At 46.8% G+C, this 72,089-nt stretch overlaps 1 protein-coding gene and 2 long non-coding RNA genes across 4 annotated transcripts; 1 reads left to right on the plus strand and 2 right to left on the minus strand.

Annotated features, from left to right (window-relative positions):
- Nucleotides 1–19,186: 19,186 nt before the first annotated feature.
- LOC124685859 lies at nucleotides 19,187–20,751 on the plus strand. Its single transcript, XR_006997635.1, has 3 exons — nucleotides 19,187–19,266; nucleotides 19,997–20,102; nucleotides 20,580–20,751. It is a non-coding gene; the product is annotated as an uncharacterized LOC124685859 (long non-coding RNA).
- A 788-nt stretch (nucleotides 20,752–21,539) lies between these two features.
- Nucleotides 21,540–22,946, minus strand: LOC124685860. 2 transcript variants are annotated; one of them, XR_006997636.1, is made up of 2 exons: nucleotides 22,845–22,946; nucleotides 21,540–21,779 (listed from the first exon to the last, which is right to left on the minus strand). It is a non-coding gene; the product is annotated as an uncharacterized LOC124685860 (long non-coding RNA). The 2 variants fall into 2 exon arrangements; XR_006997637.1 differs by lacking the exon at nucleotides 22,845–22,946 and adding an exon at nucleotides 21,925–21,943.
- An 11,296-nt stretch (nucleotides 22,947–34,242) lies between these two features.
- LOC124691202 (cold-responsive protein kinase 1-like) lies at nucleotides 34,243–37,336 on the minus strand. The gene is made up of 6 exons (XM_047224462.1): nucleotides 37,151–37,336; nucleotides 36,928–37,043; nucleotides 36,627–36,837; nucleotides 36,274–36,511; nucleotides 35,832–35,982; nucleotides 34,243–34,804 (listed from the first exon to the last, which is right to left on the minus strand). Exons 1-6 carry the CDS (start codon nucleotides 37,215–37,217, stop codon nucleotides 34,385–34,387), a joined length of 1,203 nt encoding a protein of 400 aa, XP_047080418.1. The 5' UTR covers nucleotides 37,218–37,336; the 3' UTR covers nucleotides 34,243–34,384.
- Nucleotides 37,337–72,089: the final 34,753 nt, after the last annotated feature.

The raw sequence follows: 72,089 nt of genomic DNA on the forward strand, positions 1-72,089 counted from the left end.
TGCCACATCTCTGAAGTTATAAAGTTCTTACAAAAACTTGCTAAGAGTCCCAATGCTAGTGCTATAAACTTGGCCTTCACAAAACATATTACAAATGCTCTCATAAAAGCTAGAGAAGAGAAACTAAAATTTGAAACTTCTATTCCTAGAAAGCTAGAGGATGGTTGGGAGCCCATCATTAAAATGAGGGTCAAAGATTTTGATTGTAATGCTTTATGTGATCTTGGTGCAAGTATTTCCGTTATGCCTAAGAAAGTCTATGATATGCTTGACTTGCCACCATTGAAAAACTCGTTATCCGGATGTTAATCTCGCCGATAATGCTAAAAAGAAACATTTGGGGAAAGTTTATAATGTTCATATTATGGTTAATAATAACCTTGTCCCCGTTGATTTTGTTGTCTTGGATATTGAATGCAATGCATCTTGCCCCATTATATTGGGAATACCTTTTCTTCGAAGCGTTGGTGCTACTATTGATATGAAGGAAGGTAATATTAAATATCAATTTCCTCTCAAGAAAGGTATGGAACACTTCCCTAGAAAGAGAATGAAGGTACCTTATGATTCTATTATTAGAACAAGTTGTGATGTTGATGCTTCATCTCTCGATGTTACTTGAGTTACACTTTCTGCGCCTAGCTGAAAGGCGTTAAAGAAAAGCGCTTATGGGAGACAACCCATGTTTTTACTCCAGTATATTTTTTTTATATTTGTGTCTTGGAAGTTGTTTACTACTGTAGCAACCTCTCCTTATCTTAGTTTTGAGTTTTGTTGTGCCAAGTAAAGTCTTTGATAGTAAAGTAAGTACTAGATTTGGATTACTACGCAGTTACAGATTTCTTTGCTGTCACGAATCTGGGTCTACCTCCTGTAGGTAGCTCAGAAAATTAAGCCAATTTACGTGCATGATCCTCAGATATGTACGCAACTTTCATTCAATTTGAGCATTTTCATTTGAGCAAGTCTGGTGGCCTAATAAAATCCATCTTTACGGACTGTTCTGTTTTGACAGATTCTGTCTTTTATTTCGCATTGCCTCTTTTGCTATGTTGGATGAATTTCTTTGATCCATTAATGTCCAGTAGCTTTATGCAATGTCCGGAAGTGTTAAGAATGATTGTGTCACCTCTGAACATGTGAATTTTTATTATGCACTAACCCTCTAATGAGTTGTTTCGAGTTTGGTCTGGAGGAAGTTTTCAAGGATCAAGAGAGGAGTATGATGCAATATGATCAAGGAGAGTGAAAGCTCTAAGCTTGGGGATGCCCCGTGGTTCACCCCTGCATATTCTAAGAAGACTCAAGCGTCTAAGATTGGGGATGCCCAAGGTATCCCCTTCTTCATCGACAACATTATCGGGTTCCTCCCCGAAACTATATTTTTATTCCGTCACATCTTATGCACTTTGCTTGGAGCGTCGGTTTGTTTTTATTTTTGTTTTGTTTGAATAAAATGGATCCTAGCATTCACTTTATGGGAGATAGACACGCTCCGCTGTAGCATATGGACAAGTATGTCCTTAGGCTCTACTCATAGTATTCATGGCGAAGTTTCTTCTTCGTTAAATTGTTATATGGTTGGAATTGGGAAATGCTACATGTAGTAACTCTAAAATGTCTTGGATAATTTGATACTTGGCAATTGTTGTGCTCATGTTTAAACTCTTGCATCATATACTTTGCACCCATTAATGAAGAAATACTTAGAGCTTGCTAATTTGGTTTGCATATTTGGTTTCTCTAGAGTCTAGATAATATCTAGTATTGAGTTTTGAACAACAAGGAAGACGGTATGGAGTCTTATAATGTTTACAATATGTCTTTTATGTGAGTTTTGCTGTACCGTTCATCCTTGTGTTTGTTTCAAATAACCTTGCTAGCCTAAACCTTGTATCGAGAGGGAATACTTCTCATGCATCCAAAATACTTGAGCCAACCACTATGCCATTTGTGTCCACCATATCTACCTACTACATGGTATTTATCCGCCATTCCAAAGTAAATTGCTTGAGTGCTACCTTTAAAATTCCATCATTCACCTTTGCAATATATAGCTCATGGGACAAATAGCTTAAAAACTATTGTGGTATTGAATATGTACTTATGCACTTTATCTCTTATTAAGTTGCTTGTTGTGCGATAACCATGTTTTCTGGGGACGCCATCAACTATTCTTTGTTGAATATCATGTGAGTTGCTATGCATGTCCGTCTTGTATGAAGTAAGAGAGATCTACCACCTTTATGGTTGGAGCATGCATATTGTTAGAGAAGAACATTGGGCCGCTAACTAAAGCCATGATTCATGGTGGAAGTTTATGTTTTGGACACATATCCTCAATCTCATATGAGAATAATAATTGTTGCCACATGCTTATGCATTAAAGAGGAGTCCATTATCTGTTCTCCATGTTGTCCCGGTATGGATGTCTAAGTTGAGAATAATCAAAAGCGAGAAATCCAAAATGCGAGCTTTCTCCTTAGACCTTTGTACAGGCGGCATGGAGGTACCACATTGTGACACTTGGTTAAAACATGTGCATTGCAAAGATCCGGTAGTCCAAGCTAATTAGGACAAGGTGCGGGCACTATTAGTATACTATGCATGAGGATTGCAACTTGTAAGATATAATGTACATAACTCATATGCTTTATTACTACCGTTGACAAAATTGTTTCATGTTTTCAAAATAAAAGCTCTAGCACAAATATAGCAATCGATGCTTTCCTCTTTGAAGGACCATTCTCTTTACTTTTATGTTGAGTCAGTTCACCTATCTCTCTCCACCTCAAGAAGCAAACGCTTGTGTGAACCGTGCATTGATTCCTACATACTTGCATATTGTACTTGTTATATTACTCTATGTTGACAATTACCCATGAGATATACATGTTACAAGTTGAAAGCAACCGCTGAAACTTAATCTTCCTTTGTGTTGCTTCAATGCCTTTACTTTGATTTATTGCTTTATGAGTTAACTCTTATGCAAGACTTATTGATGCTTGTCTTGAAGTACTATTCATGAAAAGTCTTTGCTTTATGATTCACTTGTTTACTCATGTCATTACCATTGTTTTGATCGCTGCATCCACTACATATGTTTACAAATAGTATGATCAAGGTTATGATGGCATATCACTTCAGAAATTATCTTTGTTATCGTTTTACCCGCTTCGGGACGAGCGGAACTAAGCTTGGGGATGCTTGATACGTCTCCGACGTATCGATAATTTCTTATGTTCTATGCCATATTATTGATGATACCTACATGTTTTATGCACACTTTATGTCATATTCGTGCATTTTCGGAACTAACCTATTAACAAGATGCCGAAGTGCCGCTTCGTTTTCTCGCTATTTTTGGTTTCAGAAATCCTAGTAACAAAATATTCTCGGAATTGGACGAAACGAAGACCCAGGGGCCTATTTCGCCACGAACCTTCCAGAAGACCAAAGAGCATACGAAGTGGGGCCACGAGGTGGCCAAACCACAAGGCAGCGCGGCCAAGGGGGCCCGCGCCGCCCGTGGTGTGGGCCCCTCGTCGGCCCCGACTCGCCCTTCCGCCTACTTAAAGCCTCCGTCGCGAAACCCTGATGCGAAAAACCACGATACGGAAAACCTTACTGAGACGCCGCCGCCGCCGATCCCATCTCGGGGGATTCTGGAGATCTCCTCCGGCACCCTGTCGGAGAGGGGATTCATCTCCCGGAGGACTCTACACCGCCATGGTCGCCTCCGGAGTGATGAGTGAGTAGTTCACCCCTGGACTATGGGTTCATAGCAGTAGCTAGATGGTTGTCTTCTCCTCATTGTGCTTCATTGTTGGATCTTGTGAGCTGCCTAACATGATCAAGATCATCTATCCGTAATACTCTATGTTGTGTTTGTCGGGATCCGATGGATAGAGAATACCATGTTATGTTAATTATCAAGTTATTACATATGTGTTGTTTATGATCTTGCATGCTCTCCGTTACTAGTAGAGGCTCTGGCCAAGTTTTTGCTTTTAACTCCAAGAGGGAGTATTTATGCTCGATAGTGGGTTCATGCCCGCATTGACACCGGGACAGATGATGAAAAGTTCTAAGGTTGTGTTGTGCTCGTTGCCACTAGGGATAAAACATTGGCGCTATGTCCGAGGATGTAGTTGTTGATTACATTACGCACCATACTTAATGCAATTGTCTCGTTGCTTTGCAACTTAATACCGGAAGGGGTTCGGACGATAACCCGAAGGTGGACTTTTTAGGCATAGATGCGGTTGGATGGCGGTCTATGTACTTTGTCATAATGCCCAATTAAATCTCACTATACTTATCATGACATGTATGTGCATTGTTATTCCCTCTCTATTTGTCAATTGCCCGACTGTAATTTGTTCACCCAACATGCTTTTATCTTATGGGAGAGACACCTCTAGTGAACTGTGGACCCCGGTCCATTCTTCTATACTGAAATACAAATCTGCTGCAATACTTGTTCTTTACTTTTTTCTTGCAAACAATCATCTTCCACACAATACGGTTAATCCTTTGTTACAGCAAGCCGGTGAGATTGACAACCTCACTGTTTCGTTGGGGCAAAGTACTTTGGTTGTGTTGTGCAGGTTCCACGTTGGCGCCGGAATCCCTGGTGTTGCGCCGCACTACATCCCGCCGCCATCAACCTTCAACGTGCTTCTTGGCTCCTCTTGGTTCGATAAACCTTGGTTTCTTTCTGAGGGAAAACTTGCTGCTGAGCGCATCATACCTTCCTCTTGGGGTTGCCCAACGAACATGTGAAATACACGCCATCAATGACGAAGAGGATGAAGCTCCCGTAGAGGGCTACGGGAGCAGCGACGAGGAGCCCGCCGGCAGCAGTGCCGATGAGAGCTCCAAGGACGACGACGAGGGCAGTGATGGCCCATAGATAGGACCTTTAGCATAGGATCAGCAGTAGTAGATGGGGCAATGTATCCCCTGGCACTTCCTTTTGAGAGCAATCATCTCTTTATGTAAAGAATCCCATTATCAATGAAGAATTTCCTTTACTTTGATTTTGCCGATTTCCTTTATGCTAATTTAGCCAATTTCCCCTCATACTGACTTTGCCGATTGTCCACTTAGCCAATGCTCAATGAGCCGATGGCAACGCATCGGTCCTTCACAATCTATCCTTCAACTCTCCGACTGATGATTTTGAGATCTGGTGGATAATGTGGAAGACCTATTCCTTCAAGGGAGCCCTTAAATTCCTCCCACCAGCTCCAGTGATCCTCTTCTGCAAGAACTCACCATCTTTGAAGAAGGTTATGATGCAGGGCCAGCCGATGACACCCCAATCGGCTTCTAAAAACAGAGCATCTGCCAGGTCAGCTGCCCCCCGAGCCTCAGTCAAGGCGAGAACAGTGGTGAGGACACACAATTCAGACAAATGGACCCGAGCTCGAGCAGATCTGAGAAAACCACCACGCAAAGTCAGCCGGAGCTGATCACCTTTTCTTCCGCTGAAAGCCGATGTTGCAGATGATCACCAACGGCTTAATGAGCAAAAGGCTGCCTTGTACGCCAAAACTGACACCTCTAACAGCACTGCTGAACTGGCGACCTTGCGCACAGAGTTGGAGGTCCTCGAAGACCGACTTGGTCGAAATCCGCGTCTTGAACACGCAACTGGTAGATCCCATGTAATTTGTACTAGAGTCGATGGCTGTGCATCGGCTTTGTTCCTTAGCTCTAAAGTCGATGCCTGTGCATCGGCTGTACATCGTGAGAATTTTTTTTTACTGGCCGATTTTTCTATCGGCCCCCAATACTTCACTGCACATGTATCACATATGTTCATCTGATTAGGTGCCCCCCCGAGCCGATTCTGCCAGGTAACTGCGGATATCGGCTCTGTAGTTAGCCAAGGCACTGTATTTGAACGTCGGCTCTGTTAAGACCAATGTTGACTTCTTCCAGCTCATCAGCCGACGTAAACCCGTTGCCCGTTAGATCGACGTTGAATACGAGCGTAACGTATGGTGAGGATAATTTTGGCCGATTGCTGGAATCGGCCTCCATGTTGATTGAATCGCTCAATGAAGATTTTGCAATGTTCGTCCATAGATCTTTGGGGCCGATCACAAGGATCGACCTCGCCACGTTTGTCCATAGATTTGTTCTTGCTACACGGTCAGGCCAGTGGATAAGACCAGCCTAACCCCGTCCTTCGTCACGTCGATGCGCTCGCAGTCGTCCAAATTGATGCCTGAGAGTGGCTCTTGGCCTATCGTCTCCCAAACGTTCATGCCAGCCGTTGAAATCTCGGCTGAGTCATCTGCGTGGACGACCTCTACTTCATCTCCATCCCACCGTATTAAGCATTGGTGCATCGTGGATGGGATGCAACGATTGGCGTGGATCCAATCTCTTCCTAGCGAGGACGAGCATAGGTGCTCTTGCTATCGACAATAAAGAACGTCGTAGGGATGGTTTTCCTTCCTACGGTCAGATCCACGTTCAGAACACCTTGTGCGTCAGATGCTTGGCCGTTGAAATCGCTCAATGTGACGTTGGTCTTGATCAGATCCGAGCTAGAGCGTCCCAACCGACGTAGCATGGAGTATGGCATAATGTTGACTGCCGCTCCGGTGTCCACCAGCATCTTGTTGACAGGCTGCCCATTGATATAACCTCGCAAGAACAGGGCCTTCAGGTGTCTGTAGCTTCTCTCTCGTGGCTTCTCAAAGATAACTGGCCGTGAGCCGCAGTCAAGTTGTGCCACAGGTGCTTCGTCTAATCCTGGAGCACTAAACTCCGTCGGAAGGATGAACACCATGTTTGTGCCAGCCGATGTCTCATCATCGGCTTTCTTTTGTCTGGGGCGCCACTCTTTCTGTTGTGGCCGTCCCTCTTCGTCCAGAGTTCGCTGAATCTTCGCGGCCAGATCAGGCCGCGCCTTCCTTAACGTGTGCAGGTATAATCTTTCAGCTTCCTCCAAACCACATAGTCGCTGAACCCTACGCTTTTGGGAACGGCTGAGTCCATCAGGGCACCACCTTGGCCGGTGGTACTTATCTTCTTCTTCTTCGTCATCATCTTCCAATTCCTCGAGATCTTCCACCCGAGAGGACTCAGCGTGCTTGTTCCGAGGCGGGAGAGGCCCTAGACGTTTGAACACAGACACGTTAGCTGCATCCTTCTTCTTCTGGCTACATTCTGGGCAGTTGCCGATTGTAGGAAATCGGCTCATTCCTGAATCCCAGCAGTGTCTGAAGAAGGGACAGTCCCAGTGTCTATCCACGTCGTCTTGCTCTCTTGATTTTTCCTTGGCGTGGCGCTCATATCTCTCCTCGTCACGATCATGCCGACGATGTCTCCTGGCGTCCCTAGACAGACGTTCTCTTTCGTCATCGTTGTCGTACCGTCGGCCTTTGGTCGTATTGACTCACGTATTTGTTGAGGAGGTGATCAGAGAGAGGTCGCTGATATCTCACGTTCCTCACTTCTCCCTCCGTGATGTAGCGCTTGCCATCGTGCCGGAGCCGATCGCGTGAAACGGCTTCCTCCTTGTCGTTGTCATGAGAGCAGCTGCCCTCGTCTGTGTCCTTACCAGGGTGGTGTCCAGGCCCTACCATGTTGATGTTGCACGAGAAACTTGGCTGGCACCTCCCAGGGTAAGTGTATTCCACCATGTTAACGGCGGGGAAGGGGTGTGTGTCGACTTTCATGGTGTACTGGCTGAAAATTAGACGCCCTTGTTCTATCGCCATTTGGATCTGCTGACGCCACACCCTGCAGTTGTTGGTGGCATGGGTGAACGTGTTATGCCACTTGCAGTATGGCTTTCCGTTCAGCTCCTGAGCCGTGGGGATCTTGTGGCCTTCGGGTAACTTTAGTTGCTTCTCCTTAAGTAAGAGGTCGAAAATCTGCTCAGCTTTGGTCACGTCGAAGTCAAACCCTCTTGGAGGACCTTGTGGCTTAACCCACTTGCAGGACACGGGGCTTGCCCCCCGAGTCCATTCAGCCACTGCTACCTCTTGATCTCCCGCAGAGCCTTCATCTTCATCTTCCTCAACCAGGACCACCGCACGCTTGAATTTATCCTGGTATACATATGGGTGGCGCTGTTCATATAATGACAGCTTCTGCACCATGTGCGCCAGTGAAGGGTAGTCTGCTTGGGAGGCCACGTCCTTGATCGGTGATGCGAGACCCACCACCGCCAACTCGATTGCTTCTTTTTCAGTCACACGAGCCGAATAGCATCGGTTCCTAACGGTCCCGAAGCGCTGGATGTATTCTGACACTGTTTCTCCGCGCTTCTGTCGTACTTGTAGATCGGCAATGCCAGCCTCGGAAGCCTCTGAGTGATACTGCATGTGGAATTGCTCCTCCAATTGCTTCCAAGTCCGGATTGAATCTGGTGGCAGCGATGTGTACCACCCGAAAGCCGATCTTGTGAGGGACTGTGCGAAGAACCTCACGCGTAGTTCATCCGACGCCGAGATCGTGCCCGACTTGTGCCAAATATCGGCTCACATGCTCGATTGAGCTGGAGCTATCTCGATCCACTAAACTTGGAGAATTCAGGGAGCCGATATTTGGGTGGTAGCGGGATCAACTCGTACTCGTTGGGGTACGGCTTGGAATAGCCGATTGCCCTCCTTTTCGGGACCATGCCGAACTGGTCTCTCAAGATTGTACTGATCTGATCCGCGGTGCTGGCTGCAGGAATCGAACTCTGAAGATTCGCCGGAGAGGCATACTTAGCCAGCCACGCTTGTTTCTCAAGCTCTGAGCCAACTGCAGGAGCTGGGCTCTGGAGGTTTATCGGAGTGGCATACTTAGCTAGCCACGTCTGCTTCTCGAGATCTGTCCCCGAAGCTCCTCCTGTTGTTCCAGAAGTCCCTGCTGTTGCAGTCTGGTTTGTGAGTGCCCAGCTACTGCAGTCTGGCACGTATGTGCACGTGTATCCGTGAGGGATCTCCTTAGGCGCCTCATGCAAGAACTGGTAATCACTAGGGTCACCACCGATCTTGTAGACGACGTATGCCGGTGAACTCGGCACTTCGGTGCTGCCAACGCGAATGGCAGCGGTGGTCGGGACTGGAGTGGCATCTCTCCTTGGTGAGTCCCTAGAGCTGGTCCTGACGGAGAGTACCGATGCCTCATGATTTCCTGGATCACCCGAAGAGCGACACGCTCCAAAGTGTTCACCAGGCTCTCAGAATGGCGGTGCAGCGAATGAGCTACCATGAAGTTAATCTCCGACGCGAGACCCGGTGCGTTCTTCCGACGGGGCGGACATGTCCACTCCATCGAGCGCGCCTTCAGGTGAGAACCCCTTCCACCTGATGCCGTGTGAGCGGGTTCTATGGAACGAGCCGATGAGGTCGGCTTCAAGGATCGCTTTGACCTTGTCATACTTCTTCTTGAGCTCCTCGGTCAGATCCTCGTACGTGACTGGAGTGCCTTCCGCCATCTCAGATGTAGATGGCGATGCGGTTGATGTCGAAGACTGTCCCACCGGGCGTGCCAGAATGTGTTGATGTCAGAAACCCACCGGCGAGCAGCGACGGGCAACACGAGAGAGCCGGGAGGCTCCCGGGATCTGCGGCTGGCCCTGGTCCCTCCGAGCGACGGCCCGCAAAGACTCGGCACGCACGTCCGATGCCGATGCAGGGGCGTGCCACCCGATCTATACCGATCGGAGAAGGTGATGGATGTGCCTCGCTTAGTTTCCTGCATGGCATACACGTAAACATTAAATACGAGCCTCGATCGGCTCTCGGGTTGTCCCGTGAATCAGCTCAAGGAGCCGATCCACCCATGATTCGTACGAGGTGTACGATCGGATGGTGGTCCTGCTTGATCAATATAAAGCTAAAACGACCTACTACGATTTAGGGTTTTCACCACATAATCGGAACATCCTACTCGTGATTGAGCCTGGCGGCCACGCACGGTGATCGTAGACCGACCCTAGACAAGGCCTAAAAACCAACATGAAGTTGATCCCCGGAACATCCTGTCTAGGGCTAGCAAACTACACCCTACGCGCCACTGGATCCTTCAACCCGTTTGTAAGGCCTAACTATGCAGATATTAAACTAATCCTTGAAGAACAAGGAGCAATCATAACGGATCGGATCTACTAAATAACGATCAAGCGGGGTGCCGCCCTTACACCTATCAGGTGTAAGGGCGGCTAGATGTCTAAGGGTTGCATGGACGGAAGCATATGATACGATGAAAATAATGCTAACCCTAACACATCTATGATAACTACGTTGCTCGCCATCAACAAGGCTTCAGCACGAGCAACGCATGAACAACGAATAAACGTGCGCTGCCTAGATCGCAAGATGCGATCTAGGCAGCATGATGCTTACCCGGAAGAAACCCTCGAGACAAGGGAGTTGGCGATGCGCCTAGATTGGTTTGTGGTGAACGTGATTGTTGTTTATTTCAGAAACCCTAGATACATATTTATAGTCCGTAGACTTTCTACCGTGGAAACAATCCCAACCGGGCACGAGCCAAACTCTATCTAACCGACACGTATCCTACTATATTACAGATACACGGGCAAACTAGCCCAAACTTTGCACATAAGGCCGATTCATGTATTTCTTCATGTATATTCTTCAAGCCCATCTTTAATCGCGGCCCACCTCTGATCCGGTCAAATTCTGGTGATAACAGCAGGTTCCACGTTGGCGCCGGAATCCCTGGTGTTGCGCCGCACTACATCCCGCTGCCATCAACCTTCAACGTGCTTCTTGGCTCCTCCTGGTTCGATAAACCTTGGTTTCTTTCTGAGGGAAAACTTGCTGCTGTACGCATCACACCTTCCTCTTGGGGTTCCCAACGGACGTGTGCTTTACACGCCATCAATGTGCTAGGCACGCGTGCTCCTTCGTGGCAGAAGAAAGACCACCACGCCCACCACATCCTGTTTCCCACTATCTTATCTCTTCGTCACAGTGGCACTTGCTCCTCTCTATCCTCCACACGAGTTGACTAGTAGCACAAAATCAGGCTCAGGCCACCAGCCGCCGCCGCACAACACGCCGCCGTCGTACCCACCACCCTTTTCATTTCCCTCCGCCGCCGCACCACCTTCCACTGGCCCCATCTTCTATGATGTTTGTGCTCCATGCGCTGAGAGCTGCCGAGGGCTCAAAGCTGCAAGGGATCCTTGTTGATGCTGGGAGGATGCATCCTTGTTGCATCGCCGACGGTGGTGCTCCGGGCCGACAGCCGTGGATGCTTGCACCGGGAGCTGCTGAGGGCTCGAAGCTGCAAGGGGATCCTCGGTGGTGCCCGGATGATGCTTCCTCGCTGCGTCGTTGATGGTGGTGCTTCGGGTTGAGTGCGGTGGATGTCGGCTGCTACCGTAGATGCACCGTCGACTGAGGACGATGAGGTGCTTCAAGGCGGCACCACTACCCACCGAATGTAAGTTGCACCATGATGTTGAAATTGTTAAAAAAATGTGGGAAAAGTATGTATGTTTTGTGGAAAACATCTTTTTAATACAGTATGTTGTAAAGGAATTTTTCATAGGGAAATTGCAATGTAGAATTTGTTGATTTTTTTGTTGTAACCACTGATAATTATTGTGTATAATATTTTTGTAATATGTTGTAAATTGATTTCCAACGTATGTGCATTGTTGTAATATAAGTGTTTTTTTGTTGTTAAAGTATGGAATTTTTATTATAAATATATAGCGATTTTGGTGTGATGATCTCTGAGTATTGTGTACTTTTGGTGCAATGCTACATTTTAATTTTGTAGAATTACAAAAACTATGTTACGGTTTATTTTTAATTTTTATTCCAAAGCTACATCTTTTAGTTGATTTTGTCCACCGGGTGAGTTGGGTGTTCAGTGAGAGGAAAAAGGAGGCTTCGGGTCTACACACATGTGAAAGCAACAACAACTTTCGTTCTGGAAAGAGATAAGCGACGTGCGTGGACATGAGCATCCAACAGCACGCGGGGCCCCATCCAACGGCGGGCGGGGCGACCGATTTTTCGCCCCAAATCAGTCGCCCGACGCCTAGCGTGTCCCAAAAGAAAAAAGCGCAGGCAAACATATCACCCTGGCCGCTGGAAAAAATACACCGAAATAGATATCCCCCGCGTTGGGGAAGGATGCCTCCTGCTTGTGCTCGTCGGCGGCATCCCCCGCGCGTGCGACGACCGCCTCGTTCTGAAGTTCGTCGGCGGCGTGCCATCACTTGCGACGACCACCTCCTCCTGGAGCTCGTCCGTGGCGTCCGCTCATTGTCGGCCTGGCGGTGCCCTTCCCGCGCTCGCTGATGGTAGCCTCGTCCTCTCGCGCCTCTCCGCCCTATCGGCCCTCATCAGCTTCTCCGCGTGACGAAGCTCCCCATAGAGATTTGAGAGATAGAGAGGGAGCGAGAGAATGGAAATTCCAAGAGAATGCGTGGTGAGGAGGCGCTCGTGGATGGGATAAGGGCATGTGCAGACGTTTATGCAGAGGCGCCAGGATTTTATTCCTGCCCGATTAGCAGTTGTGTCTTGTGATCCTAGTCGTTGGGTGCTTAGAGCATCTCCAGCCATGCCCCCGAGAAGGCCCCAGGGCCTCTTTTTTATCCGGACAAACGAAAATGGTTCAGTCACGCCCCAACTTCTCGTTTTCGTTCGGATTTAGGACTAAATCCGTCAGGACTCCCTAGGCCATCCTCGGTTTCCCGGGGTGCCACCAGGGACTCCGGATGGAGCAAATTCCGCGCTCTGGCCCGCGTGTCAGTGAAGATTCCGCGCTTTGGCCCGCGCAAATTCCCCGGGACGATTGGAAAATCGTTGCTCTATGCCAAAAATAGATCCAATCCGGACCAATTTCCATCCGGATTGTGACCCGGGGGCCTCCAACGGCCGGAGATGCTCTTAATATCAAGCATCGATGGAAAAGATTGCGCCGGGCACTTCTCACTAGAATTAGGCTAGCGGTATGATAATCGAACACGACTTCTCGTGAAACAAGCGCCTCAACCGGGGGTTGTGTTGTAGCTGTGTACTTCGCGTGAAACGCTAGGATTAGTTTACTTTGTTTCCTCCGCACAAGCTCCTGTTTAGGCGCCTAGCATTGAACATGCTCTAAGAGATAAGGTTGTTAGAGCCACGGGGGATTTGTTTCACGAATCTTAAGGCGCCGCTGCACGGAACAGAGGTTGTGCGGCGCCTCTGCGTAGATTTTCCCTTTAATAAATCCAATGGATCGAAAGTGTTTATACTGGTGCGTAAAACTGGACCAGTATGATTTCTACTGGTTGCCTGGAGGCAAAATCCCGCACGTTCTGAAGGAGACCAAAAGGAGGCCCGTCCAAAGTAGAGCCTATTGATATAGTACCTGTATGTAGTCGGAAAAAAAATCTAAATAGCTGTATTTGATCCCCATGTCCTCTCGATGGCACCAGTCGGCGACACTGCGAGTGTGTTTGGTTTGGTTCCTTAAGTTGCCCTGCCAAAAAAAATTGGTTGCCCATTGAGTTGTGGTTCTTATTTGGTTTGTAGCTAAAATTTTGGCTGCCAATAAGGACCCGTCCCTCTTCCTCACAGATTTTTGCCAAAAAGTTGGCAAAACATGGGCAAAGGATTCCTTGACCAAATATTTTACGGCGGCCTGACAGATCGACGGACTGATGTCCGGGGAGATGCGCTGCTGCAGCATCCTCAAGGAAGGAATTGGGCGCCGGATCTCCCTGCTACCAGCGCAGGGGACTTGGGCTCGTGGTGCCCCTTACCTCGGCCAGCACGCGCGCGGACGCGGCAGCCGAGCGCGATGGATATGCATTTCTCTATCTCTACTACTTAAAAAGGGGGAACGAGTTTCGTCGTCAGGCCGTCCGTCGTTCGCTTCGTCAAGCTCGTTCCCTCCCCTTCGTCAACCCCGTGGAAACCGCACATCAAAATCATAATCGTAAACGTCCGGAAACAGCCCACGCAATCCTCGCGTGTCGCTCCAAACAGCGAGACCTAGTGATGAGCGATCCATGCGCCCCAACCAGACCCGCATGAACGCATACACTCCTCCAGATCACCGTACGCCCCATCCCCTCGATCGAGCTCCCTCCTGACCCCACCTCCATCTCCGTTCACCGGAGCCGACCTACCCTCTCTCGTCCCCCACGGATCCGGAGCTACACCCCGCGATGGGACCCTGTTCACCGGCATGCTCGCCCTGCCGTGGCCCGGCTCACCGGCGCCCACTATCCCGGTCGTCGTTCTTGCTCGCCGGCACGCTCCCTCCCGGCACGTCCCCGGTCGCCGGCAAGCTCCGCTTAGAAGTCGTCCCTCGTCGGCCTACTCCACCTAGACCAGTCCCTTGACGGCTGTTGTTCGCGAGCGGCGGCGGTAGGAGGGGACCACGGCATGCTTTTCGATAGGGGATTACCTCCTCAAGCCGGCCGGCGGACGCAGCGAGGGAGCTCGACGAGGTCCGACACGCTACCGTTGTAGACTCTTGGGTTGCCAAGGCCGCCACCAAGCCGCGAGACGCATAAGTGGAGCTCGACGAGGCCCGACGCGCTCTAGGTATGGACGCCGGAGCCTGGTGTGTTCTCTCTCGATCCCTTCATCCTCATCTCTTGTATGTCTTAAATTTCAGGTTTGATGACTCATCGATTTTAGGTATGTGTTGTTTGGCCACTGTTGACAAGGTACTATAATTGGCTTCGCTTTGCCTTCCGAGTTGTTTTACACACATGACACATCTATCTATGGGGAGATTATCTCTACTACTTAAAAAGGGGGAACGAGTTCCGTCGTCAGGCCGTCCGTCGTTCGCTTCGTCAAGCTCGTTCCCTCCCCTTCGTCAACCCCGTGGAAACCGCACATCAAAATCATAATCGTAAACGTCCGGAAACAGCCCACGCAATCCTCGCGTGTCGCTCCAAACAGCGAGACCTAGTGATGAGCGATCCATGCGCCCCAACCAGACCCGCATGAACGCATACACTCCTCCAGATCACCGTACGCCCCATCCCCTCGATCGAGCTCCCTCCTGACCCCACCTCCATCTCCGTTCACCGGAGCCGACCTACCCTCTCTGTCCCCCACAGATCCGGAGCTACACCCCGCGATGGGACCCTGTTCACCGGCGTGCTCGCCCCTGCCGTGGCCCGGCTCACCGGCGCCCACTATCCCGGTCGTCGTTCTTGCTCGCCGGCACGCTCCCTCCCGGCACGTCCCCGGTCGCCGGCAAGCTCCGCTTAGAAGTCGTCCCTCGTCGGCCTACTCCACCTAGACCAGTCCCTTGACGGCTGTTGTTCGCGAGCGGCGGCAGTAGGAGGGGACCACGGCATGCTTTTCGATAGGGGATTACCTCCTCAAGCCGACTGGCGGACGCAGCAGGGGAGCTCGACGAGGTCTGACACGCTACCGTTGTAGACTCTTGGGTTGCCAAGGCCGCCACCAAGCCGCAGACGCATAAGTGGAGCTCGACGAGGCCTGACGCGCTCTAGGTATGGATGCCGGAGCCTGGTGTGTTCTCTCCTGATCCCTTCATCCTCATCTCTTGTATGTCTTAAATTTCAGGTTTGATGACTCATCGATTTTAGGTATGTGTTGTTTGGCCCTGTTGACAAGGTACTATAATTGGCTTCGCTTTGCCTTCCAGTTGTTTTACACACATGACACATCTATCTATGGGGAGATTATCTCTACTACTTAAAAAGGGGGAACGAGTTCCGTCGTCAGGCCGTCCGTCGTTCGCTTCGTCAAGCTCGTTCCCTCCCCTTCGTCAACCCCGTGGAAACCGCACATCAAAATCATAATCGTAAACGTCCGGAAACAGCCCACGCAATCCTCGTGTGTCGCTCCAAACAGCGAGACCTAGTGATGAGCGATCCATGCGCCCCAACCAGACCCGCATGAACGCATACACTCCTCCAGATCACCGTACGCCCCATCCCCTCGATCGAGCTCCCTCCTGACCCCACCTCCATCTCCGTTCACCGGAGCCGACCTACCCTCTCTGTCCCCCACAGATCCGGAGCTACACCCCGCGATGGGACCCTGTTCACCGGCGTGCTCGCCCCTGCCGTGGCCCAGCTCACCGGCGCCCACTATCCCGGTCGTCGTTCTTGCTCGCCGGCACGCTCCCTCCCAGCACGTCCCTGGTCGCCGGCAAGCTCCGCTTAGAAGTCGTCCCTCGTCGGCCTACTCCACCTAGACCAGTCCCTTGACGGCTGTTGTTCGCGAGCGGCGGCAGTAGGAGGGGACCACGGCATGCTTTTCGATAGGGGATTACCTCCTCAAGCCGACGGCGGACGCAGCGGGGAGCTCGACGAGGTCTGACACGCTACCGTTGTAGACTCTTGGGTTGCCAAGGCCGCCACCAAGCCGCAGACGCATAAGTGGAGCTCGACGAGGCCTGACGCGCTCTAGGTATGGACGCCGGAGCCTGGTGTGTTCTCTCCTGATCCCTTCATCCTCATCTCTTGTATGTCTTAAATTTCAGGTTTGATGACTCATCGATTTTAGGTATGTGTTGTTTGGCCCTGTTGACAAGGTACTATAATTGGCTTCGCTTTGCCTTCCAGTTGTTTTACACACATGACACATCTATCTATGGGGAGATTATCTCTACTACTTAAAAAGGGGGAACGAGTTCCGTCGTCAGGCCGTCCGTCGTTCGCTTCGTCAAGCTCGTTCCCTCCCCTTCGTCAACCCCGTGGAAACCGCACATCAAAATCATAATCGTAAACGTCCGGAAACAGCCCACGCAATCCTCGCGTGTCGCTCCAAACAGCGAGACCTAGTGATGAGCGATCCATGCGCCCCAACCAGACCCGCATGAACGCATACACTCCTCTAGATCACCGTACGCCCCATCCCCTCGATCGAGCTCCCTCCTGACCCCACCTCCATCTCCGTTCACCGGAGCCGACCTACCCTCTCTGTCTCCCCCACAGATCCGGAGCTACACCCCGCGATGGGACCCTGTTCACCGGCGTGCTCGCCCCTGCCGTGGCCCAGCTCACCGGCGCCCACTATCCCGGTCGTCGTTCTTGCTCGCCGGCACGCTCCCTCCCAGGCACGTCCCCGGTCGCCGGCAAGCTCCGCTTAGAAGTCGTCCCTCGTCGGCCTACTCCACCTAGACCAGTCCCTTGACGGCTGTTGTTCGCGAGCGGCGGCAGTAGGAGGGGACCACGGCATGCTTTTCGATAGGGGATTACCTCCTCAAGCCGACTGGCGGACGCAGCAGGGGAGCTCGACGAGGTCTGACACGCTACCGTTGTAGACTCTTGGGTTGCCAAGGCCGCCACCAAGCCGCGAGACGCATAAGTGGAGCTCGACGAGGCCCGACGCGCTCTAGGTATGGACGCCGGAGCCCGGTGTGTTCTCTCCTGATCCCTTCATCCTCATCTCTTGTATGTCTTAAATTTCAGGTTTGATGACTCATCGATTTTAGGTATGTGTTGTTTGGCCCTGTTGACAAGGTACTATAATTGGCTTCGCTTTGCCTTCCAGTTGTTTTACACACATGACACATCTATCTATGGGGAGATTATCTTACTGTTACTTGCGATTTGAAACTTGAAGAATTTGTTTTTACCATAGCTGATTAGGCGTCCGCCTACGATTCTTAGGTGATAATCGGGGGTAGAATGCCTTAAGACGCCTTACCGCCTTAAAACAGGATTGTTGGATTGGGAATAGTACAGAAAATATGCTTAGTTCAAGGGGTGAATTTATCTATCTTTGATCTTGGTAATTGAGCCGTAAACATGACCATACTTCATGATGTAGCAAGTGGAAGCAAGTTGAACATCATTCGTGGAGTATCTGATGGTTCTCTGGTACAATATTGAAGGTCAAGTTCAAGTGCATGTTGAAATTGGATGGTTCTGACATTCAGTTTAGAGGACATTTTCATATGTTGTACTTTTGGACTTTCTGCTGTTTTTATATCTAACATGATATTTTTTTTCTTACATGTTGTTTCTACTATATGCAGGTGGTGTATCAAGTTTTAAAAGTTATGTCCCTGGTTAGGCATATATTGTTTATGCTATTAATTTTTCTTTGAAGGATCAGAAGATCTCTCTTGACTATGATTTTGTTATCTGAGCTTAACTGGTTTAGTGAGGACATACAAAGAGGGACTAATATAGTACATATGATCAGAATCGTGGATTTAATATAATGGAAGTCTGCTCTCCTTTTTTTTCCACAGCTAAGTTCGTTTTAACTAAACATATGTGAAATACGCACATCTAATTTGCAATATCACAGTTTTGGTGGCGACTGCGCTTCTCTCTGTAACCGGTACACATCTACATGATTAGTAGAGATAATTTCCAAGACTTCGAGTGTTTTATGTCTGCTATTGCCTAATTGAGTTATGAGCTCTAATAATTAGATTTTTTGTTTCAGCTAGGGCTTATGGATCAACAACGTAGCTACATGAACAAAAAGGGTTGTTTTGTGGTACCCTCAAATAAATAATAGCCATTAATTTTCGTCCATCCAATGGTCCAAAAATTTCCATACCACAGTTGAAAACGAGAGAGGTATGTTACATACCTCTCACAATTTTCGCACCTCAGTAAAAAAAAATCGACGGGCCGGCCCAATTAACGGGCCCATCCCAGTAGATTGGTCCAGCCCCATTAGCTGCCGACCAGAGAGGTTCATCTTCGTTCTTCCACCTTGACGAGAGAGGTTCCGCCGCCGCCGCCGCCGCCGCTATTCCATCCCCAACTCCGGCGCCACGACGGTGGACAACGACTCCTCGGCCTCCATCCCCACCATCGCCGCGGAGGATCTCGGCCTCTCCATCTCCATCCCCATCCCCATCACGACTCCGCCGTCTGCGCCGCGGTCGGCGTCCGGGTCGTCCTCGACATGGACGTGGACGTGGCCGACTGCTGCTGCACCCTGTCGTTGACCGGAGGGGGGGGGCGGCGGGATCCGGGAGCACCTCGACAACGAGGAAGGCGCGGGCCACTGCCGGTGCCCTTCTCCTCTTCCTGCTACGGAGAGCGAACCGTGGCGACCGAGCCGACGGACCGGAGCGAGCGTTCCGATGTAAGGGAAGGCCAGAGCTCGACGAGTGCTCCTATTGTCCTCTGGGGAGGAACAAGGCTGCTCGACGGTGCCTCCCGGCGACGGCCACCGCGGCCGGCCATGTTCAACGCCCTAGCACGCCCGTGAGGTGCTTCCGGCCGACGGCGACGCGAGCCACGGAGATGGCGTCCGGCGCAGCGCCTGGGCTGCCTCCTGCACGTCTCCCGCCACGGCAAACACTATGCCGGTACTGAATCTTTCTCTGAATATCCTCTTCTACCTCGCGTGAGCTGAGAGGAGGGAGTGAGATCCTAGGCTACATTCAGCAATAGTTCATTTTGACAACGACTGTTGCTGCCATTTCCTTTGTGTTAAGCATGAAAGAACAGCGATTGTTCCTGCCATGTTGTGTGCTTGCGCTCACCTATTTATTTATATGTTCATGTTTAGACTCGTTAATCTGTGAGGTAAATCCATTTTATAGAAGACAAAATCATGCTTAGTGCCTCTGTTATCTTCCATTTTTTGTGACCGGAATTTCTGAAGTCTTATCTGATCTTTCAGTTTCTGAATTTATTTGATGTATGCATTTTTGCTCTATCATGCGTATACAGTTACACTCCCCTTACTGAAGTTATCATATTTTATGGATTTAGCCTTTGAGGCAAATACAGTTGAACAGTGTTGCTCTATTTGAAGGTTTTCTTCTAGCTTTCAACGTATGTTAGATTTTTCTCAATTATCTGAAAAGCAATGCTTATTATAATAAAGAGGAAGAGTGGAATCATTTGCACAGCTTGGGTCTGATTAGTCATGAAGAAACATGACATAAGAAAGATTCCATGTGGTTGCAAGATTTCGATTGTTTGTACTATTCCTCTTCAGACCTGAAGACTAGGTCATCAAATACTATAGACGAGTATACAGCAGTAGGCGAACTACCAAATAATTCAAAGTCCACAACATCTTTCTTTTAGATTGGAGCGTGATGCGTAAACCATTGGCCAAGGACAGGCTTACCAATGGCAAGGCTGATTGCGTCCAAGACCAGGACTGGATGCTTGTTGGTCAGCTTCGGTGGGAGTAAGTTCCTTTGATTGTTACATGTAAATCTGTCTGCCAGTTCAAGGCTTAATTCCCTTGTCAGTACTATTTGTGCATGTGTATTAGATACAAATCTCGTGGAACTGAATCTCCATCTGTTGTTGCTTCTATCTCTCTGAATTCTAGAGTACTAGGGCCAGGTTTCGCTATATTAACATGCCGGATTATGCAGCCCCTTGCAACCATTTGAGGCAATCTCACATAGATGTTCACTAGGCTACAACCACTGGATAGCAAACTGACATTTCCTCATATGCCGCTAATAAGGAAATTTAGTTACATTAGGATTCATAACTTATGAATCTTATGTTTTAGTGAAGTCTACTAAAATGTTTTCAATAAATTTTCTGAATTGATTACTATGTCATATTGCTGTAGCTTTCATTGACCTATAGGTTATAAACTGAATAAGTGATATTTCCAGTAATTCCTCCACCTCAATATTTTTCCTTGCAGTATCTTGTGCTGGCTGGTCTCGACGGTGTGCTCGACGAGATGTTACCGGTGACTGACCTCTGTCTTGCGCATGTCACCGCGTGGCTGCGTGACCCCTCCTCTGTGCCAAAGGAGCTTACGGTGCCGGCGCCTATTCTGGTGCCTACGCAGCCTGGCTCTGACGAGGACGCACGCATGAGTACAATCTCATTCTACATGTGAAGGAGGTCATCGACCGCGACCCTTTGATGATGGATGGCACTGATTTCTACCCTGACGATGACGAAGACCTGAGCGCAAGCATAGGTTTAAGACCTGGCTTGGCAAGATCGACAACACAGGTCCCGGTCTTTATGGCGAGGCATGATCGGAATTTGCTATGATCCTTTTCTCCGGTGTTTACTTTAGTTTACAATGTTCCGAACTAGAGTTTCGTACTACAAAGTGTTTACTTTAGTTTATAATGTTTCGAACAGAGTTTGTCTTTTTGTTTGATCGAGAAATCTGGCGTGTTATAATATTTATCTTGTTTGATTCAAAATACTCTTTATGCTACTTTTCAAATAGTTCAATTGCACTCTCAAACTCAGCCCGTCGTAGACAAAAGAAATTCCTCACTCTAGTGTATAGTTAGTTACAAACGAGAGACTGCTAGATTTACAAACGTTTAGTTCTTTGAGACTTGAAATTGTAGAAGTACTCATGAATAGCATACACAGGTTAGATTTGGAAAAGGAAAACGCGTCACTGGTTAAAGCTGCTCCTTTGTCTACACCCTCTCAGGCTCTCAGCCCTGATACTTTGTACCCAGTAGCCCACAAAGCAAAGCTATAATACTAAACCAGTTGCACAAGGAAATGAGAAAATGGAAAGTCAGAGCAGACTTCATCTATACTGGCGTATGTCATAAAAACTGTCTGCTGCAAGTAGCATAGCATCAGGGAAGCACCACCACCTTCATATTTTCAGACAACCATTGCATCAGATAAAAACCCTTTTTTGTTTCTAGGTATCATATTAAAGAGAAGAATTGACACTGAACACATATGTAACTGACATTCCAAATAAGCAAATAAGCAAATGTGTTTCGTGTTTCAGAGCTAAGCCTAAAACCTTATCAGAACATCGCCACATCCATGTACCAGAATCATCACACGTTGGGAAGACAACCACCTTCGGAAGACGACACAGCAGCACCTTTTGCTTCAAATCACATACCACCTGGTATATGTTTAAACAAAAGAAACATTAAATAATACATATGCGTATACCAGAAATAATATTGGCGGAAAAATATAGATACAATGAAGATAACATTTGGTGTTCATTACATGCAGCACACAATTTATTATTATGGTACAGTTACCTTAGTCCGCGGGTCTGAAAACCACAATCATAAAAACAAGATTCATGTTACTAGTCTAGTAAAATGGATATGTTGTTTCAAGTGATAGGTCAAGCAACTCTCATACATTTAGCAGTAGTTCTTGTATATATTTTATGCAATCCAAATATAATCTTGAACAAAAAGACATTTGAGGATTTAGAATTTAGATTAGTCTGCGCTATCATTGATGACCTACTGTCGCTGAAATGAACAGCTTAGCTGGTTCTAGGGTGACTTGACACAACGATTTCATATCTCTGCAAATAACTTCTGTACTTTTCTCTCTAAAAGATGCAATGAAGAGCCTAGTTTCAAACCTAGGACTAGGTCTACAAATAAGGTTCGCTATATGCATGACTTATCATGTTGTGAATTTATCTGCAAAAGAAATTTTCTGAATTTGGTGCTTACAGGCTACATAACAGCTTAATTAACATCCAATAATCTGCCAACACCACATAACTTTCACAAGCCACAACATGCACACCTGCACATGTGGAGCTAGCAATGTGAGGCACATCACCATACATAATGTCTCTACACCTCTCGACAGCAAAGCTTTTATTCTCTGAACTATGGTTGTTCCTAAAACACTGTATCATAGCTGTTTTTGCCTTCTTATTCAGGTCGGCCAAGCTCTGGGCCTTTCCACTGTCTGGTCAGGGGGGACGTAAGAAAATGAAAATCAAATTTAAGCAACATCATCCTACAAAAACAAGGACAACAGTAGTATGAAGCCAAATTGCTTTGTTGGTCAACTCGCATCCACCTTCTGATGAAGATGCTAGTTTGTAAGGACATGAACAAAACCATGCAGTAAAGTGTTAACACCGAGTGTTGTCACTTTCCTCAGGTGGATTGGAAGAATTGGATGGGCCAGAACCAGAGAAATAGGCTACCTGGTGCCGGCGATGCAGGACCGGGCCGATCCGCTGGTGGCGGCGGCCGCCCACAATGCAGGATGGCGTGGAGTCAATGGCGGCGGTCGCCCTAGATGCAGGAGGACGGGGTGTCGATGGCGGCAGCGGTCTCCACGCGGGACGACGGGATCTCGAGGGTGTCGACGGAGGCGGCGGTTGTGCTCCGCGCAGGACGACGCCGACGGGATGCCGTGATGGCAGCGGCGGTCACGCGACGGAGGCTCGCGAGGGTGTCGATGGAGGCGACGGTTGCGCTCCGCGAAGGACGACGCCGACGGGATGGCGGCGGCGGTCACGCTCCAGGGAGAACGCGATGTTGAGGGAGGCCGGCGACTTCTCTCGTGATGGAGGCTGCCGACTTCTCTCCTGCTGGGCCAATTGTTGGGCCCGTTTCGGGAGAGCTAATTGTTTTTTTCGATGGTGTATTTGTTGATGGGCTGTCGGGCCGTTTAATCCTAACCGTTGACTAATCATACCTCTCCCCTTACCAGCTGTGGTAAAAGGTACTGTAAAAGATGCCAAAAACAATCCCAGATTACTCTTTATTAAATTTCAGAATCTAATTGTGCCCGTATTGCAAGAGGCATACTAATCTGCTTACCAAAAACGAGCAAGGTGAATTCTCTGTTCTTATTTTTGTTCGCAGATTGATGCCTGATATCCAACAACTTCGCGTTCGCTTTGTCTGAATTCTTGATCTGTTTAAACAAGAGGAACATTGGAATTTTGTTGGGAAATCTGAAAATCGTTCATCTATCTATTTTCCATTGTGATAATACAACTACATGATTTCTCTATTAGGTTGGTAGTTTTAGATATGCTGTACAATGATGATTTGTCTACGTGAATATAATCTGTTGGCAAGCTATGCAATTGAATATATTTTGAGCTTTAGTTCGCAACTGCGACAAGTATTATCTATTATAAGAGTATTAATGAATTTGGGTTAGGTTTACAGGTAACATAGGTTTCTGCTTAATTATACAACCTTGTATTCCTTTATTTAATTATTAGATGGTGAAAAATCCATGACATTTCTTCTCTTGTGGTTTTAGGAACCCTTCTTTGTTTGACTGCGAGTAGTGCTGAACATGTTACTCTCCTGTGAATGGGGTTTTTGGACCCTGATACTTTTGTTACATTTCAACTCTGTATGATAATAACCAGGTGTGCAATCCTTACCGAGGACCTCCAATCCGGAATAGGTGATCTTCTTGCCATGGTTGTTCCAAGTTGTTTTTTTGACCTATATTATGGAATTCAAAATATCCAGCTCATGTGAACTTTATCTGCAGTAGCCAGTATACTCTTTTCTTACAATGACCTATCACTTATTACTAGATGGTCCAGGCGCGCTCTGCTGCGCCGTCCTTCAATATTAGCAATTTGATTCTCTCGCGTCGGTGTTGGTGTGTCGTCGTGGGTGTGGTTCTGTCTCGCTTGGTAAATAAGACAAACTCATTACATAGTTCAGGAGTACTTATTCAAATATACCGTATCAGCACAAAGGCTACAGCAAATGCATGGTTTCAGAGTTAGCTTCTCGCATAGGTCTACAAACAAACCAACCGCGGCTATCACAATAAGCTTTATTGCAAGCCACATATGGGAAATGCACTTTGGCTCATAGGAGCATTTGCTCCCATTGTGTGAATCCACATTTCAAAGTGTCAAAAAATTCTAAACTAAATTTCTACATGTACATCTAGACATTTTATGTTGGTACACAAATTTTCAAAAAAAGGAAAACATTTATGTGGCTCCTGTAAAAAAGACAAATTTTGATGATGTAACACGACTACATACAGCATATTTTTTTGTCTTTTTTGTACACACCACACAAAATGTTGGTTTTCCACGAAATTTGTGTACGAACATAGAATGTCACAATGTACACCAAAAATTTTATGTCAATTTTTTTTGACATTTAAAAATTAATTTTTAATTATTTTATATAATGGGAGCATTTGCTCCTATGAGCCAAAACGCCACCTCCGCCACATATACTCTAATATTTATATAGGCAGCAAACCAAAGACCTGGACCATCTGATCTCAAAGGACCATGAAAAAAAAGCGTAAAGCATCATTCACAAAGATACTGGAAGCATGGGCATGTCAGTGAGCATACATGGAAATACAGATTGCAATGTCTCTACAGATGGTCGAGTTCCTTGTTTCCCTGGTTGGCACGCCGGCTTCATCTAGCGCAAGTAAGCTCGACTCGGATCTCCACCACTGAAGAAGACATCGCTAGTGGCAGTGATCTCGTCGCTAGTGACAGTGATCTCCACCACTAAAGAAGACGCCGCCAGTGGCACCGTCTAGCAAAACTGAGGCACTCCCTAAATCGCCATAAGTCTAATTTCAAGTTAAGCATATACATCACCGAACAACTTTAGAAAGGAAGAGATCACAAGCCAGACAACAATAAGATCGGACAGTACAAAAGGCAAAGTGAAACAATATGGACGTGAACCTTGCTCCAGCAATGCACAACTTTGCATCTTCCCAAGCTATGGCAGTTCTCAGGTCTGCTAGTGCAATAATGTCAGGAATCTATGAATAATGTTACTTCTATTTGATCCATGAAGGATAGGTTTTACCTCGACATTATGTCAGAAAAACTGGGCTACAGCCTGGAAAAAATCTTTACAACCAAATTAGAAATATTAGGGTCAAGCAAATTAAATAGGAACAGATAGAGTAAATTGCATCTTAGCATCAGCCCGTGCAAGCTGCACCTTATTTCTACCCAACCTTGCGACAAATCAGCAATTTCTAATATGTATGAAATAGCATAAATAATTTTTTTTTGGAGTTGCAAATACTATTCAGAAATGACCAACGTGAATGCCATACAGAAGCCGCATTATTTCCTGTTGTTCAGGACATAATGCCTATAATTTTTTGAGTAATAAATACTTTCTCATGTATGCACCATTCTGAGTAAAAAAAAAAGACATGACATTTTTGTTTTCCTACAAATTCTGTTCAGAAGAAAGGCAAGTATGACAATAATAAGCACCCTGTGATTTCTGCGAAAATTATGTAATGGACATGAAATGAATTTTCACCAAAGAAGGGCAAGCACTCCATAATTTCTCTATAAAGTAGATAATGGACGGTAAATTTTTTTGCTGACAAGGACATGGTAAGCCCACAGAACATCGCAAGCAATCTATGTGAGAAGCAAAGGCATGAGATAAAGTACCGCCTCTGTAGCATATTACCTTTCGGGAAAAGCTTGTCTCAACATGGAAATAACTCACTTCAATATGCAACAAATAGGCATATATTAATCTTTTCATCTATTATGCTGAACAAAACCAAAGATACTGAGACTATGTTTCCCATTTCTAAAACAAAACAATTAAGGTGCTACCTCTGCTACTGTTGATAAACATCAGTTGTGAGGATCACTCAAAATTACACTTCCACTAAATTTGGAACTAATTTCTGTGTTCAAATTTAAGAGCATCATCGTAAGTGCTTGAACGAACGGAAATATAATAACTAAAGATTGAACTATTTTGGTTGATCCAGTACATTTACAGAGTGGGCAACTCTTGCAGATACTACCTGGTAAATAATTAAAATAAGACATATCTAATGGAGAATATGGAAAAAATACCTTTGAATAAAATGACAAAGACAATGCAGTTCAAAGTAATCTGTAAATGTCAGGAGTTGAATGAGCCTTTTACGCTCCATCATACCAAAAGAAAATTGTTTTCATTTAAATATTGATCTGTTCACAAATCTTGCATATATACAAGAGATTGAGAGGGTTGTCTCCTTTTTCTTCCAGTTTGAAATTTCCATGTGATATATCTGTATGTTTAATAATGGCATTAAGGTGGTTTTAGTTCAGTCATGATATATGACCTACAAAACAAAGGGTCCAATGATTTTCTTATTTTCTACATAAAAAAATCTATATTCACCTCTCACTGTTGCCTCACTCAAAGAATCATATCTCTCTTTGTATTTCTTTGTATTCAACATAAACAACACCATTCAACACTGTCTACAAAAACAAGCAACACAACCCTCTTTCCAATCTCTAGAACCATCTATCTCCCTGTCTTTGATCAGTAGCAACAAATAACACATCTCTCAATCTCTCTTAATTCCTCTCAGCAACGTAGAGCACCAAGCCACGTCTCACCAATTCCTCTCACTCCCTCTCAGAAATTAGCAGCCAGCAGAAGCAACACGCACGTATCTCCTAGGCAGCAGCAGCAAGAAGCCGGTGGTCAAGCAAAGATAGGATCCCTTCTCTCCCCTAGCACATCTCCCTCCCGAAGCCTCTGCGCAAGCACTCGACCGGATCGGGTGACCCAGCCACCCTCGCTGCCGATCTGGTTAACTCGGTGTGTCTTCCGCCACCGGTGTGCTCTCTCCCCAATTTACCATCTCAATCGATTTGACAGGGAAACAGGGAAGACATTAAGTAAGTCATTCGGGGCGGAGGAGGTTCCATACCTCGACGACCTGGAATCGAGGATGCCGATGGTAATCGGGACGGCGGTGGATCTGCTCTTCTAATGGGCCCCTCTTATTGTCGTCATCCCTCACATCCAAGCCGCCCCGGATCAGGGCTCAGCGGTGCTCCACCTCCATCCACCCCGGATCTGGGCTCGTCGGTGCTCTACCTTGCAAGAGGTGGCCAAATACCGCACCTTCAAGCCACCGTCGCCCATAGAGACAGCCACCATCCTCGTTGCGCGGCATGCCGACACCGTCGCACAAGTCCGAAGCATCGAACGCCCACCGCGCCAAAAGATCCACATACTCCTCGTCGGCGCTCCTCCGAGCACCTCTACAGCAAGGACGGGGCGGGGAGACCTTATTCCTACGCCAGGATGACGCCGACCGCCTCGCATGAAACCCCTAAACTACATAAATTAGACCTAATCCCCACCCACCGGCGTTGAGTCGTGGTCTGCACCTCCTCACAGAGCCATGAGCCCGAGCTGACCGCCGGACTCGCCAGTGAGAAGGGACTCTCGGGCGGTCGTCTCCCTCTCGCCGCATTGTAGCAGGGGAAAGGGAAAGAGAGTTGTGTTGCCTGATTCTCTGGAACTGTATCGGTTTGTGATTTTCCAAGGGACACGATGTTCCAAACCGACATGTCGACCGACCCAACGATGGTAGGTCCCACCAAGCGCTGCGGGTCCCGCGAAAGGGACGGGCAGAGCATCCAGGGGTCCGGGTGGCACCCGCCGGGTATGGAGGCGGGTATGCCACCTCCATACCCGCCCCGCCCACCTCTCCCCGCCACCACCACCCGCCTCCATACCCGCTGGCGGGTCAAGATCTCCACCATACCCGCCCCGTGACGGGTACCCGCGACCCGGTGGAGACCCGTGATGATGCACAACAGTATAGAACAAGTCAACAAAAAAAAATTGGCAGCAAATTTGAGGTTCATATAGAAGCGGCAGCAAATAATTCCATACAAGTTTTGTCCATTCAAAAGCTACATAATATGCAAGATACAAAGCAGATCGAGGCGGTACTACATAAATCAATTCTGTTCACAGTACATACAAATCAGATCTAGCAGTACGCAGATTGCTTCAACAATAAAATGACTTGATAGTTGACATCACAGATCCTTGCACCGCCCTGGATGTTGGCCGCGACGGGGCACGCCGATGAGGAAGCCCAGATTCGCCCCGCTCCCCGGCGGCGGCATCTCCAGATGCGCGGGCGTCCGCTCCAACCGGCGGCGGTGACGCTGCTTGGTCGCTCCCCTCCTCGACCTCGACCGGCAAGGCCTCCATGGCAGCGGTGGCGGCCGTGGGGGAGCAGGGTGGAGGTGCGGGTGCGGCGGCCGGGGAGGAGCAGGGTGGAGGTGCGTGCGGCGGCGGCCGGGGAGGAGCAGGGAGGTGGAGGTGCGGGCGGCGGCGTGAGAGGATGATGGGGTCGGGACTGGCCGACTAGGTCATTTGCGCGTTGCGGCTCTACGCGAGGGGTGGGATGGGAAATGGGATGGGTTTGGGCCTTTTGGGGTGACCGGTGGGGTGCCTTAGGGTTTGTTTACTCAAATGACAGGTGGGCTCTACATGTCTGAGACGGGTCCACGGGTTAAAGGGTATGGGTTTCATACCTCCATACCCACCTCCGCTAGACCCGTTGGGTCAGATAATTTACCATTAAGAGACCCATGGGTCTTTTTTCTCTCCATACCCTCCTCCATTTGATGCGGGTACCCGCCGGGTTAACGGGTGGCGGGTACCCATTGCCATCCGGATCCAGGGGTGCGCGCGACCCTGGGAGCTTAGTGCTCTTTAGGGATACTATTTTGGATGTAGATAGAGATATGAAGTTCTATGTAGGTTCTCCATCATGGACTTTCGAATTTCAACAAATTTACCATTTCACCACTTCAGGTCTCTGTTTTCGGAATAGGTAAGATCATCGTATCATGTATCCACCGAAATAAAATAGGTTCTCTGCATAGTTGCACGTTTTGCTGGTAGGACAAAAACTCATCCACTTATGGTAAAGACTGTTCCATAGCCATGCACTTTTCTTAATTCTGTTTTTTGATATTAAATATGCATGAAAGGTGTCGTATATTTGGTATTAAGTTTGTGTCCAGATCCAGCAAGAGAGTAAATTGCTGAGCTTACAACTTCTGGGTCACGTTACATAACTATTGTTTGGAACACAAACATCTGCAGTCAGTAACTTGCAATATTAGCTTCAATTCACCTCCTTTCATTTATTCCTCCTATTTTTTCTATTGTTCCGCGGAAGAATAAATGGATTCACTATATTTTGTTTGTTCCATTCACCACATTACATATCCGGTGCAAATGGGTTCTACGTGTTCTAGAAAGGGGCAATTAGTTTGGTTTAGTTCATTTCCTTGGAGTGGCATGAGATGCAAATAAAAAATATTACACAAGTCTGCTTCTTTTCCTAACTGCTGTTGCAGTATGGTTAGATACCAGTTCTTGTGTATACGAGAGTTTGTGTGTTTGATGAATTCTCATCTAGATTAAAATCGATGGAACCATGAAAATGATCACAAGGAACATGCAACAACATTATTTGGCATAGGTAACATTACACAGAAGTTCAGGAATTTGTGACGACGTACATATGCTAAAGTTTCTTTATGTTTTTATTTGCAGTCTGAACTGATATTGGGGACTACGAAGCTTGCCCTATGTATGTACCTGTACAAGACCAAATCGTGACCTCCAACCTCCAACCAATTCAATAAGTTGCACACTCACAGATCCTTGCCTTAACACTACACAGTCATATAGGAGATACAGGATCTTCATCATTTTCATCTTTGGAGAGTATTTTGGACAAAATAACCAGTTGGGACCTTGGAAGATTTACAAAACCTCCAATCGGTAATCTGTAGTAAATCAAGAGAATGTGTGGCTTATGATGGCCAAGGATGAACTAGACGCCAAGACAACCAACCGAGAACAGTTCATAAGAGAAACCAAGATTCCATAAGGTTGATTTTCAGAACGACCGTTCAAGACTGAGTGGCTGAGCGTGCATCGCCTCTAGAATCGTCTTCAGACCTTCTGGTAATTTTTTTTTTTGGTACGGAGCTATGGTCTCATGCTTCAGTGACTGATCTTGCCGCTGCAGACATATTCACCTGCAGACCTGCTACATATCTGTTATGTTTTGTTGATCTAGAAAGTTCAGTTCGTTGGTACCTTTAGAGCATCTCTAACAGAGCCCGTAAATCCCGCCGGAACTGAATTTTTCCGGCGGTTTTACGGGTTCGGGCCGAAAGTGGCGTAGAACAGCACCCGAATCGGTGGGCCGGCCCGTATCGGGAGTTCGGGGGCCCGAGAAACTGGACCGTCGACCCGTATATATACAGGCCGCGGAGGGGGGTTGCGTTCCAAAACCCTACTCCCTCCGTCGCCAAAGCCCCCTCCGCCGCGCGCACGGTTGGAATTCCTGCGAGCAATCGCGGAGCCACCGCCGCCGCTTCTCCTCTCTTTCCACCACCACTGCGACCACATGGCCAGGGCGAACAGCGGAGGCAGGGGACACGGGCGGATTGGTGGGAGCAACTGTCCGCCGCCCCCCCCCCCTCTTCCAGTCGGAGGGCGAGCGACGCAAATGGAACCGCAGCGAAGGCGCTCGGAAGCGGAGCGCGCGGCGCAGGACCAACTGGGGTCTGACGCCGCCGGGGAAGCTTGCGCGCTATGCAAATAGCGGCGAGGGGTCGTCCTCGGCCGCGTCCAGCCGTGCGCTGTGGCAGCCTGCCTCCGACAGCAGCGACGACGACGAGGAGGAGGAGGAGGAGGTGCCTCCGGTGCGCACCCTCCAGCTGCAGTCCGGGGACTTGGTCCTCAACGACGAGGAGGCGACGGCGGTATTATTCAATCTTGTAGACACCTCCGTAAAGAGGTTGCGATCCTCCAATCGTTGAAGTGGCGACCATGAATGGAGCAAAGCCGTAGAGCGGTAAACGACCTGCAAGAGAGAATATTTTTTATCGTTAAAAACTTTGTCATTTCTACATAGCCAAAGCGACCATACGACAACAATCGCGTCCACCCTGATAAGCATTTTATACCTAGACTCCACCCCATTTAACCAATTGCCAAAAATATTTGCAATGCTGCGAGGTGGGTATAAGGTAGAACCTATCACCATATAGACCCAGCAACCCAACAGTTGAAGAAAAGGTGTTTTATTGTCTCTTCTTCATGACAGAAAACACATTTGGTACAACCCTACCAGTTGCGTTTTGCAAGGTTATCTTTAGTTAGAATCACACCCTGACGAAGATACCATACAAAAACTTTTGTTTTCAGCGGTATTTTCATCTTCCAGATGGATTTATTATTAACAACTGGTTGACTGGGTATAATTAAAGCTTTGTATATAGAGCTGACCGAGAAGATACTATTCTTGGTAAGGCTCCAACGGAATTCATCGGCTCCCTGAACCAACTGGATTGAAGCATTTGTAGCAATTCATTTCATGTAGCTAGTCGGGTGCCAATGAGATCACGCCTGAACAACATACATGGTTGAGAAGTTTCCATCACCTTCTGTATATCTCCCTTATGTCGAACAATATTGTACAAGGCTGGATATTATTCTCGAAGAGTAGTTGTATCCAACCATCTATCCTTCCAGAACCTTATCTCAGACCCATCCTTGATGGAGAAAGAACCAAAAGGGAAAAAGTGCTTATTAGTTGCCATAATGCCAGCCCAAAAATGCGAATCTCCTGGTTTCCAAAGAACCTGAGATATTGCTTTTGAGCCCACATACTTTTTCCGTAATAGTTGCTACCATACTCCATGCTCGGTTAACAACCTGGCCAGCCATTTACCAAGCAAGGCTCTGTTTTTAACTTCAAGATCGTGGACACCAAGTCCACCTTGATCTTTTGGACGGCAAACAACACTACATTTCGTCAACTGGTATTTCTTTATCTCATTATCCCCTTGCCAAAAGAATCTTGGTCGGAAATAATCCAGTCTATGCAAGACTCCTTTGGGCAACTAGTAAAAAAGATATCATATACAGCACCATATTCGTAAGTACTGAATTTATGAGAATTAATCTTCCCCCGAGGGATAATAATTTTCCTTTCCAGCTACTAAGGCGTTTCTGAAGTGCTTTTATGCACTTGTTTGCTAGACAGGATGATGTGGCTGCAGTCAAATGGGTACGAGTCTAGCTAGTATGGTTGAAACCTTCTTCTGAAAGATCTTGTCTCATTCTTCTCTTGGGAAGGGTGGGTCGTAAGGTGAAAGTGCACAACCTCTGGAGAGTTAAACCTAAGATCTTAGCCGTGTCCCCGGTTATGAACAATTTGAGCTTCTAGGCAAGGAATGTACGGAAGAATCTCATCATTGTTTTCTGAATGAGTTAAAATTTGAGTAGAAACTGTCTAATAGTACATGGGAGATGTAACCATGGTACTGTTTAGGACATCATTACAAGTTTTGTAAAATGTTTTGTTTTAAATAAAATGTAGGATAAAATTTGGCTTTATGCAAATTAGCCTAAACTCCACTAGCCAAGTATCATGTAGATAGTCACGTCTAAAACAGCCACCAAATAAGTGTCATTTGCCAGTACATCATTGTACTGACCTCCATTCGTGGGGCTGCATATTCAAAGGTTCGTCTGAAGAGGATTACTAGATAGGATCTCGACTCTACATTCTAACATGACTGCCTATGGCACATGAAGATGATGAAGGCTCATTGATGATTTACTTTCCGCTGTGTTTGTTCTTAACAATTTATTTGAGCTAGTCCATGTGACTATGCAAATTGTAAGGTTTTACTTTACCCTCTGGATCAACGATGTAGTAATTTTATACTATTGCAATGATTACTATATTTTGTAATGTGTGTGCTATCAGTGATCCCGAAAATAGCACTATACACAGGTATCTTGCCTTTATTAAAAGGTAGGGTGCTACATCACCTTTACAAGGAGAGCTGCCACTCGGACCTGGCCACAAGAGAAAGAGAAAAGAGAAGGTATAGTGGTGGTGATGGTGAGGGAAGAGGGGAGGAGGGCACTGCCATGACCCTCTGGCAATGTTGGAGTTTAACTTAGTGTTTTTGGAGGAGCACCTGGCCGGTGGGTCCCCTTTTCTTCTTAACAGGGGTTTGCATTATGCAGCCCTGTTTTTTTTTTTTTTTTTTTTTTTTTTGTTGTTGTTGAGGGAAATGCAGGCCTGTTAGGCAAACATCATGGCACTGCTTGCTTGATTGGTAGAACACCTGCTAGGGTGTTGGAGTTGGAGGTCTGTGAGACATAAGACAGTGTATCAGTTTCTGGATTGTGCAAAATTACAATGAAGCTGAAACTATAGATGAACAGTGTACAGGAAAAGGAGATGATGGCAACTGATTATCACAAGATGTGCTTTGCATCACAGAACAGTACTACATGGCAACAGCTGGGTGACAAAACTTGTAAATTTCCCATTGATGAATTGTAAGTGAAGTGGGTAACCAGCTCATCTAGATTTTGATACACATCCAGGAAAAAAGATAATACCTCAGTTTCTGAGCTGTCCGAATTCTACTGAAGCTGGAACTAGATGCAATAGTTTACATGGAACAAAAGGAGATAATGTAAACTGATCATCACAAGATGTGCTTTGCATCACACTATCATATGGCAACAGTTGGGGAACATGACTTCGAAATAACCAAATTATACTGAAGCTGATATCAGACGCAAATACTGCACAGAACAAAAGAGATAACGGAAACTGATCATCACAAGATGGGTTGTGCATCACAGTACAGTATTATATGGGAACAGCTGGGAACATGAGGTATTTGCCATAAACACAACCAATAAACAGTATGTACATGTAAAAATGTGCAATGGTACTTCATGGACTTTTTTGATCCAACAATGTCTTTTACACTACAAATGAAGTGAATCTGTACACCAGCAAGAAAATTTCTGGAAAAAAAGGTATTAGCCTATGCTACTTGTCCACACGGTCTTCATATTTCTGACCAACCTCTGATCACTCACGATCAGATATTGCGGTGAATGTTATGGAGCATCGTGTTGTCTCTTGAGACAACAAAGGAGAATTCTGTGCCATGATGGTGGATATCAGCTTGGAGGATGGAGCGAAAGCTAAGTTATTTTCTCTCCTCATGCTCCTGATCTTAAGGTCCATGAAGTCGCTAATTGTAGCTGGCTTGCTTATATTCCCAGAGTCAACATCCTTTTCGCCTGTTAGCATCTCGACGACGTCTGACATAGTGGGTCGATGCCTTGTGACATCTTGTGTACACAAAAGCCCAATTATCAGGAACCTGCAGGCTTGTACAACATCCAAGTCATCGCCCAAAGAACTGTCTATGATTTTCTCCAAATCTCCTCGTTCATAATACATCCATGTCTGCAATAGGAGAACCCCATTGGTGACTTCCGGAAACTGTAGCAGCAAAAACATAAGTTCATAATTAGAAGATTTGCTCCCTAGCATACTGCATAAAATTAGGATTGTATGCTGCATTAATAACGTCAGACTCCTAGTTAGTGTAAACACAAGCTCTAAGGCTTGGTTTACAACTTCACATCTCATTGGATTCACAATCAAAACAATGTACAGCAAGTTATCTACTGTAGCACATTGTGTGCCGAGCCAGACAGCTACAAGATCCAAACTACCAACACCATCCGTTTCAATCGCTGATGACTCTATCTCGTATTTTAACAATGCGAATATTTAGGCTTTCAATCAGAAAAAAGGTAATTGTCGAAGAAAAATGTAGAAAAAGGGTAGCAGCTAATGTGCATCGTAATGGTAATAATTTTTCATATTGTAGTACTAATTTAATAAATGAAAATTTGAGATGGCACAGCTAACATTCTGAAATGCAAGAATGGCATGCATAGACAGTAGACCTCATATAGGAATTAAAGACCACTTTTATGCACACCAAATTAAAGAAGTACGATTATCAACTGGAATACAATTTGGCTCATAGGTGTAGATGCACCCATTGCCCAAAAAGCATATTTCAAACTGTCTAAAAATTCTGAGAAAAATATCTGGGAGTACATCTAGACATTCCAAGTTCACACGCAAAGAATTGCAAAGAAATAAAACACAATTTTTGGTGCTCCAAAATAGCTTTTTAAGAGACAATTTTTTTTGTCATTTTTTACACAGAACACACAAAATATCTTCTTTTCGCAAAACTTCGTAAGTGAACATAAAATGTCCAGATGCACACCTGAGAATTTTTTTAGAAATTTTGTAACATTATGAAATAAAATTAAAATGCAATTTTCTTAATAGGTGCATCTAGTCCTATGAGCCAAAACACCATGTCCCATTATCAACCACTAAAATAATATCACAAAATAACATAAGCCTAGAAATATAAGAAATTTAACTTTTTGCAATAAGGAATGGCGAAACAAGAGAAACAAATATGGTACTGTATTTTTCTAACCTTTTCAAGAAGCATCTGGTCTTCATAGGATAGTCTTGTACTCGTGTTTGATCTCCCACTAACTATTTCTAGAAGTAGAACACCAAAGCTATAAACATCTGATTTCCGTGTTACTTGTCCTCGAATGGCATACTCGGGAGCCAAGTAACCTCTGTCAAGTAACACTGAGTAAGTAATGCCACAAGTTTATCAGGCCATAGTTATTAATTATGAATAACTATGTCACTATTTGGTTGTTCAATTGAATTGCCTTAGATTCTCCTCTGAAATAGTGGTTGCATCATATATGAAAGGGATTCTTTCGGGACTAAATATTATATGAATCATCCAACAACTTGAAAAGGATATTATAAGCACTAGCTTCCAAAGGTACAAAAGATAAAATGACGAAAATAAACATGCACTGTAGATGGTAGAATTCCATAGGACAAAGTTCACTTACAACGTTCCTGCAACCCGCGTGCTAATATGTGATGCATTTGGAGGTAGAAGCTTTGCCAAACCGAAATCAGAAATTTTGGGAGTGAGATCCTTATCAAGAAGTATATTGCTTGCTTTGATATCGCGGTGAACAATGTGGGGATTGACAGTGTCATGGAGGTATGCTAATCCCCGGGCGATACCAATGCAAATATTTACTCTACTTCTCCAATTGAACTGGATGTTGCTGCGGCCAGAACCTAATAAGAAATAAAAAGAGAAAATCTTAGAAACATAAGAATATCTAGACCTTATATAGCAAATATGTGAACTAAAAAGATTACTGTGGAAAGGATTTAAGTAACCAAGAATTACCTAGAAGTGTTTGTGCAAGGCTATTGTTTTCGAGATAATTGTAGACAAGGATCCTCTTGTTTCCTTCCACACAATAGCCATAAAGGCTGACAAGATTACCATGAGATATGTTGGAAATTGCCATAAGTTCGTTCATAAACTCCTTTAGTCCTTGTCTTGACTCTACAGATAACACCTTGGCAGCAATAAGTTTTCCATTCTTTAGCCGGCCCTGCACCATTATATTATCAAACTTTAAACACATGTACTTTTGTTCCCTTAGAATTTCAAGGTCTTAATAATTGAAGGTTATGCATATTACCTTATACACAGATCCAAAACCCCCTTCACCAATCTTATTGGATGGGTTAAAATTTTCTGTTGCTCTTACTATCTCCTTATAAGTGTATCTTGTTGTATTAGTACCAGAAGGGATGTCTGTACAAAATCGGTAAAATTATTAAGATATGGAACATATCAAGGGAGAAGACAACCATATCTGTTCCACAGAAGTGTGTAGAGTGCAGTCTGTAAGAGATATGTACCTTCATTATGCTCAGAAATTTGTTGGCGTGTTGCCCACTTATTGCGAAAGATAGAACAACAATCCATTGCTTCAACTCTCGAACTATATATGCCCCGCAGCTGCCAGTCCAAAAAATAATGCTTGCACTTACAATAGGCACACAAACATTTCCTCAGTCTTAAACAACTGTCATCATATCCTGAAAAGAAAGAATGACACTTGTGGTTACAATCTATACTGAATGAATCTACAGTAGCCACCAATTACTGTGGACCATCGTGTTCAACTAGTTGTCGGTCTGTGGGGCTCCTAGTTTAGCTAGATGGTTTGAGTTCGTCGCACTGGTTTCTGGCCAGTTTTTTTTTCCTAATTAACTTGGTAACTCTAGTATTTCTTGTATAGAGATTTGAAGAGCTCCCCTGTTTTGGGATTTGTCGGGAAAGAAACTGTGGATGGTATTAGTTATATTCCAGCATCGAGTATGAGTAAGTATTATTTGGTCAGTAAGTAGTAACTATTTGCAGAACAAATCATGCACATTCTGTCTTGCAAAAACATAGTGCAAATCCTATTTCCGCAAGAAGGACCTCCCATTGCACTTCCACATTTGCAACCAGCAGCTAAATCAGGGACTATTTTCTTATAGATTAACTACTCGCTCTTCCTTTTTTGCAGAGAAGAGCAGAATCGCTGATGTATGAGTTTTTTATCAGGGAAGCATACCCAGCTTCTAGAAGACCAGCTGAAAGCAACTAGCTAACCTATACCGGTCTACAAATAAGACTAGGTCAACTATAATAACATAACTACTTTTTTCGAAGCGTGGTGCATTATGGGTTTTTGTCTATCAGTGTCCCAGCCTGCGACGGCTGCTCTAAATTTTATATTCTAACCACTTGCTTAATGAATGAGCTGAGCCTTTTCCATATAGTCCTTTATTAATTGACATTTCGGAATTTTCTATTCAGCGAAATGTCATTCTTGGATACCAGTTGGAAAGTCTCCTACTATTTTCGGGTCAAAAAATATGCCATTCTTGGACAGGCATCACCTGGTGGATGATTGCCATCAAGATGGCCAACTAATGTCAGCAAAAAATGGTAATGTCTTTGTCTGGACAAAGATGATTTTATACTCTAGCTACCTCTGCTACCAGTAAGACAAATCTATGGTTGACCTAATACACGCAATAATTTAATGCATGATTATTGCGAAAAGGTTCCACCCCGTCATCTGTGATTCACACAGCCTACACATTTCAGCTGTCCAATATTTCTTGACCCCTAATCTGCGTTCACACAGCCTCTACATTTCAGCTGTACAACACACGCAATAATCTAGTGGCTGCTTGGAATGGATGTAAAATTGGCGTGGCCACAGGTATTTAGTGTTGAATAAATCTACCCGTTAGACTAGTTTACTTTAGATAACGTATTTGTGTTTACGGTTTCATCTAGCAAGGTTGCTAGGTATTTTATCCGGTTGTTTTGGTTATAAACTTATGACACGGTCTGCGCGTCGAACCACGTTTTCAGGATTGCCTGGACGACACGTTCTGATCATGGGGATGGCATGATCAGGTCAGGAACGTGGCGATCGCGCGGCATGCTTGTTTGCCCTTGGAATAAAAGGAGAAACCAAAAAAGCAGCAAGCTGCACGCTGCGCAAAAACATTTGTCTGAGTTTGTCGTGAGATGGAGTGTGAGGTAGACGATCAATTGCAGGTGCTGGCATTCCGGTAGCTCAAGATGAACAATATACCGGTGAGCACACCAATTCTACTACATCCAACCCAAGCGGGGTCTTAGCGTAAACCGATCAAAACCGTTAAACGAGTGTAAGATTGTCAACTATCGCACAGGGCAAGGTAGGAAACTGCAATTTTCATCAGCGGGCAGGGGAGTCGTACGTACGAGCACAAAAAAAAGGTGTTTTGTATTCAGCGAGATGTCACTTTTCGATACAGTAGGAAACTTCCTACTGTTTTCAGGTGAAAAAGAAAAGGTGTCATTCTTGGACAGGCGTCACTTTGTGGATGATTGCCATCCAAGAGGCTCAGTTAATTTTTTCGATAAAGTGTGTTGTATTACCCAAAGAGTTTTAAGCATTACACCCAACCTCTGCATAACTGAGATGCACACGTGACTGCTCGAATTCAAACGTATCAAAGAGACACGCTCAGCTAATGTCAGCGAAAGTTGTTGATGCCTTTGTGTCGATAAAGATGATTTTATAGTCTATAATACCAATAAGACAAATCTATGATTCAACTAATGTATCCCACACGCAATAATTGAATGCATGAAAGGTCCGCCATTCATCCCAGCCCCATCATCCGCGTTCACACAGCCCTCCGCATTTCAGCTATCACACAGAGAAACAGAACCGCAATATCTATCAGGGCTGTAGTAGGAGCGCAATCCAAGCCGACCTCCGTCCCACGATTTCCTCCCGAATCTCACTCTGATGAACCAAACAGCGCTAGAATAAAAAAAAAAGCAGCCAAGAAGATCCCCTCTAAGGCTCTAACCCCTTGTTGGGGTCGTTCGTGAAGCAGAATCAAGATGGCAAGCAGAGAAGTAGCGAACTGACCTGATTGATTAGCTGGCGGCTCAACCCGGAGCAGCCGACGGAAGAAGACGCAAGCAAGGCGAAGCTGCGCAGGCCGGCGGCTCGAGCGAGGCGCCGGAAAAGGTGCTCAAATCCGGCTCGAAGGCCCGCCGCCACTGAAGCTCGTGAGCGGCTACAATCTTGCAGAGTCTAGGAAACGAGCGGCGCTCTTGGACTTGACGCAGCTGCGGCGGCAGCGAGCGTTCGCGGAGCGGGAGGGGATGAGGAGGAGCAGGAGGATGAGGATGCGGGTGGGAAATGGCGGCGTTGGGTGGACTGTGGCGGGTTAAGGTTCCAACGGCGGTACTAATTGACTTCTCGGCGCCGCGGTTACGCGGAAGGGAGGAAGGAAGAAGAGACCGGGCACGTGGGGACTCTCGAAGTCGCGATGAAAAGAGGGAGAGGGCAAGCCGGCTGGACCGGTCAAAACAACAAAGCCGTGTTGCCTGTCTCTGTCATCTCCGGGACCCATTTCGGACGCCCCAAAAGTGGTCGCGAGCGTCCGTTTGTATTACCCCGCGGACATATTTTGTTCGAGTGTCCGTTTACGTTTGGGTGTGCGTTCACCGGGGCGACCCATTTTTAGATTTGCAACGTATTTAAAAATATAGAAAATAATACATTTTAATGCATAAAAACTATACATTATAGATCTAGAAGACTAGACTACTTGCTTCCGGAGGGGCCAGCACCGTCGTTGCGTCGCTCCATCGCCTGCTTCTCCGCCGCCTCCCGTGTGGCTGTTATGGCTCGGTGCGCCGTCGCGTCCTCTTGCAGGCGCTGCTCCAGCCTCGCGCTCGCGGCATCGTTCTTCAGCGTCTCGAAAGACTCGACGATAGCCCTCTGCTCCGCCGCCCTCTCCTCCGGTGTAGGCGCATCAGGATCATCGGAAGACCAAGATATCTCGGAGTCGGAGTGCTCTGCGGCTGCGTCGACCGCCAGCCTGCGCTGTTCCATCTCGGCGTCGACCGCCGCATGGGCCGCGCGCTCCTCCTCTGCTTCCTTCTCCGCTTCCGCCAGGGCCGCGACGTCCCTGACTGGGTGGAGGAGGTCGGTGCTGTCTTCGGAGTCGAACTCCTCGTCGGAGCTCGAGGCCGGGGGAGGTGGAGTGGGAGGTGGAGGTTGAGGCGCGACAGCCTGGCCGCGTCCGGCGCTGCTCATGGTGGATCTGCTGGAGGCTGAGCGGAAACGGCGCTACGGCAGCGGCGGCTAGGGTTTAGTGAGGAGGAGATGAGATGCTCGCGCCCCTGTTTATATAGGTCGGAGGCAGGGCGACGGCCGCGCCACGCGTGGCATCGCCATTACTACGTGCGCAGAGGTAGGCGACAACCGCGCGCCACGCGAGACATCGCCATTTACGCAGCCGCAGACTGCCGAAGCGACGCCTCGACGCCAGTACTGACGGAGAAGACGCATCGACGCTGGGTCACTACCAGGTGGGCCAGACAAAAAGTCCGCCATACGCGAGCGGACACTTTCCGCGTCCGTGGAGACGCATCCCAGACGCATATTTGGATCAGGTTTGCGTCTCCGCGGACGATCCGGTCACTTTACGTCGCCCCGCTGAAGGTGGTGGCAGACGCATTTCCGGTCACGCCGGACGAAAACGGTCGCTGGAGATGCCCTGCAGCCTCGCTCGGGTGTGGACGGGACCGCACGACGCTACTGCACAGTCCGGTCGGGCTCGACTCGCGCGCGTCCTCACCGTGACTGTTTACTCGCTGGAACCTAGTTTCTGGTCGAGAGTCAGCTTGACTCGACTCGACTCGCGTGCAAACAAACATTTCAAACGACTTTACTTGCCCATTTTTTCCCTTGCGACGAGAGGAGTAGCGTTCCAGCTTCCATTGCAGCGGGTCGGTGTCACAACCAGGAGCATGCACGAAAAACGAGGGTACATAAACGGGACACACACATAAAACGTTTCTCGGTGACGGGTCCAAGGAAACTAACATCTCTTCTCTGTAGATAATCACGCCAGCAAACGGAATCACGACCCACAGTAACTAACCAAGAAATCAGGGCACTAAAGTAGAGCCTAGTTGATATACTTCGTATATTGTATCTTATCGACGACACCGGTGATCGGCGATGTTTCCATGTTGATGTGTGTTCGGCCGCCGGCCATCACATTGAGACATGTAGTACTTTTTTTTATCTGAAACCTAAAATAGGCGTGTAGCTCACGCATAAGTACGCATACTCACTCTATAAACGCATGTATGAGCACCTTCGAAAACTGAGTCCAAGAAACTGATTCTGCGAGTCTTAAGATTAACGAAGTCACCACGGGCGCTTCACTGTCGACGGAAACATCGCCTCCCACTAAAAAAATATTCCACCTTTTAATGAGACACCGAAGTATTAAATTTGGCATTTAACCCTGATGGACTGGGGATTCTATTGGGCTCCTAACCATCCAAACATAGGTTGATTCTCTTGAGATGTGGAGTACTATTACTCTTGTTATGACGAAAATAGATACTGTGGTCTTGTACTCGCCCTTACCAAATTAATCGACGTGGATTTATCTACATTAGCAAGCAAAACATTCGCTCACGTGTGATTAAAGAGACGAAGCCAAAAAAAAATGTTCTCCATTTCCTCGTGAAGCTTGCTTGTGTGCTCTCTTCTTTTCTAAAACGAGACAAAATCCTTGCCTTAATCTATTAATTATTAACAAAGAAAAAATTATGCAATTAATTTACAAAAACAGTGCAAAAACCGACTCAAACATACCAAAGTGAAAAGCCCGAAGATTCTCCCAACACACAACAACCACGGTCCTTGCACTACAACAAAACCCTCCCAGGACATTTGGATTCTGTCCCACAGCCTGCTCGTGCAATTATAGGCCAAATATTTCAATCAAAAAAGTGGTGCCAAAGATTGTACCAAAATGACAATTTTCTCATTTGCTCGTTAATGTATCAATAGCTTTTTTTTCAAAATGGAACCCCCATGTTTTTTTTTTTTAGATCAAGGAACCCCCATGTTCTGCATCAACATGATGCACACATATTTATTTATTAATATTAATGTAGCAATTGTTGTGTGAATGGAGCAACCGACATGTCAATGTCAATATGTAATGGCCGGCCTCGAACTAGCATGGTAATTGATAATCTAGGGCAGCCATGGCCAAAAACTCTATGACACCCTTTATCATTTTTTTAAATAACCATGTGATATAGTATCGACATAGATAAATACTATTATTATCTATGAGAGAATGATCAATTTATCTAGACATTGAGATAGATTAAACATGCTAGCGTCATTCCGAGGGGCGGCTCGGGCGAAACCCTAGCCGTCGCCCCCATCCCTTCTCATGCCAACATCAGAGGAAGCCGGCGGGTAAAGCTCCTCCTAGTAGTGTGGCGGGCTCTTATCTCCAAGACTCCAAGCGACTGGTTGTAGGGGGTTTCTTGGTCCTCGAATGGTGGGATCTCTAGCCGGAGCTTCACGGTGGCCGTGGACTGCGCGGCTCATCCAACGGAGATGGACACCGGGGCGATGGCCTCGGACTTTTTCGGTGACCTTAACGATCGTTGTGGCTGCAAGGGTGGCACGACGTCTAATTCAGAGGGATTCAGTATGGCTCAGCCCCTCATGTCCGCGTGTGGTACGGGTGGTGGTGGTCTCCTTTTCGAAAAATAAATAATCTGGACTTTAAGTTTTTGGGGTACTGTGTTAAAGAAGATGCTCTGACGAGATCCTGAATGGACGGGGGTATGAAATATAGGCAACCGATTGATTTTGTACAGCTTGTACAGACCCGCGCTGTCGATCTCCGTCTCTTCCGACTCGGTCTTCGACTCGGCCACTGAACCTACGCGGCGTCCCTCTAGTCCTGCCGGTGCCGGAGCCCTCAACATTGATCCGCGTGTCCCAGAGCTGCAGCCCTGCTCCGGCCGCCGCCGTCATCGGCCGTGCCTTCACTGTGGTGCCTACCCGCCACTCCTGACCGTGCCCAAGCGTTCCTGGTGAGCACCCTGCTTATTTCGCCCCCTCCCGCGGTCCCGCCCTCTCTCTCCCTCGTCGAGCACCGCCGCATGCCGTTGCAAAAGCTCGCCTCCAGCCAGCTTCTGATCACCCCGGCACCTCGCACCGCTCCCAATCGGCTGATAGCTCCACGACATCTGGAGCACGTCAGGAAGTGGCCGCGGCCTTCGCTCTAGGAAGTGGCCGGCGTACCACGTTAATTTGCATATCTTCGGCAATCACTACTGCAAGTGCACAGGTTTGGCCTCTCTTTCTGAGCTCTTTTCAGCAATTGGCATCATAGACAGACGCTGGGGTCAATACTTTACCTTCCCATTTGTTCAGGGCGAACAGCTTAGGAAGCAGATCGGCCCCGCAGCTTACATCGAAGACCCAGGTCCTAGACTGACTCCACACCACTACGTGTGACCTGCAACTGACACATGACCGTTAGGAGGTCTGGCGTCTGCTCAGGCGACCGCGCTGGCGATCCCCGTTTGCCGGCCGCCGTTGACGCCTCGTCGCCATCCGACTCGACGGAGCGGTCTCCTCTAGGTCGGTTCTGGGCGTTGACCGATGAGGATTCAAGCTCAAGTTCAGAGGAAGGAGAGGGAGAGGGAGAGGTGAAGGAGCCTAGGCTACGACGGCAGGAGAAGACTCGGTTTGGGGCAACTGATTTCATTGATAGGAATCGTTGCTATAAATAGCCTACAAACAGCACATGTCTTGCACAACAAGAATAGCAAGATCAGGCCGTGATTCAGTTAGAGATATTGACAATATCTAAACAATAACTAGGCTATCTGTTAACACCCCGCCGCAGTCGATACGTTGGCGCTTGGCAAAACGCAGAGACTGGACCGGAATGACTGAAAAGACGCCGTAGGTAGTCCTTTGGTCATGATATCAGCCAACTGCTGAGTAGTAGGCACATGGACGACCCGAAGTTCGCCGAGAGCCACCTTCTCGCGCACGAAGTGAATGTCTAACTCAATGTGCTTCGTTCGTCGATGATGAACTGGATTGGTAGACATGTACACTGCTGAGATATTATCACGGAAGACCACCGTGGCTTTGGAGGGAGGAGAACCAAGCTCGTCGAGGAGTTGCCGCAGCCATACACAATCAGCAACAGCATTGGCAACCGCACGATACTCAGCCTCGGCGCTCGAGCGCGAGACGGTGGGTTGGCGCTTGGAAGACCAACTCACAAGAGCACCGCCGAGGTAGACGCAGTATCCGGAGGTAGAACGCCGGGTGTCCGGGCAGCCTGCCCGAGTCCGCATCCGAGTAGGCGACGATATCGAGCGGAGAGGAGCTATGGAGCAAGAGGCCGAGCTGGTGGTGCCACGGACGTATCGGAGGATACGTTTGATGATGGCGAGATGACCGTCACGCGGATCGTGCATGTGTAAGCAGACTTGCTGTACAGCATATGCAAGATCGGGACGCGTCATGGTCAAGTATCGAAGAGCACCGGCGAGGCTGCGGTACTCGGAAGGATCGGCAACCGGGGCACCAGCATTGGCGGCGACTTTGGGGAGAGTGTCGACGGGTGTGGTGGCTGTTTTGCACTGCAGCATACCGGCGCGCTGTAGGATCTCCTCGGCGTACTCGCTCCTGGGCTGAGGAAGAAGCCACGAGGCGTACGACGCACACGGATCCCGAGGAAGTAGTGCAAGGGCCCCAAGTCTTTCATCGCGAACTCGAGCATGAGCTTGTCGATGAGAGCGCGGAGCAGCGTTGAGGAGGATGCCGTCAAGACGATGTCGTCAACGTACAGCAAGAGGTACGCCACGTCAGTGCCCCGCCGTAGGATAAACAGCGAGGCGTCAGAGCGAGAGGCGGTGAAGCCAATGGTGACGGCGAAGGTGGCGAAGCGCTGAAACCAGGCCCGAGGTGCTTGCTTCAAGCCATAGAGGGACTTGACGAGCTTGCAGACATGGTCCTTGCGGTGAGAGTCGACGAAGCCGGCCGGCTGGTAGCAGTAGACTTGCTCATCAAGGACACCGTTGAGGAAGGCGTTCTTCACGTCTAACTGGTGCACGGGCCAGTTACGTGAGGAGGCGAAGGTGAGCACGGTGCGAATGGTCGCCGGTTTGACAACCGGTGAGAAGGTCTCGCCATAGTCGATACCGGGTCGTTGGGCAAAGCCACGAACGACCCAGCGGGCCTTGTACCGCTCGAGAGAGCCGTCCTCACGGGTCTTGTGTCGGAATACCCACTTGCCGGTGACGATGTTGGTGTGAGGAGGCCGAGGAACCAGCGTCCGGGTGTGGTTTGACGAGAGGGCGTCAAATTCCTCCTCGCATCGCCGCACGCCAGTTGGAGTCGCGAAGAGCCTCCCGAACAGAGGACGGTAGTGGCGATACCGTCGTGGTGACGACATTGGCGTAGCGAGGGTTCGGCTTGACGATGCCGTGGCGAGCGCGAGTGACCATGTGATGGCGGGCGGGTGATGCAGCAGGCGCCGAGCTGGAGGGCGCGACGTCAGGCGTTGAGGACGCGGTGGCACCAGCGGAGGAAACCGCAGAGCCCATCGCAGATGGTGGGCTGCGGCCTGGTGACGAGGGCGGCCCAGCATGGATGGGGCCTGGCGACGCGGTCGTGGACGAGGCCGATGAAGAGGAGCCGGGTGGGCTGCATGGCCCGTCGCCGTGGCATGCGGGGGCGCGACGGGATCGACGTAGACCGGCGGAGGGTCATCGTCGGTGTCGCGGGGTGGTGAAGCCGGAGCGATGCTGAAATCCGAGAGCTGAAAGGGAACACTTTTTCCACAAATGTAACATGCCGTGAAAAAATAATGCGCCGAGACACTGGATCATAACATCGGTATCCTTTGCGTCCATCCGGATAACCAAGAAAGACACAAGGGGTAGAACGGGGTGCGAGTTTGTGAGATGCCGTGGCGGTGAGATTTGGATAGCACAGGCAACCGAAAACTCGAAGAGACCGAAAATCAGGGGCGCAACCATGGAGAAGCTCGTAGGGAGTGGTGATGATGTTGGCTTTGCATGGGCGGCGATTTAGAAGGTATGTGGAGGTGGCGAGGGCCTCAGCCCACCATGGGTATGGCATGGACGCGTGTATAAGGAGAGTGCGAACGCCATCGTTGAGTGTACGAAGAATGCGTTCGGCCTTTCCATTTTGTTGGGAGGTGTATGGGCATGTGAGGCGAAGAAGAGTGCCATGTTTAGTGAAGAGGGCGCGATTTGCAGTGTTGTCGAATTCTCGTCCATTGTCGATCCGGAAGGCTTTAATGGTGGACGAAAATTGGGTGCGAACATAAGCATAGAACGCCACAAGAAGATTATGAACTTCAGACTTTTGGCGAATAGGAAACGTCCAAGTGAAATGCGTAAAATCATCTAGGATAACAAGATAGTATTGAAAACCCGAGATGCTTAATACAGGACTAGTCCATAAATCGCAATGACATAGCTCAAAAGCAGCGAGATGTTTGTGTGATAGAGGAAGAAAAAGGAAGTCTAGTGTGTTTGCCCAAACGACATGCATTGCGATGCGTGGGCAAGCTTTTATTACAACTGAATTTGAAATATTTGGAGGCGTTGGCCAATGCTTCAATGCCGGGGTGTCCAAGCCGCCGATGCCACAAAGCTGCGAGAGACGGTGGCGAGGAAACATTGGGCCGGCTGCACGAAGGGGTAGAGGTCGCCGGTGGAGTTACATCGGTGAATGACCCGTCCCGTTGCCAAATCCTTGATAGAAAAGCCAAAAGGGTCAAATTCAATGGAAACAAAATTATCGCGTGTAAAGGCACGGACAGACACTAGATTTTTGATGAGTTTAGGAGAGACAAGAATGTTAAGAAGGGAAAGAGGGCGAGTGGATGTGCGAAAGTGAACGGAACCAGTACCGGTGATGGGGAGAGAGGAGCCATCACCGACAATGATATGAGAAGGAAAATTTGGAGGACGAGGGGAGGGGTGTATACCGGAACCGGAGCCCATGTGAGAGGAGGCACCGCTGTCGAAGACCCACTCGCCGTCGTGCCCTGGTTGCGCTTGAAGAGCCATCTGGATGTTCGGCGCGTGCGGGTGAATATCTTTGCCGATCTCCTTCTCCGGATGATGGCAGGGATTTGATCGAGTCTGCGTCGGGACTTGCCCGTCAGAGACGACAGCGCTTGGCAGCTCGGGAGTTCTCCTCTTCAACATGCAAGGTACGTTCTCTTGTGTCTCTGTCTTCGGCGTCGGCTGGCGGATCTTCTCAGTCTCATCCATCTCGACTGCCTGTTCTCGAACCTTCTATGTTTCCTATCGCCGCCGACGACGCTGCGGGGTGACGGTGGTTGAGCGACGGCATTTGTGATCGGTTTTATCGAATGATTTCTGCTCTGATCCGAATTATCCGCGGATTTCAAAAAATGAGCTACTGCGCTCTTTAGTGAAATTCAACAATAATAAGGCACGTGCTCCAGGCCGGCCTAATTCGCTCAATGCTTCCCATCGAGAGGCTCGCCATTCTAAGGCCCAATCCTCTCGAGAAATACCCCAAAAAAGTCCTATAGACGCTGACATCGCTACTGGGCGTGCTTGGCGTCGAAGGCTAGGGTTTTGGTGGGCGCGGGCGAACTCATCAGCTCGTGGCGGCGGTGATCGTGTGGGCGGGGAGTTTCTGCTGATCTCGTGATGAGCAATGGTGGAGGAGGCTTCGGCCCGGCTCGGGGAAACGGACCGGGCAGGGGTCGCGGTGACCGCGGTGGTCACAATGGCTCTGGCCGTGGTGCGGGCTTCAACAGCCACGACAATGGTTTCAACGGTCCTTCGGGGTTCAACACTGGTCGCGGAGGCTTCACCTCTTGCCATCCGGGGAACTTCGTGGCTGGAGAGTCTAGCGGCACGGCTGGAGATGATCGGGACCATGGTCAAGGGCAGCACTTCAATAGGGATTTCGGAGCTGATTTTGGACAGTTCAATAGAGGTACTAATTTCAATAATTACCATCGTAATGGAAGTAACCATCAATATCGTCCTAGGAATTATGGGAACAACAGATTTAATGCGAACAATCGATATGGGTATAATGGCGACCGATCCAATTTTAATCAGTATTGTAACAATGGAGGAGGAAACAATGATCCAGGGAGTCAAAGTGGTGCAAGTCTGGCCAGCATTAGCCCTGATTTGATTAAAGAAGCTATGCAAGGTGTGGTGGCGGTATTGGTTGCAGCAGCACAGAGAGGAGGGACTGAAGGGGTTCCAGCTTCGGTTTTGGGTGATGCTGTATCGGCGGCAGCACAACCCGTTGCTCCCATGGTACAACAGTCTCAATCTTTGGTCACTTGTTCGCAGCAGGCTCAACCAATGCAGTTGGATGCCGTGTCAGTGCCAAAACAAGATGCTCCAAACCCCGCTAAGAAGGCTAAAAAGGCGGACAAAATCCATGTTTTGGGTGCAAGCAACCTGATCATCAAATTGATACTTGTACTGCGCCAGTTTGTGACATTTGTGAATCACCAAATAATATTTCTAGTGCATGTCGCCTTCTTCAGGCTTCTAAACCATCTGTCACTATGTATGGTTATGCGATCGAACAACTTATGTTTTCTGAGTTGCCCACATGGGGTACATACAAGCAAAAGGTGGACAATTTGAAGTTAGTGATGGTGACTGTTGAAGGTGATCCTATGTCCATTTCAGAAATTGCAGAATGTTTGAGGAGAATTGTACATGTCGAGAATTTTCAATGGGAGATCTATAACTTCCAAAATAATGTGTTTATGGTCAAATTCCCAAACAAGTCAGAAGCTCAGAGGATGAAGACTTTCCGCACTTACCCAGTTCCAGACAGAGCTTCTGATCTTATTTTTGAGGATTGGTCAGCCTTAGAGGACCCTCTCTATATGTTGCCTGAGATTTGGCTGCGGGTGAGAGGGATACCCACTGATGTGAGAACTGATTTCTTGTCCCTGTGGGCGGTGGACACTCTATTTGGCAAGACAAAGGAAGTGGACATTGTACACACTAGGAAGAACAAGGAGTTGAGGTTGCGGATTGGCTGCTTAGACCATACTCTCATTCCGGCGATGACATATGTTTTTATCCAAAGGGTTTTTTTTTTAAGTTAGTTTTGAGGTAGAACCAGTAATAGTGACTCAACTTGGTAGTGATGATATGGGTAATGGAGATAACAATGGTGGAGGGGACAATAATGGATCCAATGATGATAAAGCAGATGGTGCAAATGACATGGATATTGAGAAGACGATGAACAACAAGCAGCAGGGCAATGCCAATATTCAGAAGGGCACGGTGAAGAAGGTCAATAATGCTAAGAGTGTTGTTAGCCACCAAGTTCAACATCAATTTGAGGCTCCAATATTGTTTGGTTCTCTTAATGCGGTTTTGTTGAACGAAGGTATTCATGCTAATAATTTAGTACCTGCTCATATAATGGAACATTGTTCATCCTTAAATTTTAATTCTGATGAAAACTACAATTTTTTTACACAAATTTCATATTGCATGGTCATGCAGAAAAAGAGAGAGAAGGCTCACCTTTCCACGTTGATTCTGCTCCGGGATCGGTGAAGATCCGGTCGGCTGCAGCCTTGGGATTGGAGCGGGCAGGGGCTGCTGGCCCGGCGCTGCCACTTGGCAGCCAGGCCACAGCTGGCGCGACGCTAGTGGGCGCAGCGACCACGCCTGGCGTTATGTCTCCTCGGGAGCGCCGTCCGCGGTCCCCTCTGTCCCCTGGCACCCACCTGACGATGTCGGCCGCCGAGGCTACAGCAGCACGCGTGGGGGGCAGGGCGCCAGCTGGCGCGCGTGGACTTGCCTCTGTGAGCACTGGCAGCGATCCCGAGCTGATTCTGCCAGCCACCGAGCCTGCTGCAGTGTGCAGGGCACCAGCTGGCGCACGTGGAGTGGACGCTGTGCGCCCTTGCAACGATCCCGAGAAGATCCACCTGGCCCCTCCTGTCCTGTCACAGGTGACACCGACGGTGTTGAATGGATCGTAGCGAACAAGAGGGGGGATTAATCGGTGCTACACAATTTTTATGTCTTTCTCAGTTTTTTATGCGATGCGGAAGTAAAGGTGATAGCTTTGGTGATAGGGGTGTTCCTACTATGATCCTAGGCTAGTGCAACAAGCAAAGGAACCAAACAAGATAGTAAAGTTAGGGAGCGGGACAACCGGGGTACGCGGAGACGAGGCGAGATTTGTTTCCCGCAGTTCCTCCCACAAAAGGGGGTACCTCTGTGTTGATGAGGTGCTAGCCACGAAGGCTAGACGTCCACACCACGAAGGAAGGCCTCACCTTGTTCCTCGAGAAAGCCCCACGAAGGAGCTTCCCCTTCTCCACTAAGTAGCCGGTCGAGGCGGCGGTTTCTTCACAGGGTTGGTGTCACATCCCGAAATTTTCTAAATTTTGGAATGTCAAATAAAAATAAATTAAATGCTTGATTGTTTGAACTTGATTGAAAATTCCCAAAGAATTAAAACTTTTTGGAGTTGTTTAAAAGTAATTTTCCAAAATATTGGTTTCCAAATACTTTTGGTTTCAAAGTATTTTCAAAACTAAACATATCTTGACTTTCAAGGTTTTCGAATAATTAATGGATTTTTAATTGAGAAAAACAAAACCGAGAAAACTATATTTGCAAACTATTGCTTAAGTAACTATATAGGCCAAGTGTATAAAATGATTATTTTATTTTCCCAAATGGATTTTAAACAGGTCACTTAGTGTCCAAAAAAAAATACTATTTTGTTTTTACAAATTTTTAGAAATTTATTTGGTTTATGTTGAGTCTATCATATATGGCCAAAATGTCATAATAGTAATAAAATGATATAAATAATAACTTATAAAAATTAAGTCTTTTTGTCATACTAAACTGAGCAAAATATTTTTACAAACTTATAGAAATTTATTTCATCCAAATCGGAGCTATAAAACTTCTTTTATCAAATAAACAAATGATAGAAAAAAAATGAAACGGGCCGGCCAGCCGAGCCGACCGGCCCAGCCTTCCCAGGCCGCTCCACCGACCCAACTCACTGGCCTCCCTTTTTCCTGCTCTATTTTGTTTTCCTTCACTTCTATGTTGGGCCGGATTTTACTAGCCCATTTGGCCGATCAGTATCGACCGAAGGGTCATCTTCTTCCTCCTGGGCACGTACACCCTACGTACGTTACAGCCATGGCAACCTTCTCCTCATCTCTAATTTTGCCATCAATTGTGCGACCGTTTCTTCTCGATCTTAACACAAAAGTTACTGCAAATTGAATGGAGAATCCGTTCAGGGAACTATATCTTCAATTCATTGTCTCAATTAACCAAATGGACGTCGTGCACCGAATGTCAACTGTTGGCATACGTCTCCAGATCTCTCTCCTCAGTCCATCTCAATACAAACCAAGAAAAGCACCGTGTGTCTCTTGCCTTTCTCCACCATTTTTGTTCTCACACTTTCTCCAGATGAGCTATGTACAACCCATATCCACCATGCCATTCATAGCCACGAAATTGAGTTCATCAACAGATTTCGACGTCATCGGTGATCAGCTCGTCTATTCCTCGCACCAGGAGCCTCTCCTCGTTATGGCCTACCTCCAGGACATGGTACTTCTTCATATAGTCTTTGTTGACCGCGTCGCCGTTGCTCCGCCGGCCACATCGACGGCGTTGTCGATTTTGGCGAGTACAAAGGGATTAAGACCCTGTTTCTCCTTTCATCTTCTCTAGACTAGGAGCAACTATTCTGATAGAAACATCATTCATTCGTGCAGCGTAAGATCCTCCACGTCGACAACCGAGTTGATTTCCGTACCGTTCATACCCCGCCGATCGTGATTTCCGCCGTCATCTGGAGCCTTGCCGAAGGCCGCCAAGGTCGCCATCATCTTCGCCTCCACGACATCTACGCTGTACACGTCTTCTTCGACTCCATAGGCATTCTCATCGACGTGGATGTAAACGCAAGCCCGGCACCGTTGTTCATGCGTTTACGGCTTGCTAAATCATTCCCGAGGTGAGCTTCCCTGTTTGGATTCATGCGATGATGCTTATGTTACTGGTTGAACTGGTTAGCCAGCATATGATTTAGGTCTCACGGTTCTAGTTTATTCTCTTAACTGAAGAATCATGCCAAGTATGCACCCTGAATGTCCAATTCCTGTGCCTTTTTTGCGTCACGTGAGCACGTGAACAACAACTGATCGATCGATTCGTAGTTGTACTAGCTGACTTGAAACTGGAAATTCCATAAATCTAGACCTCCGTTTTAGATGATTCTTCTTCCATTAAATTCGTAATTAAATTCTCTACAACTTTCATGTAGAAAGTTTTTCCATCTGAAAAACTTTTTCGGACAACTTTTCGTACACCATTAAATCTGTAGCCGCTTAATTTTGTAAAATTCATATCTTGAGTTCTATAAGTCGAATTTCGACAAACTTTATATCGTTGGAATCAGCAAATCGTGTAGATTATTTTAGACATTTTGTGTGGCAGTTTCGCCCACTTTATTTTCGCGGTACCTCCTTGATCTGCAACATCGTCTATAAAAATAATCCTACAAACTTTTTTCGAGAGATTCTTTTGGCGATACGCTTGTAATAGAATTCTCTATAACTTTCGTGTAGAAAGATCTTCCATCCGGAAAACTTTATCTAATGACTTTTTGCGAAAAGTGTAATCCTATGACTGGCTTCGACATAGTTCATTTAGCCAAAATAATCCCTATGATCATACCCATCCATCAGAACCATTTGATCATTTAATTCTTTCTCTAATATCATATCTACCCAAACCATGATAGCCTAGCTCACACTTTATTGAGTTATCCAAGTGGAACTATGTTCCCATTTTCACATGTGTATTTTTTGTGATGAGTTAGTCCACACAAATGATCATATGCTCAAACCAGTGAATATCTATTTCATCCCTGGATCACTTCACCAAAGCCAAACCTTGCAAACCTTGCCTCATGCCATATCTTCTTAATTCGATGACTAAAATAAAATGAATAATAACTTGTTGTTTTCATTGCTTGATTTTGTTGTTGTATGAATGGTGTGTTTATGTTGTGCTATTTTTATCTTATAGTTCGTGTGAAGAGCGGCGTGTTATGTTGAGAGAAGTGAATGATCTTCAATTACCAAAAAGGCAAGTGACATTCAAATCCTACTTATTTTAATTATGTATTAGTGTTTTTGAAACTAGTATGCATGGTAGGATTTTGTTTTCAAAAGTAAAAGATTATACTATGCTTAGCAAACCCTAGTAGTGTGTAGCTACTCCTGAACCCATTGGTAGGATGCTTTAATTTTGCTTTGCAACATCAAATGCCAAATGCTGTTTCGTTATTGGTTGTGAGTGTTTGAAAATTTAAAATTAACAACCTTAATGAAACACCTGGGTGGATTGGTTGATTGGTGGGCGGCTGCTCAGGTCCACGCCCCGAGTGGGCTAAAGTGGTGAATCCCTGAGAGTGCGCATGCTGTAGAGTGGTTGGCCACCCAGGATTAAAGAGATTATTATGTCGTCCATGTTTTAGTTAGCTTCCAGTGCAGCCTTATGGTATTATGGGCTCTGCCGGGATTAAGTAAGTTGTGGGGGTTCAACTTGTGGCTAGACAGCGGGTGGAGGCGACGGCCAAGGGAACGGGTCTAGTTTGTATGGTTGAATTCTTCTTCGAAAGATCTTGTCTCATTCTTCTCTTGGGAAGGGTGGGTCGTAAGGTGAAAGTGCACAACCTCTCGAGAGTTAAACCTAAGATCTTAGCCGTGTCCCCGGTTACGGACAATTTGAACTTCTAGGCAAGGAATGTACGGAAGAATCTCATCACCTTTTCTGAATGTATTTAAAATTTGATCAACCTTGAAAAACTCATGGGAGATGTAACCATGTGATTATTCTAAAACCCATGTGGAATTTAACCATGGTGAGATTTCATAATGTCATTCAAAGATTTTCAAAATGTTTTGTTTTAAATAAAATATAGGATAAACTTGGTTTTATGCAAATTTGCCTAAACTCCACTAGCCAAATATCATGTAGATAGGGCAGCGCTAGGCATCGGAAGCCGATGGATCGCTTCCCATCGGACCAGGCTGTGGCCACACGATCAAATAGATGACGGCCATACGATGTTGAAGCTGTCCAGATTATGAACCAGTGCCGCGCGTGATTGCCTCCGTTAATCGAGTGCCAGATTGCATGCTTCCACAGAACGTGGGCCAGATTGCATGTTCTATGGAACAGATCACGGGATATCAGCTAATTGTGAATTAAAATTTGTTTCCTACTAAATACTTCCAAAAATATTTCCAGATTTTTAGGCGACTAATTCTGATTAACTGTGTTTCCAACCAGCTCAATCTGTTTCCTTATTTGGTTTCTTACAGAACAATTTTTGTTTCAATTATTATTTGATATTTTTTTTTTGCGAATAAATTATTATTTGATATTTCACAGTAAAAATATTTTTTCTTAAACAGCAATGGGAGCGTGCTTCTAGTAATTCGTTTTGAACAAAAGGAATTTGGATGCATTTTTCTTGATGACAGAAGCTTTGACCTTGATAGATGGAAGCATCATTTTTCTTTATTCTCCATTCGTGTGCAATGGCGTCATGGCGACATGTTTTTGGACCAAGAAAGCACACATCTAGACAAATGGAAGCATCTTTTTTGTGGCGCTAGAGACATATTGTTCGCATCATGGGACATTCTTTCTGTGACAAATACAAATATTTATTTATACATGGTAATATTTTGATCTACCAATACGACTTTTGATGCCACCAAGCAAATTTTAGTCTCATGAAAATATTTGCTTCACAAGAGAAATCTGTGGAAGCACACCATGAAGCACGAAGCAATGAACAAATTAGTTTGATTTAAACAAAAAATTACAACTCTTGTGTTGACAAAATGAAACACTATTACAACAAGTTTTTCACTTCTCCTTAACCAGCATTATTGACCGTTGTATGGGTTAATCATGGACGATCTCCCATGCGCTCCAAGCTCCTCAATAAGTCATTTGTGTCCCAGCAGCGGCGTGTCGGCAGTATAGCAACATCACTAACTATACAATTAGAATCAGGTTAGGCAAAATTATGTGTATATAATAGAAGCATCAGTTAATAACACGAAGCACACGTAAGGAATGTTGAAGCGCCAGTAAAAAACTGTGAGTCAAGCCAACACACATGGTGGAAGCACATACTCGTAGCCGTTGAAGCAAAATTATTGTACTATAAGAGCATCACACAATGGCACTAGTTGAAGAAAATATCAAGTAGGAAAACTTGGCTGGAGTAAAGCAAAGATTTGATGCCATCAGAGCATATATAACTTGCACTAGCACTAGAGAAAATTTAGTTTTTCCAAATTGGCATGCTTCCGGTCAAATTTTGGGTACTGAATCTGTGATTTGAGTATATTGGAAGCATAAGCTAAAAATCAAGAAAGCTTACTCGACAAGAAGTGAAAGCATACTTATTTGAATTGGCAAATTCATTTCCTTGTGACGGAACATGTGTACATTAGAAGCACATGAATACATTGGAGTGGAAAACGTAGAATTGCTCATTGGAAAGGACTAAACAGGGTTATCTCATGTGCTCTCTGTAGAAGCATACATCTTTGAAAAAAATAATATAGAATGGTTGCCACCAAATTATCTGTATATTTTCCCAACTCGAAGCATGAATATAAATCTCACACAGCGAAACAAGCAACACATGGAAGCAGAAAAATTATAAGCGAATCTGCTAGTAAAATTGATTTCACATGGAAGCCTAATCTATCATTTAAGCAGCAAAACCAGAATCACATAAGCCCCACCATGAACATTAGTAGTCACTATAGAAAATACTAAAATCTAGCACATGCAAGATATGACCACATAGGTTATATGAATCAATTGGTGAAATTGATTTCAGAAATGCATGTATAAAGGAAAACATGGATTTTGTTTCCAAAAATGGAATCGTTTTAGCGCTATCACAACATAACAATTCTTTAGTGGATATAACAAGGAAGCATGAAATGAGGGCTATCTCGACAGAACAATTCTTTAGTGTAAGCATAGAAAACTTGAAATCGGAAAGTAAGCAGTTCTTTACTATCAGAAAATGGGCACATCATGTGTGATGTACAAACCACTCAACAAATTAAAGGGGGGTTTTGTGAGCTTACACACACTAAAACGAGGTAGAAAAATATATGATATTAGAATAAATGGTAATCTAATGGTCGCAAAAACGTGCTTCAAGTATCAATGGTTTGGAATTTACAAATCTAAACTATAAAAGTGACAAGAAATTAGATGGATAAAAGCTATGCCAATGGAGGAATAGAGGCGCTACCACACATGTTGCCATCACTGCATAGAATGGTCCGTGCAAGCTGGGACTTAGGCTGCAGCAACCTGCCTGGAGTGCCCAGCCCTCGCTGGTGAACGGCGCCGTCTACACCTGCGTCATCAAAGAACGGCGGGGAAGCACGTTTACCGTGGAAGCAGCCTCCGGCCTCGATGCTTCAGCCAGAGCGTGGCCTGGTCAACCCGGCTAAGCCTTCGCTGCCGACCTAGGGCGCCGGACGGCGGCGTCCATGGATACCCGAGATGGGGAGCAGCGGGATGGGGAGCAGGGCGAGGACGACGAGGAACAGGGCGAGGACGACGGGATGGGGAGCAGCGGGATGGGGGTCTGGGCGAGGACGACGGCCGACTGGGCGGCGTTAGCGCTGAACTGGGCCTGGACGTGGTAAGGGAAGCAATAACTGCCGCTAATTTACGCTCCAAAAACGTCATTATTTTTCGGAAGGTTAGGAGTAAAAAAAGAAGGGGAGCCGCACGATCGGGAGCTAAATCGACGTCTCCGGAGAGGTCCGACGAAAGAGCTGCCATCGGACTCCGTTATATAGTATTTACCGATAGTTATGCCAAAAACCACCATATAAGTGTCATTTGCCAGTACATCATTGTACTGACCTCCATTCGTGGGGCTGCATATTCAAACGTGCAGGATTTTATGAGGAGAAGTACGTGGTAGGATCTCGAGTCTACATTCCAACATGACTGCCTATGGCACATGAAGATGATGAAGGCTCATTGATGAATTACATTTCCGTTGTGTATGTTCTGAGTATTGTTGAGCTAGTCCATGTGACTATGCAATTTGTAAGGTTTTACTTTACCCTTTGGATCAACGATGTAGTAATTTGATACTATTGCAATGATTACTATATTTTGTAATGTGTGTGTGCTATCAGTGATCCCGGGAATAGCACTATACACTGGTATCTTACCTTTATTAAAAGGTAGGGTGCTACAGTTGGGGCGAGATCCACAACATCGGAGGCTCCCAACACCCTATGAGGCTAGCACAACTCCAAGCTAGCCTCCATAGGAGCACTTCCTCCAAGATTCCACCATAGGAACCCTAACTCCAAGATCCACTAAGGACTAGATGATATTGGTGAAATCTCTCTTGGTACAACTATAGATCGGGGCCTCCTCCATCACTCCTCAAAGTTTGGGAAAGATTGGTTGGGTAGGTGGGGAGATCCTCAAGGTTTGAGCTCAGCAACAATGGAGGAGAGAGGAGGAGAAGAGATGAAATCGAGCTGGAGAAGAAGGGGCCCTTTTATAGCCTCCCCCAATTCCAACCGTTATGTGCAGAACCCGCACAACCGGTACTACCGCTTGGGCAAGCGGTAGTACCGCTCTGAGTTTGAAATCAGCCCACATATTCGCCACGTGTGCCAAAAGCGGTAGTACCGCTGTCGGTACCGCTGAGGTACCGGCATGGCCTTTGCGAGCTCTGGACTCCACCCGGTACCTTGGCAGTACTGGAGCGGTAGTGCCGTAACTCTAATTACGGTACCAAAGCGGTACCGTGTCGGAACTACCGCTTGGGAGCGGTACTTCCGCTCGTGGTACCGCCGAGGCACCGCACTTCGCTCTGTGGGCCTTTCTGCATGCAATTCCCAGAGCGGTATCTCAGGCCGGTACGAATAGGGTAGCGGTACTACTGCTACTGGTACCGGTAGTACGGGTCGGGCAGTTTCTGCATCTCCTCTTTCCCTCTCCAACCACGTCACCTCGCGACACACACACACAAAACCAGAAAAGATGTAAAGTACGCTTGAGTCTTCTGATCACGATGTGTTCAGCGAGGGCACCGTGCACCTGCAAATCTATCAAATACAATCTATGCACACGTTTAAATACATTCAAGTGTTGTTATCAAACACACAAAACACGAGGTATAGACCTTGCTCTTTCAATCTCCCCCTTTTTGGTGTTTGATGACAACACAAGAATTTGCAACATAGCATAAGATATAATGATAAGGTTCTAGATTTTCAAAAACTAGACGGAGCTCCCCCTAGACGTGTGCATAGTTAGAATATGTATTGGAATACAAATACACACATCCTAGAGATACAACTCCCCCTAGATTCTACAAACCATGCACATATGCAACAAAGATATTTGACATGTTCATATAGCATATGCACACTATGGATGCAACATATGGTAGTACAAGGAGTTTGGGTGAAAGTGTCATACCTTTGCTTTGAGAAAACCCAAAATTCCAATAATAATAATGCCACCATGGAATTGCTGTAGCCACAATAGATGAAAACCGAATACCAATATAGGCTGCCACGAATAAGTCTTATTACAAACCGGGAGATCCACGATTAGAGTAGCAAAGTAGCAAGCATACGAATAAGTCTCTTGAATAAATAGGGATAAAAGCGATGCCAAGGCCGAAAAACCAAAATGAAGCACCAAGCCCTTGGCATCCCCATGCAAATACCCGTCCTAATAGAGCAACTTCTCCCCCTTTGGCATCGGAACACCAAAAAGGGAGAGGTAGCATGCTAACGCCCCAAGGAGATCACTCGTCATCTTCATCCTCGTCCTCATCGTCATCCCCATCTTCATCAGCCCCATACATGTGCTTGTCCTCCTGCTCTTCTTCCTCAACTTCGTCTTCGCCTTGTAGATGACCCTTGCCACGAGGTGGAGAGGGGCGCACAATGCGCTCATGGATGGAGTCCTCGGAACTCGACCAAGTGTGCTTGGACTTCCACTCACCGGGAGGCGTGATGGTATCCTCGGAGCCCTCGGAGACGGGGAGGCCCATGTGTCTCATCATGGCCTTTTAGCGTTGACGGATCTTCTTGTTGTCGTGGTGGGCTTGGTACATCCTATCTTGGAGGTCCTCCTTGAAGCAAAAGGACTTCTTGAGGCGATAAGTGAGCTTGGCGAAGAGGCCTTTGGTCTTGACGGAGTTGGGCACAAAGTCGGAGTCATCACTATCATCGGCCTCCTCCTCCTCCTTGTCCTTGGGAGCATTCTTGCCATACCTTGGTTGAGAGTGATGCTTGACGTTGGGGCTGCACTCCTTGTGGATGGTGATTGGGTAGCATTGTTTGAGGAGGTCTCCACGGTTGGCTTCCGCCCACTTGAGGCAAATGAGCCTCATGACGTATGGTGCATATTGGGGAAGCTTGCGGAGGAAGGCTCAATCTTGCATCTCATGCCAAATGTAGTCCATGCTGTCCAATTGCTTGCCGTGGCCCTTCATCTCTTGAGTGTGCACAAGGAGGTTCACAAGAAAGCCATGCACTTCATCGTGGTTGGTGTGCTTGGGGTTGATGGTGTTGTGGTAGATGCGATTCATGATGTCGTAGGTGGGTAGGAGGTCATAGGCACTTCCACACATCACTCGCCCGGGGAGGTAGAGGTTGACCATCTTGTCCTTGCTCATTGGCTTGTGTTGAAGATGGATCCGGAAGTAGTTGATATCATTGCCGGGGAGTTGATAGCCAAGGCCCCTTGCAAACTCATCCCAAGTGGCCTCCATCACATGCTCCTTAGTCATCCACTTGATAGAACGGGCACCGAACTCTTCTTGGAGGAACACCGCGGTGGCATAGAATTGACATATCACCTCCTTGGATTAGTTGTGGGTGAAGGTCATCAAGGGGATAAGCCCTTGCCCTTCACATATCTCAAAGCTTCTCCAAAGTAGTCGGGCTTCGAGCGGAGCTTGTCCATGATGATGGAGAATTGGGGGCAACAATTCAACTCCTTTGCCCCATAGATTTCATTGTATATCCTCTCTTGGTTGGGGTGGTAGAAGTAGTTGTTGGGGCATAGCCGACGATTCCTTGGCACCACATAAGGGTTGACTCTCCTTATCTCGAAGAATTGAGACTTGTTGAGCCCACTCATAGGCTTTTGAGGACCCGAGGTGGTCCTCTTGCTAGCTACCGCTGCCGCTGCTCTTTGACGCTTGGTGGTCCTTGGCGAGATAATCTCCTCTTGCTCTTCTTGCTCTTGGTGACGACGAGATGCGGGAATCTTGACTTTCCTTACGCCGCTACGGGGCTTGGATGGACCTGTGAATCAGCATAGGTTGCAGGGGGAATAGGGGATAAGTGCACAAGCCTCGGAATTTAAAGTGCAAAAGGACACTAACAAGCAACAAAAGTGAAACAGCACATAGCGGTAGTACCGCAACTTAGACCGGTAGTACCGCTTGAACCGGTAGTACCGATCATGAATGATCGGTACTACCACTCAAGCACATCACCACTAGATCTAGGTCGAGATTCATGGCATTGAGGTTCAAAGTTTCACATAGTGTTGCTAGCTAGTATCCCTCTACATGGAAAATCTTTCTAGGATGATTCTCCACCAAGAACTCCAACAAACCCTAACCTATGCATCTAGGGAATCCAACAAACCCTAGAGAGAGAGATTCGAGCTCATACCGGTGGACATGGTGAAGAAGGAGGTAGGGAAGCTTCTCCACGGAGGAGATTTGGCCAGGGATGGCCGGAGGAGGAGATCGGGGTCGGTCTCCTCGGGTTCTTCGAGCTTGGAGTCGCTTTTAACTTGAGGTGGGTGGGGGAAAGTGATGGATTTGTTTGGATCCGTCCCACCCGGTTCCTTAAGTCAAGGTCGAAAGCGGTAGTACCGCTCGTATGAGTGGTAGTAACGCTTTCCGGTACTTAACCGGTACCTCGGGCGGTAGTACCGCGCCTGGGAAAAATCCTGACGGCCATCAGGACACTGCACACGAGCGGTAGTACCGGTCTGACCACCGGTAGTACCGGTCTCCAAAGCTCAGAAAACCCAGATTATGGTGTAGGCTTGTGCTTTTAGACTGAAATGGCTCAAGAGGTGGGTATTGGCTTAGGATTAGATGGAGAAACTGTTAAGGTCCTACTCAACCAAGCTTGCAAGAATCAACATGAAAATCCAAGGTTGGGTGAATCTCCCAGAAAGAACATGGAGAAACAAAAACCAAAAGCAAATGGGAAACAAAAACAAAAGAAGATCAAAGAAAGTTAAAAAGAACCAAAGAGAACCAAAAACTCCTCAAAGAGGAGGTTGGTGGTCGAGGCCACCATGTAAGAGTATAATAGTGTGAAGTCGCGTAGATGTATCTAGGACTCACAACTAAGACTCAACATGAAGCTCATTAGTCACTTATTTGACAAATAGAGTATGTTTTGGATTTCTTTATGCATTATGGGGGGAGGGATAGCTCAATAAGTTTAAACACAGCCCCCCTATGTTCATGCGTGCTTTCCATCAAGACATTGGTTAGAGAGTGGTATGTGCGCACAATGGTCAAGCAAAGTTCGACGAATCAATGATATTTAGCTCATGCCTCAACTCTATGAATCTCTTCTCATACAAGGGCTTTGTGAAAATGTCCGCCAATTGATCCTTGGTGCCAATGAAAGATAGAACAATATCGCCCCTAGCAATGTGATCTCGAATGATGTGATTCCTTATCTCAATGTGCTTCGTCTTGCCATGAAGAACCGGATTGTAGGCGATCTTGATGGCGCTCTCATTATCACACAAAAGAGGGACCTTGCTATACTCAATTCCATAATCCCGCAAGGTTTGCCTCATCCATAAGATTTGAGCACAACTACTAGCCGCGGCAACATACTCGGCTTCCGCGGTAAAGACGGAGACACAATTTTGCTTCTTCGAGTACCAACACACCAAAGATCTTCCAAGAAAGTGACAAGCACCCAAACTGGACTTCCTATCAACCTTGTCTCCCGCCCAATCCGAATCGGTGAATCCACACAAAGAGAAATCCGTGTCCCTTGGGTATCATAGGCCAAAGTTGGGGGTGCCAACTAAATATCGAAAGATCCTCTTCACCGCCATAAGATGGCTTTCCTTCGGATTTGCTTGAAACCGTGCGCACATCCCAACACTCAAAACAATATCCGGATGAGAAGCACAAAGGTAGAGAAGCGAACCTATCATGGAACGGTAGAGCTTGTGGTCTACTGACTTGTCGGTCTCGTCGAGTGTGAGTTGGCACTTCAAGTGCATAGGAGTCCCGATGCCATTGGCGCCCTTCATATCAAAGCGCTTCAGCATGTCTTGTATGTACTTTGCTTGATTGATGAAGGTGCCTTGTCGTGTTTGCTTGATCTCAAACCCAAGAAAGTACTTGAGTTCCCCCATCATCGACATCTCAAACCTATCGGTCATCAACTTAGCAAACTCATCGTTAAAAACATGATTAGTAGACCCAAAGATATTGTCACCTACATAGAGTTGGCATACGAAGAGTTCCCCATTGACCTTCTTAGTAAAAAGAGTGGGATCGATTTTCCCGACTTCAAAACCACGGTCTACAAGTAGCTCACGTAGGTGCTCATACCAAGCTCTAGGAGCTTGTTTGAGACCATATAGGGCCTTGTTGAGCTTGTAGACATGGTCCGGCAAGTGGGGGTCCTCGAACCCCGGGGGTTGTCTCACATACACCTCCTCATGTAAAGGACCATTGAGAAAAGCACTCTTCACATCCATTTGATGAAGTTTGTAACCATGGTGAGAAGCAAAAGCTAAAAGGATACGGATTGACTCAAAGCGAGCCACCAGAGCAAAAGTTTCGCCATAGTCCACTCCTTCAACTTGAGAGAAGCCTTGAGCTACCAATCTTGCTTTGTTGCGGATGACGATGCCGTGCTCATCTTGCTTGTTCTTGAAGATCCACTTGGTGCCAATAACATTGCGGCAATGATCCGGACGCTTCACGAGAGTCCATACATCATTCCTCTGAAGTTGTTGAGTTCTTGCATAGCGAGCAACCAATCCAGATCTTCAAGAGCATCATCAACCTTGAGAGGTTCCACCATGGAGACAAAGGCGTGATGCTCACAAAAGTTTGCTAGTTTCCTCCGGGTGGACACCTTGCTCTTGAGGTCTCCGAGAATGTTCTTCAATGAATGAGACTTGAGTCTTAAGTTTCTTGTAGTAGCATCTTCACGGCGAGTGTCAGCCTCAAGGATAGGATCTTGAGAGGCCTCTTGAACTTCATCATGGTTTAGGTCCTCGCCTTGACCCCCATTGTTGTTGTTGAGGGAGTTATCATCATCATGAGCATCGGGTGACTCGGGTTTCATAGGATCGATAGTATCCGGAGCGGTCGTCCCCGAGAGATCCGGTGAAGAACTTGTAGCTTGGTCTTGATCACTAGGTGGTGGTTGTTGAAGAACTTGTGGTTATTGTTGATGTCGATCTTGGGGTAGTGGTTGACTTGCATTTGTTCCCTCAATAGAAGAAGCTTGGCCTTGTGGTGTAGATGGCTCTACTTGAGTAGAACTTGGTCCTTCCATGGTGCTCAAAGGAGGGAGCTCTTGGGGTCGGTAGAAACCAACACCCATCCTCTCAATGGCCTCCGGGGGAATTGCATCTCCTTTCTCACAAGAAGCACTTAGCCCTTCTAGAGAGATATCCTCCTCATCGAATGTCACATCACAAGTTTCCACAACTCGTCCACTTGACTTGTTGAAGACCCTATAGGCGTGAGAGTCCGTAGCATAGCCAACAAAGATACCTTCTTGAGCATTCGAGTCGAACTTGGAGAGACGTGCATCCTTGATAAGCACATAACACTTGCAACCGAAGACCTTGAAATAAGAGACATTTGGTTTGTTGCCGGTGAGGATTTCATAAGGTGTCATCTCCAAGCCCTTGCGAAAGTATAGGCGGTTGGTGGCATGACAAGCGGTAGAGATAGCTTCGGCCCAAAAATTGTAGTTGGACTTGTATTCCATCATCATAGTTCGAGCGGCTTCAATCGAGGTTCGATTCTTCCTTTCGGTGACTCCATTTTGTTGCGGAGTATTGGTGTTGAATGCCTTCCTCGCCAAGAAAGTCATCCAAGGTGTAGTTCTTGAATTCTGTCCCATTGTCGCTCCTAATTGCGATGATCTTGGCGTTGAACTTGCGTTGAACTTGATTGGCGAATTTCATCATCGTCATTTGCGTCTCCCTCTTGTGCTTGAAGAAGAAGACCCAACAATACCGTGAATAGTCATCAACTATCACGAGGCAATACTTCTTCCCTCCAAGACTCTCATGAGACGGCGGACCGAAGAGGTCAACATGGAGGAGCTCCAAGCATCTTGTGGTGGTGATAATAGTCTTGGCCTTGTGAGGAGCTCCATGCATTTTTCCTTTAACGCAAGCCCTACACACACGATCTTTACAAAAGGAGACATTATATTTTAGTCTGAGAATGTGGCCTCCCTTGTGAAGGCTTTGCAAAGTCCTCATGTTAACATGGGCTAGCCGGCGATGCCAAAGCCAACCCACATCACCTTTGGCGAATAAGCAAATAGAGGGAGAAGTGGTTCTTCTGGAGAAGTCAACCACATATAACCCACTCTCCACATACCCAACAAAGGCTACACGTAAAGACTTGCTCCACAAGAGGACCACTATATGTTCATCGAAAAAGGTGCAAAGACCCATACGTGCAATTTGATGAACGAAAAGTAGATTGTAACCAAGGGACTCGACTAATAGAACATTCACAAGTGAGATGTCCGGTGTTACCACCACCTTACCGAGACCCAATACCTTTGATCGCGTGTTGTCGCCATATGATACGGTAGAGAGTGATGGCTCGAGGTCGACAACAATGGTCTTGCTTCCGGTCATATGACTTGTGGCTCCACTATCCACCACCCATTTTGACCCACCGGAAGCATAGTCCTACAATGAATCAAGCTTTGGATTTAGGTACCCATTTTTCAATGGGTCCTATCATGTTAGTCACAAGGGGTTTGGGAACCCAAATAGTCCAATCAATGTTTTCCTCATAAGGAGCAATAAAACGAGCACAAACATGACCATAGTAATCACAAAAAGAACATGAGATGGATTGTTAGCACCGGCATAGCCCCTTGTGGTGGAATCGGGAACTCCACCCCTCCTTGGGCTAGAGTCACCTTCCTCACAAGTGATGCCCATGTTCTTGTTGTTCTTCTCTTCCTCTTTGGCTTGGTAGCCACACCTCCTTCATTTCTAGAGCCCTTATTGGCTCCATATTTAGCTTCAAGGACTCCTTCCAAGTATTTGGCTTGGATTTGGAGCCTATCAATCTTGGCCTTCAAACGATTGACTTCATCTTCATGCTCCGGGTGGGGGTGAGTGATATCAAACACTTGAACCTCCTTCTCCTTGTTCACCCGGAAATGCTCTTTCAATGCTTCTTCTTGGAGGGAGTTCATCTTCATGAGTAGGCGCCTGTGGCATTCCAAGATGGCAATGTCACCTTCATGCGTGCAACACTCACGGTCCTTGCTCAAAGGAAAGTACTCCTTCAAGGCTTCTTCTAGCATAGAGTTGACCTCCATGAGTGGCCTTGCTCCTCTTCAAGAAGGCAATTTCTTCCTCATGATCACTACAAGTGACCGTCTCTTTGCTCATGCGGAGGCACTCCATCAAGGACTCTTCTTGCAAGCCATTCAACTCCAAGAGCTTGGCCTTGGTCTTCTCAAGAGCTGCGATCTCTTCATCATGATTGCAACATGATACCTTTTCCTTGCTCAACTGATAGTACTCATCCAAGGCCTCTTCTTGAAGAGAATTGACCTCCAAGAGCAATGCGTGCCTCTTCAAAGAGGCAACTTGATCTACAAGCTCGTCACAACAAGAGTTAGGGATTTCAACTTCTTTCTCCTTGTGAGCTTCCTCTTGAGGATGATCACACATCTCGAAGAGAAGCACAAACCTAGTCTCCAAGGATTTGAAGTCCTTGGAGAGAGTTGCAACTTCCTCGAGTAACAATTTGTGGTCATCCTCAAGACAAAGCTTCTCCTTCTTGAGCACACCCACCAAGGCAAGAGCATGATCTCGGTCCTTGGTGAGTTGAGAGAGAATAGAATTGTTAGAGACTTCAAGATTAATCACAATAGCTTCAAGAGACATACGTAAATTTTTCTCCTCCTCAAGAGCTTGAGTGAGAGAGGCAATCTCATTTGCCGCCTCCCTCTCAAGCCTCTCCTTCTCCTCTAGAAGATCTTGAGCCGCACCAAGTTGAGCCATGAAGGCCTCAACATGGGTCTTGGTATCCCCTTGCATGTTAGTGAGAAAAGCATCCAAACCCACAATCTCACGCTTAATGGTAAGACTAGTGGCATCATCAATAGATATGGCATTAGATGAGTATGTAGGTTTGGAAGGGGGTTCTACCTCCGACGATACCTTTTCCATAAGGCAACGGGAGTTGTTGGTGACGAGGTTCTCATTAGGAGAGTCAAAGAGGGAGATGGGAGGAGTGGAGATGGCGATGGCGGCTACTCCCTCATCCTCCTTGTTCGAGCTCTTGTCTTCACGCTCTTCACCTTCATCGGAGAAATACTCCTCACGGATAATGAAAGCTCTAGGCTTCTTGGTGAAGGAGACCTTGGCGTCACCGGGCTTGGAGGAGAACTTGGAGAATCCTTTGGAGAGAGATTTGAACTTGTCCTTGCGGACGAATCTTCCACCATTGTCTTCCATTCTCTCATAGATACAATCTGTGACGAAGTGGCTTTTGTCGCCACAATTGTAGCAAGTTCTCCCCCTTTCCCCTTCCCTTGGACTCTTGCAGAAACTTCTAGGAGAGTCACGAGGAGAGTATCTTGAGCTTCCTCTTGGTCTTGAACCTCTTGTCTTGTTTCCGTACCAAAAAATCTTGGCGGCGAGAGCCATGTGCTCATGGTAGTTTGTCTTGAGATCATCCGGACTCCACTCCATGGGATCCTCATCGCTTTCACTTGCGTCATGTTCCCTCATCTTCAATGCGAGGTTGGGCTTGCGAGTGTTGTGAGCCGGCGCAACAAGATCCTCCGCATTCTTCTTGGAGATGTCCAAAGTGATGACTTCACTAAGGACTTCATCAGATGTCATAGCACGGAAGGAGGCATTTCGGCGGATGGTCGTCAACTTAACTTCCTCATATGGGAGGAGAGCATTGTAGAACTTTCTTTTGATCCAATGATCATCCACAGAAGTTGCGCCAAGATCTTGCATTTGCACGGCAAGAGCGATGAGGCGATGGTACATCTCTTCGGGAGATTCTCCTTCAATTATGACGAATTTGTCGGACATGTAGTTCACTTCATCAAAGTGAGAGCTTTGAATGCTCTCATTTCCGAGGAAGAGCTTGTCGAGTTTATCCCATGCTTCCTTGGCGGTCTTGAGCGAGAGGATGTGAGCGCGGTCCTTGAGTGTGACAGCCATGTGGATCGTGTTGATGGAGTTGACGTTGAGTTGGTCATCCACCACTTCTCTTCTCGTCAATTTCTTTGGGTCTCGTGGTGAATAACCTTCCTCGATGATGCGCCAAAGCTTGGTGGAAGCGCTGCGCACATGAGAACACATTAAGAATTTCCAATCTTCAAAGCTATTCGATTCAAGTAGCGGTGGTGAACCATGAGACAAAATATGAGGCATAGGAATTGGAACATTTATGGTGTAATCACTTGGTGGTGGCACCGCATGATTACCTCCTAAATGTTCCACAACCGGTGGTTCATCCTTCCCTTTTGATGAAGTGTCGGCCTCCCCAAGCCCTTCCTCTTGTAGGTATTTTGTCGATTGAGCAACAAAACCAACGAGAGGAAATGGATTAGCTTTTGGTGGGAGAGCCTCGGCACTTGCCTTAGGATCTACGGTGGGGGTTGGTTTTTGGAGCAAACAACTCCATCATCATAGCCTTCATTTGGCTTACGATGGATGAATCCAATTTCTTGAGGTCATCCAACGTAGCCGTTTGCTATCGATGGTAGATGGTGGAGGTGGTTGCTCACCGGGAAGGGACCCATTCTCAGCCGCCTCTTGTTCCACCATTTCTTGGGCAGTAAAGCCCGAGCAAGAAAACCTTGCTCTGATACCAATTCAATGGATCGTAGCGAACAAGAGGTGGGGTGAATGAGCGCTACATAATTTTTGTCTTTTTTAGTTTTTTATGCGATGCGGAAGTAAAGGTGATAGCTTTGGTGATAGGGGTGTTCCTAGTATGATCCTAGGCTAGTGCAACAAGCAAAGGAACCAAACAAGATAGTAAAGTTAGGGAGCGGGACAACCGGGGGATGCGGAGACGAGGCGAGGTTTGTTTCCTGCAGTTCCTCCCACAAAAGGGAGTACGTCTGCGTTGAGGAGGTGCTAGCCACGAAGGCTAGACGGCCACACCACGAAGGACGTCCTCACCTTGTTCGTCGAGAAAGCCCCATGAAGGAGCTTCCCCTTTTCCACTAAGTAGCCGGTCGAGGCGGCGGTTCCTTCACAAGGTTGGGGCGAGCTCCACAACACTGGAGGCTCCCAACACCCTATGGGGCTAGCACAACTCCAAGATAGCCTCCATAGGAGCACTTCCTCCAAGATTCCACCATAGGAACCCTGACTCCAAGATCCACTAAGGACTAGATGATATTGGTGAAATCTCTCTCGGTAGAACTATAGATCGGGGCCTCCTCCACCACTCCTCAAAGTTTGGGCAAGATTGGTTGGGTAGGTGGGGAGATCCTCAAGGTTTGAGCTCAGCAACAATGGAGGAGAGAGGAGGAGAAGAGAGATGAAATCGAGCTGGAGAAGAAGGGGCCCTTTTATAGGCTCCCCCAATTCCAACCGTTATGCGCAGAACCCGCACAACCGGTACTACTGCTTGGGAAAGCGGTAGTGCCGCTCTGAGTTTGAAATCAGCCCACAGATTCGCCACGTGTGCCAAAAGCGGTAGTACCACTGCCGGTACCGCTGAGGTACCGACATGGCCTCTGCGAGCTCTGGACTCCACCCGATACCTTGGTGGTACTGGAGCGGTAGTGCCGTAACTCGAATTACGGTACCAAAGCGGTACCATGTCGGAACTACCGCTTGGGAGTGGTACTTCCGCTCGTGGTACCGCCGAGGTACCGCACTTCGCTCTGTGGGCCTTTCTGCATGCAATTCCCAGAGTGGTACCTCAGGCCGGTACCAATAGGGTAGTGGTACTACCTCTACTGGTACCGGTAGTACCGGTCAGGCAGTTTCTGCATCTCCTCTTTCTCTCTCCAACCACGTCACCTCACGACACACACATAAAACCAGAAAACCTGTAAACTACGCTTGAGTCTTCCGATCACGATGTGTTCAGCGAGGGCACCATGCACCTGCAAATCTATCAAAGACAATCTATACATTCAAGTGTTGTTATAAAACACACAAAACACGAGGTATAGACCTTGCTCTTTCAGGTGGTGAGGCCTGGTACGGACTCTGGTCGTCAGCAGACGGTGCAGCAGCTCGGATCACATGTGGCTGCTGGCTTCGGATCGTCTGCGGACAGTTTTTCTATGGGCTGCTCTGTTACTTCAAGGAAAAAATAGGTATAAGCATTGTTGGTGGTATAGAAAATTCTCCATCGCCAACTGTGGTAACGAGACAATTTTTAGGTACTCCAACAGCTAATGTAGCAGACCTTGACGGTACGACAAAGAAGACTCCATTGGTTAATGAAGTGGCGGCTTTTGGGGGTATTGCAGCTCCTTCGTTGTCTGTTCGGGCGAGCGACAGGATTCGTGCACAACCAAATGCAGATGCCACACGGATGGAAAGGGCCATGCAGAATGTTAACCTCAGACACGACTTTACTTCTCCAGGTAATGGGAAATCTAAACCATCAATTGCTTCTTTGTCTGATGATGATATTTTGGATAAGGCAAGTCGCCTAGGCATATCTTTGGGGAAAAATAAAAAGGAAGTTTTAAAAGCTGTAGAATCTATTAAGGAGGTAGATTTCAATTGAACTTTAGTAATCTTAAAGAAAAATGTTGAGGCTAATTTGGATAAGGAATAAGGCCAAAATATTTTGCTAACCTCCAAATTTTCAAGCCTGTAATTAAACTTAAGAAATCTCAAAAGAAGAAATATTTTGATTTGTCTGGGGTTCGTAGAAGTGCTAGATTCAAAAACAATTTTTCAGGTTAAAATGAGTTCAATAAAAGGTTTATTTTGGAACTCAGATGGTGTTGGTGATGTTGCCAAATATTTGTTTGTAAAAGGAAAATTAAGGGAGGAAAAATTAGATTTTATCGCCTTACTGGAGACGGGGAGATCTAACTTTTCAATACCTTTCCTTAAAAATTTGGCAAATGAGTTAGACTATTCTTGGTTTTGTCTTCCACCTCATGGGAGGTCTGGAGGTATCCTTGTTGGAATAAATGATGCGTTGCTACAAGTCGGTACTGTTGAAACTGGAGGTTTTTGTGTCAAACTACATGTTAGATGTAAACATGATGGATTTGAGTGGGTATTAGTGCCTGTTTATGGCGTTGCTCAAGATTCTCATAAAGCAGAATTTCTAGCTAAACTTGCCAGGATGGGTGATTCGGGATCTACCCCTTCTCTTATTGCAGGGAATTTTAACATATTGAGGAGAAAAGAGGATAAGAATAATGATAATTTTAAGCCACATTGGCCTTTTGTTTTTAATGCCATTATTGAGAGCCAAAACCTGTGAGAGATTGAACTCTCAGATAGGCAATTCACTTGGGCTAATCGAAGGGAAAACCCAACGTATGAGAAGCTTGACCGAATCTTTTCGACAGTTGAGTGTGAACAAAAAATTCCTTTAGTCACAGTTAGAGCTTTGACAAGGACTGGCTCAGACCATGCTCATTTGTTAATTGATTCGGGTAATCACGCTCATCTCAGCAATAAAGCTCACTTTTCTTTTGAAACATCATGGTTGAAACGTGAGAATTTTTATGAGATAGTGAGAACTGAATGGGAGGAACAGAACGGTGGGAATTCTCCTATTGCCAAATGGCAGAATAAAATCAGGCATATTAGGCATTTTCTTAAAGGTTGGGCAAAATGTTCAAGTGGTCAATACAAGAAAGAAAAAGAGAAATTTCTACCATTAATAGATGAATTGGACTTGAAAGCTGATTCAATTCCTCTAGATGATGATGAGAGAGCAAAGTTAAGAAAGGCAAATGATGATTTAACAAAACTTCATGGAAATGAGGAGTCAAAATGGGCACAAAGGGCCAAGGTAAAACA

This window comes from Lolium rigidum, chromosome 2 (assembly GCF_022539505.1).
Source record: "Lolium rigidum isolate FL_2022 chromosome 2, APGP_CSIRO_Lrig_0.1, whole genome shotgun sequence".
In the NCBI taxonomy this organism is placed as follows: Eukaryota; Viridiplantae; Streptophyta; class Magnoliopsida; order Poales; family Poaceae; genus Lolium; species Lolium rigidum.

What these genes read in the sequence shown, in the direction of transcription:
- LOC124691202 (XM_047224462.1), bottom strand. Translation starts at nt 37,217, where the DNA reads ATGGATTGTTGTTCTATCTTTCGCAATAAGTGGGCAACACGCCAACAA. An exon ending in ACGCGGGTTGCAGGAACGTT is followed by an intron (nt 35,983 to 36,273) that starts GTAAGTGAACTT and finishes GTTACTTGACAG; the next exon opens with AGGTTACTTGGCTCCCGAGT. An exon ending in ACCAGATGCTTCTTGAAAAG is followed by an intron (nt 34,805 to 35,831) that starts GTTAGAAAAATA and finishes TTGCTGCTACAG; the next exon opens with TTTCCGGAAGTCACCAATGG.